The sequence below is a fragment of the Cannabis sativa genome, chromosome 5 (assembly GCF_029168945.1).
Source record: "Cannabis sativa cultivar Pink pepper isolate KNU-18-1 chromosome 5, ASM2916894v1, whole genome shotgun sequence".
In the NCBI taxonomy this organism is placed as follows: domain Eukaryota; kingdom Viridiplantae; phylum Streptophyta; class Magnoliopsida; order Rosales; family Cannabaceae; genus Cannabis; species Cannabis sativa.
The window spans coordinates 61,122,220-61,194,308 of NC_083605.1; the positions used below are offsets into that span (position 1 = coordinate 61,122,220).

The 72,089-nt window shown below is 36.4% G+C and overlaps 2 protein-coding genes and 1 long non-coding RNA gene across 4 annotated transcripts; 1 reads left to right on the forward strand and 2 right to left on the reverse strand.

Moving 5' to 3' along the window:
* Positions 1-4,195: 4,195 nt before the first annotated feature.
* LOC115718157 (uncharacterized) lies at positions 4,196-7,695 on the reverse strand. The gene is made up of 3 exons (XR_004011768.2): positions 4,889-7,695; positions 4,715-4,809; positions 4,196-4,489 (listed from the first exon to the last, which is right to left on the reverse strand). It is a non-coding gene; the product is annotated as an uncharacterized LOC115718157 (long non-coding RNA).
* Positions 7,696-31,226: 23,531 nt separating this feature from the next.
* LOC115716311 (glycosylinositol phosphorylceramide mannosyl transferase 1) lies at positions 31,227-51,435 on the reverse strand. 2 transcript variants are annotated; one of them, XM_030645071.2, is made up of 5 exons: positions 50,991-51,435; positions 50,219-50,615; positions 32,249-32,412; positions 32,092-32,162; positions 31,227-31,711 (listed from the first exon to the last, which is right to left on the reverse strand). In XM_030645071.2, exons 1-5 carry the CDS (start codon positions 51,251-51,253, stop codon positions 31,689-31,691), a joined length of 918 nt encoding a protein of 305 aa, XP_030500931.1. In that variant the 5' UTR covers positions 51,254-51,435; the 3' UTR covers positions 31,227-31,688. The 2 variants fall into 2 exon arrangements, with proteins under 2 accessions (XP_030500931.1, XP_030500930.1); XM_030645070.2 differs by having other exon boundaries at positions 31,227-31,692; positions 50,991-51,433.
* Positions 51,436-55,753: 4,318 nt separating this feature from the next.
* LOC115716941 (uncharacterized) lies at positions 55,754-56,803 on the forward strand. Its single transcript, XM_030645871.2, has one exon. The coding sequence runs from the start codon at positions 55,754-55,756 to the stop codon at positions 56,801-56,803; it is 1,050 nt and encodes a 349-aa protein (XP_030501731.2).
* The last annotated feature ends 15,286 nt before the right edge of the window (positions 56,804-72,089 follow it).

Consider the following 72,089-nt stretch of genomic DNA (forward strand, 5'->3'; position numbering starts at 1 on the left):
TGATTTATTAGTTAGGCCTACTTTTGGGTCAGGGTGATACGTATATTTTGGGAACATGATAGTATGATTGAGTGGGAGTACTGAACATAAATATGGAATCTATAGCTTCTACTGGTGTATAGAAGTCAAGTGATGATTCCCTTTGAGCTTAGCTAAATAGAAGTAAATGGATGAGCTCTTGTTTAGGTGACTAATTCTTATATCACTAAACATCATTTACAGGTAGCTAAGTGTTTTAAGGGGCAAAATACGTTGAGGGGTGAGAACAGTAAAATTATCCCATCTCGATGTAAATCATCTATATAGAAGATCTTTGATCACAATAAGATTATAACAATAGTTAAATGAGATAGCATATCTATATCGTGGAACATATAATCTGCTCTATATAAGTCTGAGAGTGCAATTCTAAGTTCTAAGAGTGGATTCAACGAAGAATTAATAAGTAGGAATTTACTTAGTAAATTCGATTCACTTATTGGAAGCTCAGCATATAGATCCATGGTCCCCATTCTAGTTGAGACTATACTACTTGTAAGACTCAATAATTGATTTGTGATTAATCAATTATAATTCTAAAGTTAGACTATGTCTAATTTGTGAATTTTCACTAAGCAGGGGTGAAATTGTAAGGAAAAGAGATTCTAGGTTTATTTATTAATTAAGAGACTTTATGTGTCTCATTAATAATTAAATTAAATGACAATATGATTTAATAATCTATTTTAGTTATTAAATAATTAGCTTTGGCATTTAAATGGTTAGAAATGGAAAATTGGCATTTTTGAGAAAATAGAAATAAAAATTGTGAAAACTACAAAAACCAAGTGGGGCCTATTACACACCTTGGCCGGCCACTTAAGCAAGATTTTCCAATTAATATTTTCATTATTTTAATGCCAAATAATTACTAACCTAAACCTAGTAGTTGCCTATAAATAGAAAGTGATGGCTCAGTCAAATCACAAGTTTTAATAAGTTTTTTAACCTTTTTCTGTCAGAAAATTATTTTCAGAAAACTGAGCCTTCCCTCTCTCTTCTATAGCCGAACCTACCCTCTCTCTTTTCTTTTTCATAAATTTCGAAACCCTCAGTGATAGAGTAGTACCCACACACAGCAGGTGGTAGCTCAGTCATAGATTGGAAGACTGTGAAGGATCACACACAAAGAGAAGGACATTCGGGCTCAGATCTTGATAATACTCTGCGACAGAAAGGATACAAGGGTTAGAGATCTGAGTGGAAGGAGACATTTATTCCGCTGCACCCAATGTAAGGTTTCTCATACTTTATATGTGTTTACTTATAATTGTTTTAGAAGTTCATATTTAGGATGCTAATCAACATACTTGTGAGTAGATCTAAGATCTTGGTCAAATAAATTCCTACAGGCCGGTCATAGGATGTGGGCCCACCATTTACAATTTTTCCATTTTTCTCAACTTTTTATTCTTTTCTTTCACAAAATGCCATATTTTCTAATTCAACCACTTAAATGTCAAAATTATTTATTTAATAATTAAAATTAATTAATATCAAATAAAATTGTCATTTAATTTATTTATTTATTACACTTAATAAAGTCTCTTAATTAACAAATAAATCCTAAAATCTATTTTCTTCACAATTAAGCCCTAGCTTAATGAAAATTCATAAATAAGACATAGTTTATTTTTTGAATTATAATTGATTAATTAAAATTAATTAACTCAGTCTTACAAGCAGTATTGTCTCAACTAGTATGGGGATCATGGGCCTATATAACTGAGCTTCCGATAAGCAGATCTAGAATTTTCCAAGTAAATTTCCTAACTTATTAATTCCGCCTTGCACCAGCATAGATTTGGAATTACACTCTATATGAAATTTAACCATCGTTCTAATCTTAATAATCAAAGATCATTTATAGATGATTTACATAGAGTAAGGACAAATTTACCGTTTCACCCCTCAATGTATTTTATCCTTAAAACACTTAGCTTCCTATAAATGATATTTCAGTAAACTAATATAATTGCTAAAATAAGAGCTCTTCCATTTATCTCTATTAAGCCAAGCTCGAAGGAAATCATCATTTCACTTCTATGTCCAGCTAGAAGCTATAGATTCTATATCTATGATTAGCGCTCCCACTCAATTGTACTATCATGTTCCCAATCTGTATGTGTGACCCGAACAAAATAGTAGGCTTTAACTAACAACTCTAAGAACATAAATAACACTCTTGAGATCTAACCTAACCATGTCAGAATTAAGATCTTTTGATCTAAGATCAACCAGTGATATAATTAGAAAGACACAACGGTAAGATTATAATATCCTTACCAAGATCAATATCTGTCACAGTCCTATGTATACTCCATACATCCAATACTAGCATACTTTACAAATGTTTAGGAAAGAACATAAGACTTATCTAAGGTGTATGTGTTGGGTTTTGTGCCCTAAATAAAACCCATTTCAATATAATCAAATTTACTAATTAATAAAGATTAGAAATCATTTTATGTTGCATGGTTCACATGATTTATTTCATGATTATATTTAATGTATAAATTCTATTAAGTCCAGAACATATGTATTTGTTCATGATTATAGTGTTGTCAGCACAGTGGAATATAATCATAATTATATGTTCGAAAGTTTAATTCCCTAATTTGTCAGTTCACTGGATTTAGACTGGCATGATAATCAGCGATAGGTATACTTACACCTTGGATAAGTGTTATGCCCTTTCCAGGGCATTGGCAAAGTTTACCATTATCGGATGTATGGAGTATACATTGGAAGGGACCGATATTGAACTTTGATTATATATGATAATTTTACCGTAATATCTATTCAATTCAATATCACCTAGTTGATCCTAGATCAAATGATCTTAATCCTGATGTGATTAGGTTCGATCTCAAGAGTGTTATTCATGTTCTTTAATTTGTTAGTTAAGCTTACTTTTTGGTCAGGGTGATACGTACATTTTGGGAACATGATAGTGCAATTGGGTGGGAGCGTTAATCATAGATATGGAATATATAGCTTCTACAGGTATTTAGAAGTGAAACAATGATTTCCTTTGAGCTTGCCAAATAGAGATAAATGTAGAGCGCTCATTTTAGTGACTATATTAGTTCACTATAATATCATTTATAGGTGGCAAAGTGTTTTAAGGATAAAATACATTGAAAGGGTGTAACAGTAATTTGATCCCTATGCAATGTAGATCATCTATAGAGGATCATTGATTATTGGGATTATAACAATGGATAATTAATAGCGTATCTATATCGTGGAACATATAGAGCGTTCTATATGACTGAGAGTGCAATTCCAAGTTCTATGAGTGGATGCAATGAGGAATTAATAAGTTAGTGGAGTTACTTGGTAAATTCTAGATCTCTTATTTGAAACTCGGTTATATAGGCCCATGGTCCCAATACTAGTTGAGACCATACTGCTTGTAAGACTTAGTTAATTGATTTTAGTTAATCAACTATATATAATTCTAAAATTAGACTATGTATAGTTTATGAATTTTTCACTAAGCAAGGGCTTAAATGTGAAGAAAAGAGTTTTTAGGGTTTATTTGTTAATTAATAGACTTTGATTAGTCTAATTAATAAATATATTAAATGACAATATTATTTAATAATTAATTTTAGTTATTAAATAATTGGAATTGGCATTTAAGAGGTTAAATTTGAAAATTGGCGTTTATGAGAAAATGAGATGGAAAAATGACAAAATGGCAAAATTGTAAAGTGGGCCCATTATCCAACCCATATCAGGATTAATCAATAGACCTAAGATCAACCATTGTTATTGACTTAGAAATATATAACAGTAAGTTTATGATATCTTATCTAAGATCAATATCGGTCCCTTCCAATGTGTACTCCATACATCTAATACTGGTAAACTTTGCCAATGTCGTGAAAAGGACATAACACTTATCCAAGGTGTAAGTATACCTTATCGTTGATTATCATGTCAGTCTAAATCCAATGAACTGACAAATCATGGGATTAAACTTTTGAACATATAATCATGATTATATTCCACTGTGCTAAAGATACTATAATCATGAACAAATATATATGTTTCGACTTAATAAAATTTATATATTAAACATAAACATAATCATGAAATAAATCATGTGAACCATGCAACATAAAAGCAATTTTTGATCTTTATTAATTAGTAAATCTGATTATATTAAAATAGATTTTATTTAAGGTACAAAACCCAACACTCATCTCATCCAACAACTTACTTCAATCAAATTAAACGTAGTTTTCATTCTGTGACAACTAGTAGATGAGAGACTCCTATAGTGATTTCACACCTTATCATGGTCCTTCATCAATCGAGCCATAGTGATAGAGTACCATACCCACACATAGCAAGTCAAGTACTCAATCATAGTGTGAAAGATGGTGGTTAACCAAACCGAAGGAGAGAATGAGATCCAGGCTCAGATCTTGTTATTACTCTGCGACAGAAAGAAACAAGGGTTAGAGATCTAAGCGGAAAGAGTCATATTCATCCGCTACCATCAATGTAAGGTTTTCTAAACTCTTATTTGTTTAATTTTATCGTATTAGAGAATTCATATTTAGGGTTTAAATGAAACATGCATGTTAGTAAATCTAGATCCTAGTAAAATAAATTCAAACACTTTCACCTCCTTATTAGCAACAAATAGCTTTGTGTTCACCTTGCCAAGCTGGCCGTCTAGGTCATCAAGGTTCTTCTTATTGGCTGCAACAGACCGTTTAAGGTGAGCATACGTATGCCCAAGCTTCAAGGTAACTTGAAACAAAAAACAAGTAAGAGTTAGGTGGTGGACTACAATATACAAAAAGACTCCTGAAAAAAAAGTATCACTTACCGAGGACAACTCTTTTAAGACTCCAAAAGTACAGTTTCGATGGGCTCACTGTCTGAATCCTTCAATTGCTCATCCACTTGGACTGGGCACCTATCTAGGTAGTTGTTGACAATATCCTTTTCTTTTCCTACCCAGCTAGATCTCGGACATTCTTTATTGGACCTCCTAGGAGCATGAGGATGCCTGTCCAAGCTACCCACCATCAGTTCGTTGGCCAGAGGAGCATAAGGAAGTGGTGGAGGAAGACCAAAGGAACTTGATCCCTCCTTCTGGGCAGACTTGGAAAGAGACTCTTGTTTAGGGACACATATAGGCTTTCCCTTGATGAATTGCCCCAGCTTTGAAGCCATAACTGCAAAAACAAAACACAATGTATGTTGGGTTTTACGCCCTAAATAAAACTCATTTCAATATAATCAGATTTACTTATTAATATAGATCAGAAATAACATTTTATGTTGCATGGTTCACATGATTTATTTCATGATTATATGTACATAATGTATAAATTCATCTGAAACTCTTTTCACATACTTGATCCTGTTTATTGTGCTGTCAACACATTGGAAAGTAAACATGACTATGTGAATAAAGTTTCCTAGATTTATCAAACACAGGGTTTTACTCATATGATAATCTACAACAGAGTTTACTTGCATTTGGAGAAATGATATGTTCTTTCCAGAACATTGGTTAAAGTAAAGCTCAGGTTGGATGCATGGAGTATGCATCGGAAGGGACCGATATTGAACTTTGACTTAGATTTATTAAACTTACCGTAATATCTATTCAAGTCAATATCTCCTAGTTGATCCTAGATCAAATGATCTTAATCCTGTTATGATTAGGTTCAATCTCAAGAGGCTATTCGTGTTCTTTGATTTGTTAGTTAAGCCTACTTTTAGGTCAGGGTGATACGTACATTTTGGGAACACGGTAATGCAATTGAGTGGGAGCGCTAACATAAACATGGAATCTATAGTATCTATCTAGCGAATAGTAAGTAAAGGATGATCTCCTTCGAGCTTGACCAAACGAAAATAAATGGTGGAGATCTCATTTCACATAAGCTGAAATATCATTTATACGGGGTTAAGTGCTTTATGGATTAAATACATTGTAGGGTGTAACGGTAATCTAATCCCTTTACAGTGTAGATCATTCATATAGAGGATCATTGATCAAATTAGGATTATAACAATGGATAACTAATGATGTGTCTATATGGTGGAACATATAGAGCATTCTACATACTGAGAGTGCAATTCTAAGTTCTATGCGTGGATTCAACGAAGAATTAATAAGTAGTGAATTTAGGTTATAAATTCTTGATCTGCTTATTGGAAGCTCGGTTATATAGACCCATGGTCCCCCCACTACTTGAGATAATATTGCTTGTAAGACTCATATAATTGGTTTTGATTAATCAATTATAATTCTCAAATTAGACTTTGTCTATTTGTGAATTTTTCACTAAGTAAGGGCGAAATTGTAAAGAAAGAGTTTTAGGGGCATATTTGTTAATTATGATACTTTGTATGGTTCAATTAATGAATATGATAAATGAAAATATTATTTAATAATTATTTACAGTTATTAAATAGTTAGAATTGTCATTTAAATGGTTGAATTTGAAAATTGGCTTTTTTGAGAAAATTAGATGCAGAAAAGATAAAACTGCAAAATTGCAAAAAGTGAGACCCAAATCCACATTGCCTGGCCGGCCACTTTTGTAGGGTTTTCCCTCTGATATTTTCATTATTTTAATGCCAAATAATTCAAACCTAACCCTAGTGGAATGCTATAAATAGATAGTGAAGGCTTCAGGAAAATTACACTTTTTCTTCTGACTTTTCATTCAGAAAAACTGAGCCTCTCTCTCTCCCTATCTTTGGCTAACCACTCCCTCTCTCTCTTCTTCCTAAAGATTTCGAAATTCTTATTGTTAGAGTAGTGCCCACACACAGCAAGTGATACCTCAATCATAGTGAGGAAGATCATGAAGAAAGACTTTCAGCAAGAAGGAGTTTCAGCACTAAAGAATGAGAGAAAGAGATCCAGGTTCAGATATTGATAATGCTCTGCTACAGAAAGGAATCAAGGGCTAGATATCTGAACGGAAGGAGTCATTATATTCCGCTGCACCCAATGTAAGGTTTACTAAACTTTATATGTGTTTATTTCATCGTTTTAGAAAGTTCATATTTAGGGTGTTAATCAACATACTTTGGAGTAGATCTAAGCTCCTGGTAAAATAATATCCAACAACTGGTATCAGAGCCGTGGCAATGATTTGCTTGCAATAAATTTGGACTTTAAAACGATTGTTTGATGTTTTGGATGGTATCATGTTGTATTGAGTGTTATATGATAATTGATTAATGTTTGTGAATTTTCGTGAACAATAATTGAATATTTGTTTCTGGAATTATTTTTATTGGATAGTATGGAAAAAATTAAACAATTTACTTTTTTACAAAACTCAATTTCGATTGAATTTGAATTAGTTATGATTTTTTAAAGTTTTGGAAAAAATCAGGAATCGGGCAACCACGCGCGCGCGCGGAAATCATGCAAAATTTCCCCTGCGCCGAGGTTTCATGCCCAAGCACCCTGTTGCACGCCCATGGACAGTATGCAATGCATACTGTCCGTACAACTCGCATTTTTTTCGTTTTTCTTCGATTTTTCATGCTTTTTCATGAATTTAACTTGCGATTTTTTGTGTAGTTTTGTATTTATACATTTACTATTCCTAATTCAATTCTAATTATCATAATTAAATTAATTAATATTTTTAAATTTAATTCATGATATTAGTGTAATTTGAATTTGAAAATAGTAAATATCTATCTTTTTGCTTAATTATCTATCTTATTTTTAAATTTGATTATATCTTATCTTATTTTTAAATTTAAGGTGAGATTTTAATTTTTTTTTAAATTAATTTTTTTTAAAATAATTTGACCTTATTTAAATTTAAAATAAGATAACTATAATCATGTAATGTTAAATAGATGTAAGATATTTTGCTAACTTTTAAATTTTGTTATTTTATTTATTTAAATTAAATCATAAAATCTGAAAAAGATATTTATTTATCTTTTTTAATTTTTATTTAATTTTTATTTATAAAATAACATTAAATTTTTAAAAGTAGTTAGCAAATTTTGAAATGATATTTAGGTTAGTTGAAACCTAATTTTTCAAAATTGTAGGTTTAATTTTAAATATTATTTATTAATTAATTTCGAAATATATATATATTTTTAAATATTTTCGAAAAATTAAATATTTTTTTATTTAATTATTTTTTTTGAAATTTAATTATTTAAAATTAAATAAATCCTACATCCAACTATCCAACTGACCTTGTTGCAGGAGTATGTGTTTTAGCTTTTTTGTAAGTTTTTAAAACCTATTATTGCTTGATTGCAAATAGCCATGGTTAACTTGTTGACAGATCCAATGATCTGATTTTCACAATCTTCTTTCATCTGTGTATCACCTAGCAACATGATAGGATCCATTCAAATTGTGTGCCTGTGTGTTTAATTTTATTATAGATGCATATAGGTTGTTGTTGCTAAATAAAATATCATATTCTTGATAGATTTTATTTAGGCCCATTTAGTTTTGGGCCTATTCAATTAATAACAGTTGTTCATTTTAAGGTTAAATTCCTCTCTTTTGGGCCTTGTGTGAGAGTTGGGAGGCATAGAAGTGGGTACGACATACTGAACCCAGCACCCCCTCACATGAACTACCCCAATTGTGAAGGCCCATTTGCCTGATTTGAATAACTGTACTAGGTTAATTAAACTAGCTTAACCTAATAAAATTGATTAGCAACATAATTAATTTCATTTATTTTGAAATTAATTTAAGAAAACCATAGTTTAAAGAATTTTATATTCTAAGCTAAACTATATGTATTTTCTTGTATTTAATTAAATATAGAATTATAACCATCTAGATTCTTTCTGAAGCTTAATTTAAATTTTTCATTAAATGTTCCTATTTAAGTTGATATTTAGTTATCTATAACTAATCAACTTAAATCTGAATATCTTTGAATTTCAAATTTCAAAATTAAGTTGAGGAATTTTAGGAATTGATTATTAAGATTCTTTAGATATTTTTTTTTTAAGGTGATATTTTTTTAAATATTAACTTAAAATGGAATATTTTCAAATTAAGTGGTTACAACTTAATTTTTTTATATTTAATTAAATTTAAATTTGAAAATATTTAAGTTCTAGATTTTTTCTAATACAACTTAAATTAGATATTTTTTCAAATTTTGTGGTAAAGATACTTAGTCAAATAAGATATTTTCTAGATAGTTATTTCTAGACTACTTATTATTTCTAATATTAAGATAGGAAAATATTATACATTGTGAAATTAATTATTTAAATAATTAATTTTGGTACAATTTATTTTAAGTATATTTTTTCTTAGTATTAAACTAGAGATTAATAATTAAGCCTTCTCTACACTTAATTATTTATTTCTTGAATTTAATACATTTAATTAAATTAAAAATTAAATATCTAAGTTGATTTTCATCATGATACTTAAATATTTCTTTTTCATGACATTTAATTAAATAGAAAATTATTTTAAGTTGAAATTTATTTTTTCAACTTAAATTTAAATAATTTTCAAGATATATTTTTTTCTTATTTTATTAATCAAATTTCGAAATTGCATTTCTTAAATGCTGGAATTTCGAATTTTATTTGAAAAATAGATTAAAGTTGTAAATTATTTATTTTAATTTTGGACCAACTTAAATCAATGATTTTTTCATTTAATGATTAATTAAATAAATGAAGTAAAACATATTTAATTAGAAATTTAATTAGCTAGTCAAAGGAAAATCTAGATAGGTGATATTTTTGCTTGAAGTATTTTTCTAGTGTATTTAATTAAATAGAAAATTAATATTTAAGTTGATCTTCATCACCATACTTAAATATTTGAAATTTTTCTTATATATATTTAATTAAATAGGAAAATTATATTTTTTGTTGTAAATTAATTTTATTAATTAATTTTGGGCCAACATTAAATTAGAATAATTTTTCTAGGATTTATTTTTTACTTTAACATGCATTTTTCGAAAATTGTATCCTTAAATACTTTAATTTTTCGAAATGCAATATATATTTATAGAAAATTAAATTTGAGTTGTAAATTAATTTAAATTAATTTTATAACAACTTAAATTGAATATTTTTCTAAATATTTATTGGAAATTATTACTAAGATGGAAATAATTCATGTTATTTTCATATCCATCTAAGCAAAATTTATAAATATTAAATTAAAATTTATATTTAGAATTTTTCATTCTAAATTGGAAATTTTAATTAAATAAATATATATTTAAAATAAATAGATTAAATAAAGAGAATCAAAGAAAATACAACTCTCTTTAAATAATGAGCTTTATTATTAAGATATTCGATCTCCATTGTTGGTTTTACATCGCGTTTCTTTTAAAGAGTAATCCACCCTAATGGAGGAACGTTCATTAGCAATTTCGCACCGTTTAATCTCGAAAGATAAGTAGTTTGTAAGTGTTTTATATGGTATGGATCACCCTAATGGTGGCGACCATATTTGACTTGCAAATTATGAAACAATGGTGGAAGCTCATAAGATAGAATTGCCTTGACTCTCGCCTAAACGGGACAACGCTGAATTCCAATCTTGATCGAATAAAAGGTTGCTAGAATGTTTAACATTTTAGATGAGCTGACAACTCTATTCAATGGATGGTAGCTTTGACTCTCGCCTAAACGGGACACTGATATTATTTAGGATTGTATGTTTTAGTATTTTCACTTGTCATTCCTACTTGCTATATGTTTAATAATTTCTGAATTGTGTATGAATTTATATTGAACCATGTTATTTTCTGTTATTAAGTTGTAGTTTAATTTCGAATCTTCATTGTTGGTCTAACTTGGTTTGTTTATCTAATGAGATAAATCCCTAGTGGATTTTCACCGTTAGACATACATAATAGTGTTAGATCTCGAAAGATAAATATAGTATATGCAACATCTAGCTGTTCATCAATTGATGACACCTTATACTAGTATTTTTACGATATGAAACAAGAAGATTGTATAAATAAGATTACTTTCACTCTCGCTAATCGAAGCATCGTTGGATTCTTATTTATAAACGAAATTATCCTAATTCCTCTTAGCTTATTCATTTCGAATTAGCTCAATAACATATCATTGGATGAATGGTCTATATATCATTTAATGTCATTATATTTTCTCTAAGAAATTAAATGACGCATATGATTATAATCCCGAAATTCTATTCCCAACTGATATAAATCCTCAATCTTATAAATCTCCTACTAGTATGGGCAAATCAGACTTTTGAGTTAAATTAGTAGTGGTGGTCCAAGATAGAATTACTCATTATATTTGGTATAAATTTAAGTCTTTGACTTTGATTTTAGATTCCAAATAGAAATTTTCTTATATTTCTAATTCCAATATACAATACAGTTACACTATTACAAGTGTTTAATAACCATTTTCTATTATTGGTTTCAAACTGTATGGAATATGAGTTTAGTATTCTGTGACCAGGATCCACTTGCACTATTCTAAGAACTGTTTGATGTAACTAAACCTAAGTCATCAAAAAGACACAACCATATTTTTATTAATCTATGGCATTTGTATCTTGTTCATAGTGGTTTTGACAAGATCAATCTCTGCAAAGAGTTAATATGCCTATATCCACTGAAAGTAGTTCATCTCATTCGCAGATGGATGTACATTCAGGGGTGGATATGAGTTTTTCGTTGTATTCTTTAAACGATCACTCTAGATTATACCTTATGCAAAGAAATTTGAAATGTTTGAAAAAATTTTGAATTTCTAGCAATGGTGATAAACCATTAAGGTAAGTAGTTAAAGATCTTGCAAACTGATAGGGGTGGAGAAACAGTTAGTTGATATGCAGTTCAAAGATCATTAATTTGATTTTTGAATTATATCCAAACTTACCTCCCCAGAAATTTTGATTTGCATATTGATGATTAGTTAATAGTCGTTGCCTAAATCCTTCTATGGTAATACAATTTAAGAATGATGTAATGGTTGTATACTTAATGTAAATCATTACTAGATTCATGGATGACCTAATCAAAATCTTAAGAAAAGCTAGAACTGTTAACCATGGTTTGTCAGCTATTCTAAGTGATTAGGGGTGGACCATCTCATAGTCAATAGATAAGAAAGTGTTTGTTCAAACAAATAATACTTTTCTAAGATAATGACTAAGTCTAAAAATAAAGTAGCAAATAAAGGAGATATTTATTTCTTGATTCCAAAAGTGTTCTATCATCTTATTTGACATATGATGATCCCACTGCCTCTGTTGTCTTGTCACAACCAAAGAGGTTAATACCATTTAGTTTTCTTAGACATAATTCACGGTACCTTGTCGTAGTAGGAGAGTTTCTAGGAACTCACCTTCTTATGACTTGGAAGACACTAGTGATTAAAATCCATTGTGAGTTTAAACAAGTAATGGATTGTCAAGATAAGAAACTAAGAAGAAAAGCCAATAGAATTATGGTTTAATCCATTCACATGGAGTAACCTAAAGTTTTCTATTACAAGGACATAAAAGGAAATTTTCGTTTATAAGTCTATTCAATGGACTTAACAAAACTTCCTGTTCCTAGTATTATAGGTTTGAGTTTATCTAAACCTATGGCTTGTGGTATACCTGGTAATTACTTACTCTAATGCTAGCAACTTACTTTAGTAAGATGCTGAAGCATTTTCTTTCTAATGGCAATCTATAGAAGCTTCACAACTTCTTAGGCATAGATTTTATTTATCTAAGGAAAAGTCTCAACTATTCCAAAAAAGATAAAGCCGTGAAAGAATTTCTTAAATCAACAATGAGAGGTTTTAGATATGTTTTTGTATGCCTTAGACCAGACACCTGCTGTTGAGTGGGAGTAATGAGTAGGTATCAGATTAATCCAGGAGAAGAACATTGGAAGACAATCAAGTAAATCTTAAGATAAAGAAGAGGAACTATATGTTAGTCTATAAGGGTGTGTTTAAAACTCTTAGACTACACCTCATCAGATTTCGAAATTTGCCTTTGTGCTAGAAAATCTTTCTGATAAGATGGTGATTACTCTGGGGGTGGAATAGTGATTTTGGAGAAGTGTAAAAACCTATCTGAAGTCTCTAGGTCTACCAGAGAGAGACTGAATGTTAAAGTTGCAGGAAAGGTACTTATTCAGTCTAAGGAAAGTTCTATATATCTTTGGCACCATTCCAAATTGCCTTAACTACTAGTGTTTTTTCCTGATTAACCAAAAGTAGTTGCCAAAGATATAGAATCCAATATCCCAAGAGAGTAGACATATAGAGAGGAATTTCACATTATCAATGATTTTGTGATTAAGGAAGAGTAATAGTGGAGGAAAGGTTGTGGTTAATTTAACCTTTCATATCCTATTACAAGGAGTTTACTACTACTACACTTGATTTGTATATCAAGGTGTTGAGATTATTTGAAATGCACATTTTGTTTTATATTAGTGCAAGTGGGAGTTTGTTGGGTTTTATGCCCTAAATTAAACTCATTTCAATATAATCAGATTTACTTATTAATATAGATCAGAAATAACATTTAATGTTGCATGGTTCACATGATTTATTTCATGATTATATGTACATAATGTATAAATTCATCTGAAACCCTTTTCACATACTTGATCATGTTTATTGTGCTATCAACACATTGGAGTAAACATGACTATGTGAATAAAGTTTCCTAGATTTATCAGACACAGGGTTTTACGGATATGATAATCTACAACAGAGTTTACTTGTATTTGGAGAAATGCTATGTTTTTTCCAAAGCATTGGTTAAAGTAAAGCTCAGGTTGGATGCATGGAGTATGCATCGAAAGGGGTCGATATTGAACTTTGACTTAGATTTATTAAACCTACCGTAATATCTATTCAAGTCAATATCTCCTAGTTGATCCTAGATCAAATGATCTTAATCCTGTTATGATTAGGCTCAATCTCAAGAGGCTATTCGTGTTCTTTGATTTGTTAGTTAAGCCTACTTTTGGGTCAGGGTGATACGTACATTTTGGGAACACGGTAGTGCAATTGAGTGTGAGCGCTAACATAAACATGGAATCTATAGCTTCTATCTGGCGAATAGTAAGTAAAGGATGATCTCCTTCGAGTTTGACCAAACAAAAATAAATGGTGGAGATCTCATTTCACATAAGCTGAAATATCATTTATACGGGGTTAAGTGTTTTAAGGATTAAATACATTGTAGGGTGTAACGGTAATCTAATCCCTTTACAGTCTAGATCATTCATATAGAGGATCATTGATCAAATTAGGATTATAAAAATGGATAACTAATGATGTGTCTATATGGTGGAACATATAGAGCATTCTATATACTGAAAGTGCAATTTTAAGTTCTATGCGTGGATTTAACGAAGAATTAATAAGTAGTGAATTTAGGCTATAAATTCTTGATCTGCTTATTGGAAGCTCGGTTATATAGACCCATGGTCCCCCCACTAGTTGAGATAATATTGCTTGTAAGACTCATATAATTGGTTTTGATTAATCAATTATAATTCTCAAATTAGACTATGTCTATTTGTGAATTTTTCACTAAGTAAGGGCGAAATTGTATAGAAAGAGTTTTAGGGGCATATTTGTTAATTATGATACTTTGTATGGTTCAATTAATAAATATGATAAATGACAATATTATTTAATAATTATTTACAGTTATTAAATAGTTAGAATTGACATTTAAATGGTTGAATTTGAAAATTGGCTTTTTTGAGAAAATCAGATGCAGAAAAGATAAAACTGCAAAATTGCAAAAAGTGAGGCCCAAATCCACATTGCATGGCCGGCCACTTTTGTAGGGTTTTCCCTCTGATATTTTCATTATTTTAATGCCAAATAATTCAAATCTAACCCTAGTGGAATGCTATAAATAGATAGTGAAGGCTTCAGGAAAATTACACTTTTTCTTCTGACTTCTCATTCAGAAAAACTGAGCCTCTCTCTCTCCCTATCTTTGGCCGACCACTCCCTCTCTCTCTTCTTCCTAAAGATTTCGAAATTCTTAGTGTTAGAGTAGTGCCCACACACAGCAAGTGATACCTCAATCATAGTGAGGAAGATCATGAAGAAAGACTTTCAGCAAGAAGGAGTTTCAGCACTAAAGAATCAGAGAAAGAGATCCATGTTCAGATATTGATAATGCTCTGCTACAAAAAGGAATCAAGGGCTAGATATCTGAACGGAAGGAGTCATTATATTCCGCTGCACCCAATGTAATGTTTACTAAACTTTATATGTGTTTATTTCATCGTTTTAGAAAGTTCATATTTAAGGTGTTAATCAACATACTTGTGAGTAGATCTAAGATCCTGGTAAAATAATATCCAACAATGTATTGGTCAAAAATTGATTTCAATAGACACTAGTTCAGCATAAAATAAAAAATTTCTACCCTCAGTATGCTCGGAGGCATCACCCCGAGAAGGGTTGTACCAAATGTTGCAATCATTATCTAAAGAAGAAGAGTCCTCACTTTCAATGGCATTACCCTTGCCCTTGCACTTAATAATTGTTGGACGGACAGTCCTGGCAGGTGCAGACTCTTGGGTCCTAATCACAACTGGGGCCTCATTCAAAGACTCCCCCCGCTCAACTCTTTTTCAAGCAGCTCTCTCCCTCTTGGTCTCTGATTTTTTCTTCTCAAAAATGTTATTAGAGAGAGCCTCGGTCTCAGTGTATTTCCTCTTGGTTCTTGATTTCTTCTTCGTAGAAAGTTTATCAGGTGAACCTTGAGGCTTGCCCGGGGAAGAGTAGAGGTCATAATTGTTAACGAAGATTTTTGTTAACTAAATTTGAGCCTCACAATAGTAATTTCACATAGAAAAATAAAAGCTATAGAAATAAAGATATGAACACAATATTTTTTACGTGATTTTGCAGTTAAAATTCTACATAGTCCATGAGTCAATCTTATTTCTGATTACTTTTTTAGGAACTCTTTCGTATGAGTTTTTTCGTCCCTTTTTCGATCATCTTTGTCACTATTTATAATTACATAGTGGACAATGAATTACAAAGTTGACTGAAATATCTTTACAACAATCATCCCTAAAATTGTGGGATTTGATTACATATCACGTAGTGTAAATGCGGTTTATGATTTGGAAATCATATAGCTGTGATTTTTCCGTTTTTACTGTGTCAAAACAATCGTGTATTAAACACGTCTTTAATTATTATATCTGCAGATGTCTCGACAGGAACTTGGTTACAGCGATCCTAATCACGAGTTGAGGCCATTCTTCCTTCCGAGGTCGACGATCTATGTCTGGTGTCGATCGCGGCTCTTATCCTCAAAGAATTGTTCGAGGCTCACTTGAATGCTATCTTCTGGCTTGCCAGGATTGTAAGCCTCGCTGACCCTAATGGAATGAAGTTATATGAAGTCTTCCCATAACGAGACGGCCACCTCACTTACTTGTTCTTGAGCCGATCTGACTTTTACACTTAGTTTGTTCATTGTACGCTAAGGACTTTCACGATAGATACATGTTGCTTTCTTTAGTGCCTCACTATTCGCATTTAGCAACATATGGTTTCTCGCTTATATACTAAGTTCTAGTTTGTACATTGATTCCTCGCCTAAGACCAGCGGGTTATAAATATACTCTGATACTTACGTAATTAATGAGTTATTCCATAAGAAGCAATTGCATCGATTCATATTCCCTTTATCTTGACACATGTCCTCCAGCCAAATTTTGAGTATAACAATACTTTATGAAGTTCTCTCTCGTCGCCAATTTGCATATGTTCCATCTTGAGGCGGGCAACGAGAGGATGTGATTAGCTCTGTCCCTGAGCTGCATGATGGGAATTGGTAAGTCAAAGGTGGGAACCCTTATGAAATAATGTCACACACCCTCTGCATCGTAAATCATGAAATAGTTCTTGGCATAACCATCGATCTTGGACATGGCAGTAATTTTTGTGCCACTCAACCAGATGAAGCCCACCTAGCTGAAATAGAAGTATCTCGACCGGGCCTGGCCAGGGTTGGGCTTTAAGTCGAAGTACCAACTGATCTCAAATGGTGAAGGTTGTGGCCAGCCCATCTGTGCGTACAACACGAAGACGGTGGATAGATACTTTATCCCCTTTGGTGACAATAGCACCGCGCAAATCCCATAGTAGTTGGCAATATCGTAGAAATATGAGTGGAGCGACAAGATATCCCCCTAATTAGCGTGGGGACCTAACCATGTCATCCATTTCTTTAGAGGGGCATTTTCCAGGTACGCTTCACCTGGAAGATCAATATTGAGGCCGCTGACCAAACCTTTAATCACAAGGTTTTTAAACATTTCCTCAATAAGTGTTGATAAGGGGCTCCCCTCTTTTAGGCAAAGGCTCTGGAGCCTCCAACTCCTCCTCAGCATGGTCTATTCCTAGTTGAGATGGTAGTCCAGCCACATTCAGAGGCTCCCTAGCCTCAGTGTAACTCCCCATGGGGTTGTCTGTGCGGATGTCACACTCCCTGACATGCCTCCTAGCAAGTCGTGCCCTTTCCTTGGGCTCAGTAGGCCCCTTAGTATGCTCCTCAGGCCTCTCGAGCTCTTCAATAGGCATCTCAGCCTCCTCAGCAGGCCTTGCAACTTGATTGGGCCGTGTAGCTCACCCCCTTGCCATTAGGTCAGCAAGGTAAGGGTCAGTGGAAGGGGTTACGCTGTATGTTTGCTTGGTTCGTGCCTGATTTGGATCCTAGTCAATGTACCGTGCAAGGGTAACAGCAACTTCAACCTAAGATGGTTCTTCATGAAGGACAACCTACGTCCATCTAGCAGGGTGTTTGGAACACCTGGCCAGACTATATACGTCCATGAGGCTAGAAGGAATTTCCTCCAACCCTAGTTCAGTTCCCAAATGAACCACTCGTATGTCTCTCCTCTAATCTTTTTCAGAGTGGTGGTGGTGTTGGATTTCAAGTTTAGGAGAACCAATACTGACTTCTAAGTCAGAGAAGCTGCTTGAAGAGCAGGTCGAAGAATGACCAGATGAAGATTACTTGCCTGGGGTACGGGCTAGTCTTCAAAGAGAAGCTCAAGCAAGTCTGGGTCTATCCGGTGTTCACCTCCTCAGCAGTCGTGCAAGTTCATCTATGCAAAAAGGAAAGGGAAGTGAACATTTGGATAACATACAAATATTCGGGCAGCATATAACCTGTTGGCCAAGGTGAAAACACCTCAAATAGGCCAGCTAGGGTTCCTGACAGGTCTAAAATAGCCTATTCTACCAAAAGAAGCCATTAAATCCAAGTTCTTCATGTTCTTCAAGACCCATAGTCCAAAATGAAGTAAACAGTACCAAGATTCAACCTTTCTTCCCTAAAAGTCCTACATCCATCTATCTTATTGTACCCATGTAACTATTGAAGTTGGGGTCTCTCTAAAACCACAGTGTGCAGCTTTTTTGCATCCAACAATGGCAAAAAAAAAAAGATATTCATTGCAGAAACATAAATTTCTAAAAAAAAAAAAAGAGAGAATAGATAGAGGGACTTAATCACTGAGGGATTTTGATTCAAGGTCTGGATGGAGACAGCGAGGATGATGGTTTTCCTTTGCACAACGGTGGGAAAATGGCAAAAAGGCTTCGAGTTTTCTTGGAGTTTCTTCTGGTTTTCTTTCTTTGAGAATTTCTTTCAATGTAATAAATGAACGTGAAAGGTTTAAAAGAGGAGAAATGGCCTTTATATAAGCCAATTTTATTTCCCCAAAAAAAAACACAATTGAATGGGAAATTAATTCCCACTAAAAGTATTATGGGGAAGTGGAAAGAGCAAAAAGGGGTAATCATGAATGTGTAACTGTCAGCACGTTTCCCACAAAGCATGTTTTTAAACTGCCATAATGAAGAGCTAACAATTAAAATTTAGTTGAAGAGACAGAAGTGTGACAGTCACAACCGTCAAGGTACTAAGCACGTGAAACCCACATGCCTGCTAGCACCCGAACAGGTATATAAAGCCCCCATCTGTACAGATGCTCGTAAGGGGACTTGGGGGGAAATATTATCCCAAAGTTTACAAAGCTAACGTGGCTCTTACACGTGGCATAGTCTAGCTATCTCATTGACCTGGCAAAAACATCCAGGCAAAAATATGTCTGGCAGGTCTACATAAGGGGTAACAGCCATACGCTGGCCAAAATGTCCCCTACAGCTTCTGGCCAGATACTCAATCTATCGGCCAGATAAAATGGGACAACACCTTGCAAGGGTGATTGTACAAGCCAAATTCGTAAAGAAGACAAGTGTCAAGGGATTTGACTGGATGACCCACATGCTGGCCAAATCTTGCACTGCCAGGGGTACCGGACAGAGATACTCGATCCTTTATTTCGTCTTCATCAAGCTTCCTCAAATATCTACAACTAAATCTTACAAACTCAGATCCAACAAATCTATCCAAGAATAAAAGAGCTTTATTAGATCATAATTGTATCCTAGAAAACAGGGATGTTTATTATTTACTTACTCCTTTTACAGAGCCATATGTAACAACTCTCTCCCTATAAATAGTGAAGGCAATGACAAGGGGAGGGGACCGAAAAACTGAGAGCCATACTCATATGTACGCATCTGAGAGTACTTTGTTGAGAGATATCTGTAAACACTTTGAAAGTCGTAGCTAGAAATCACCTTGTCTTTTTTGGTGATCTTCCCGATATTATCTCACAAGTAATACAACTAAGGGGAGTAGGTATTTACCCACCTAAAAAGGGGTGAACCTCTATAAATTCTATTTTTTATTTATTTATTTATTATTCTAACCTCTTTATTAATGATTAACCAGCATTTATTAGATTCCAAGTCAGTTGGCTAATTTCTTTGTCAACAGCTTCAAAAAAAGAATTCATGGTCAAAAGATATTAATAACAAGAGAAAAATTTAAAGGATTATCTTTAATTGTCCAAAATAAATGCATTGAATGAAAAATATTGAAGAAGGAAAAGGGATATACGATGAAGGTTTTATACTGATTAGTTGTTTTGCAAGTTTATGGTGTGAAATTAGCATAAATGACATTCTCATCAATCATTTCCCTAAGCCTAACGATATATGCCTATAAAGTCTTTTTAATCAATATAATTTTGGTTTACATTAGTGGAGATGAATTAGTTATGCAAGCCTATAATTATCTTGATTGTTTTGTGGTATGGAAAGTCTGTAAACACGTGAATCATATGTAAATAGAATTTGTAGGATTGACATACACACACTTTAATAATAAAATAATATTGAAAATTAAGTTTAATGGATTAAAATTTTAGTCCTTAGTTTGAAGTGCATGTTGAATAATTGAAAGAGTTTAGTATATTGAGATAAATTGTCATTGCTCTAAGGTTTTTGATCTGTCATCCAATAATTGAATTGTTACTTTTTTATTTTAGTTTTATTTTTGTCATTCCATGAAGGCAATCAATAGTTCAAGTTTGAAGTTGCGATGAGTGCACAATTATGCACTCATTCCTAGTAATTTATTAAATGGTTTAATATTTATTTTTTAAAATTTTGTATAGATTTAATGTATTTTCTGTAGTGTGCAGTATTGAGCATACAATGATGAAATTATACAAATTTAGAGTATACTGTATGTATTTAAAGTGTCGAAACTAGAAAGCGAGCGAGTCGAGAATCAAGCAAAATGACAAAAACTTAATTGTGGTGCTATAGCATCGTGCTTGTGGTGTTGTAGCGCCAGTTATGGAAAAGAAAAGGATTAAATTTGGTGTTCCACATGACATCTCGCCCAATTTACGAAATAAACTAATTTTCTCACATGGCAGATAAAAAAGATAGGCATCTTGAAGATAAAGTCCAGGCGACATGTCGCCTCGCCTTTGGTGACATATCACATGACGTAATTTCAAAATTTAAATTCTAAGTTTGGCAAAACATTTAGAAAAGCTAAAAGATGCTTTTTGAAAAAGCTGTGATCAAAAAGTGTATGGTGAATAACCCAACTTTATGGAGAAGCTACTGCTAAAAGCCAAAGGTGATACAACCCAACTTGTTGAAAAAGTTATTTTTATTAAAAGACTAATAAATTTATTTGTACTAAAAAAATATTTACTTAATTATTATATATTAAAAATCAATAAATATAATAAATTAAATAATATTTAAATTTCTTTTTTTTTTATTTTATCTTGAAAAATATTTTATATTATATATTTTTAATATTAACATTCTACTTCAACCTTGAATTTCTTATATATTTAATTTTTTTTATTTTTATTTGCGAAAATATATTTTAAAATACTATAATTTATTTTTATCAAATGCATATAAATTTATATTTTTAGGAGAAAATAATTAAAAATATATAAAAAATAAAAAAAAAATATATAACATAACTTTTTATATATTTATTATTATAATGAACTAAATTATAACATTATCATTTATAATAGAATCTTAACAAATCACAATACTTCAAATATATAATTTACCAAACACTCTGTTCAATTTTTCTTTTCCACAGTTTTGCTGGAGCTGTTTTTTCTCACAGCGCACACCTACAACTGCTTTTCCACACATCACAACTGTGTCAAACTGGCCCTAAATTAACATCATTAATATCTTTTTCGGCCTATAAAAAAAATAATGCAATTCGACTTTTAACAACTGGAGAGATACAGAATACAACTTTGATATTAGAAAATTCATTAAAGAGCAAGAGAAAGAGATTCCAAGTAATCATCATCAACTATCATTAGAGTCCTTTTATTCTTTGTCTTCTTTATTCTTAGTTGTATGATTATGAACATGATTATTGCTGTGAATATGTTTGTCATTATGAACTAAATTCTTTTCTAGAGTGTTTATGAAACTATTTTAAATGATGAAATAAAATTTTTAGATTATTTACATGTTCACTCTTGCTATTACAATTTTGCATTAATTATCATCTTGTTAATGCTTACACTATTAATTAGTATAAAGATTTTAGATTTTACACTTGAGAGAAATAATAAAATCAGACTTAGAATTGCGTAACATAAAAAAGATGTGAAATTGAAATATTCCATTAATTCTATGAGTTTCACTTGAAGTGAATAATATTGCTTGATTAATTAATATTGAATAGAGATATCTTATTAGTTAATTAAACTAATTTTATCATCACTTAAAAGAGATTGATAGATTACATTAGAATTTTTGAAACGACAAATCAATATATATATAAAGGAATGTTTTTAAGAGTTGATGTGGCAGCCTAATTGTGATTCTTTTCTAATCTCTCATTTTCTAATTTTTTGATTTATTCTTATTATTTCTAATTTATTTGTTTAAACACATTAATAGATTTTAATGATCTTAAATGTATTTTTGCAATTTTATTTTAGAGTAATGTACCGTATTCTCTTTTCCATCATTTTCTTTTAGAGGTTTATCCCTCTCCATTCAATTAAAAAAAATCACCATTTTTCATGGCCTCTTCTGCTACACTTGGACGAAATTAATCTTGGAAAAATTACATCCTTCAGGTGAGATTTCTGTGGTGTCTGTATTTTGGTTCAAGGAAATTTTTACTATTTTCAAATCAATATGTATAACCTAATCTCTCTTCTCTTAATTTTTTTGATTTATTCTTATTTTCTCTAATGATTTATTTTCAATATCAAGATTTTTATTTTGAGCATGCAACATAAATCATAGATTTTTTGTTTTTGGATTTGATAATTTCTAATCTGACACATGGATGGATGACAATTGCTAAAATTGAATAGAAAGAGAGTGTGGGAGTGAGAAGATGAGAAGACTATGTATATTTTACTTCGTAATACTGTCTCTGCTTCTTTCTCCATCTTCGTCTTCTTCAATTTTGTATCTTGCACAAAATTAATAATCTATATAAATTTCTATTCCCAAATCAGCTGATTCACTAATATACTAATATTAGTATAATTTTTATAATCCATATAAATTTCTAGTATATTATTTATATATTAAAAATTAATAAAAATAGATTTGGTGTAATCTATATTTTAACACCAAAAACATCTCCAACCCAACACTATAGTGGATTTTCCCACTTTTCACTTCAACCGGCTAAATAGATTTTACTGTTTTTTTCTTTATTCAAATTTTAAAAAAAGTATTGTTTTAAACTTTAATGTGTATTCTTTTTTCTGTTAATAAACTAATAACAATTCACTTTTTCACTACTTAAAAAATAAAATAATAATAAGATGAGAAGAGTAGTTCAATTTTTGGTCGAAAGAGTATAAATGCAGTTAGGAGAAAAAGACATGGAAGACAAGTGTGAAGTGCTCACTTTGATATGAGAGAGTCTCTTTTCTTTGGTAATTAGGAAGCCTTCAGTTTCGGGACAAAAAAAAACTAATAAAATAATTGGATTAAGAAAATAAATATTATTTGTTACAAAAAAAATATTAAATATTATTTATTTATTAAAATAAAGAAAATAAATGTATTACTTTATGCAATTAATAATAACTTTACTTTGTCTTTAACCCCTCTTTGTCTCTTCCTTTCTCTGCCTAATAAGTTCACTAGAAGCAGAGGGCCGGTTTCATTTTATCAGCTTCAACCAGAATCAAATGGACTAATTTATTTTGAAATTAAATGTATAACTTTATCAGTCATTCAATTTAATATCAAAACTAGCAATTTCATACCACTAGATGAGTTCGTATATTTAAAGAATATTGTTTTATTATTTTCACTCAACATTTTCTTCTTACAAATTTGTGTTATTTCTTAAGCATTCTTTAAAGTTTATATCATGATGTATTCTTTTTTTGAAGACTTGAAGAATAACAATGAAAGTTGGATCATAAGAATTAGACTTTGTAGGATGTGGGAGTCTACTAACAGTAAGAAAGATGATGAATTAATTCGTGTGGACATGATTTTATTGATGATATGGCATGTACAAATTTATTTATCTAATTATTTATTTAATTTATTTTATATTATTGTCACACCATTTTATTATTATGATTATTGAATTAATTATAATTTTCTAATTTTGCAGTTTGTTAATTAATATTTATTATTATTAATTAAAAGAGAATAACAAAATAAATTATAATTACTTTATAATTAATAATAGTATTAGTAACTAAAAAATATTATAAAGGAAGAGTGAAAACTCAATAATCTATTAATATATAGTTCTCTCATATAAAGAAGGTGTGACAATGCACATTCTATTTAGAAAGAGTTGTAATTATCCAATTTTGTGATTTTTTTCTAATTTTTTATTCAATATTTATTATTAGTTATTAAAAGAGAGAATAAAATAAATAAATTCTAATTACTTTTTAATTAATATTATAAACAACTAAAAAAAAATCACAACTCGGGAATAATTTATTAGAATATATAAAATCAAGAATAGTTTTAAGGCATGACTTTTTATTATTATTATTATTATTTTGTAATAATTCAAGGAAAAAAAATACTTATTTATTTTTATAATAATTTAAATTACATCAAAACCATAAATTTAACCATGAATTTAAACAGAGTAATCACTTTAAATAATAGTAATGAGAGATTGAGAAAAATTTTAAAAACTATATATAGCTTACTATAAGAATATAAAATAATTTTGATATTTACCATTCTCAAATGTTAAGCGCGAAGCGCGGTATTATTCCCTAGTTATAAAATAAATTGAGATAGTCAATAAACTAAGATTTATAGTTTAAAATATATAAATCAATACTCTACTTTTATTTTTTAATTGAAGTAATTAGGGTTAATTTCACAAATGCAGAAAGACAACAAAAAAACAACAAAAATACAGTTTTACGGAATTTAAACATTTTTACGATTTTTTTAATTTTATTTACATAACATACGGTCTTTTTATGTTGAAATTTTGTTCATTTGTTGTTAATTTTTTGTTATATGTTTGTTGTTTTTTGTTGTTATTTTGATGTTATTTTGATGTTACTTTTATGTTATTTTCTTGTTGATTTTATGTTATTTTCGTATTATTTTTTGGAAAACCGTAAAAAATGTAAAAAAAAAAAATTCTTTGAATGTAAAAATATAAATATTTTACAAGAATAGTGCCTTATGTAATTATTCCAAAAAATTATGTCTGTTTACTTTTCAGTTATCTTATTATTTCGTTCTTAATTATTTTTTTTTTTTTTTGAAAGAATTTTTATTAGAACCAAAACAACAAACTACAACTCAAAAGGATGATCAGCCTTACAAAACTTGACTAACCAATCCGGGAAGGAGTTGTAAAAAGAAAAGGAATTTTTGTCGGCTAGACATTTCCTAGCTAACAAATTTGCACATTCATTATTGGTTCTTTTTACATGAATTATATTTACATGAGTGAAGTTTTCCAGCAAAGTTTTGATCTTGTGAATGATGGTGCTGTCAGCAGTGAGGCTTCGATTCTTGCTTGTGATTTCTTCCACCAGCATCCGGCAATCGAACTGGATTTCAAAGTGACTGATCTCAGTTGCAGGGAGGTTGTTCAAAGCTTCCCAAAGCGCCCAGGCCTCAGCCATTTTGGGAGAACAACAGCTGTGCAAATAGCTCATACCAGCAGAGATCAGATGACCATCAGCCCTTCTCCAAATGAAACCGATTCCTACTCCTGGGGTATTATCTACAACTGCAGCATCACAATTCACACAAATGCTACCACTAGCAGGGGGTATCCATTTTACCTGATTATAATTTCGATTAGCTTCATGGATTGTTGCAGGAACCGCCTCTGTATGGCCATTTGGGTAGGCAGAGAAGACCCAGTTCAGGAGTTGCTGTTTATTCATACAAGGGAGTTGATTCTACTTCCTGTTTCTATTCTCCCATATGGCCCATAAAATTTTTATGGTATCCTCAAAATCCTGCTTGTTAATGATTTGCTCAAGAGACTTCAAAATATCAAACATAGACCCCTCTCCCAATTTGGAAGCTTGTTTGTACCAAGGAAGGAGTTTCCAAATACATTTAACTTTGTCACAACTCCATAAAGCATGGGTAAGAGTTTCATCATACCTTGTACACAATTCACATCTTGTATTGACCTCCATACCTCTATGCTTTAAGTTCATCTTTGCTGGCAGCCAGTTGTGGCAAACTCTCCACCCAAAAAGTTTCATCCGAGGAGGTAGGTGTAAACTCCATATCATTTTCCACCACTTCTGAATGTCAGTCATGTTGGAGCACCTAGTGGGGTTAAGATTCATCTCCCTACCCACCCTATAGCCACTTTTGACTATATATTGGCCATTAGGGGTAAAGGGCCAAAATAGAGTGTCTTCCATATATAGATCAATGGGAATGCCTTGTATCCAAGGTATGTCATCTTTGTGGAAGTGTTTGTCGATCTCTGCCATGTTCCAATTCCCATCCCAAGTTATGAACTTATGAAGCTTGGTGTGGGGTTGGAGATTAGGAAATTGAGATAAAGTGGCTGCTTGAGGTCTCGGGAGCCATTTGTCTTCCCACACTTTAATTTCTTTCCCATTTCCTACCCTCCATCTAGCTCCTTCCTTTAAGATGTTTCTACCCCAACAAATTCCCTTCCAAACACAAGAAGCCCCCGGAGGACAACCCGCCTCCATGAACGAAGTATTAGGATAGTAACTATTCTTCAAAATTCGGGTAAGAAGGCAGTGAGGGTTATGAAGAAGCCTCCACCCTTGTTTAGCCAAAAGGGCTTGATTGAATTCAGTTAAGCTTCGGAAACCAATACCTCCCTCCTCCTTTGGTATGCATAACTTGTCCCAAGTACTCCAATGGAGTTTTTTATGTTCTTTCGTATCTCCCCACCAGAAATTGGCAGCCAAGGAATGAAGAGTCTTTATTAGCTTCTTTGGGAGCCGAAAACAGCTCATGGTATAACTTGGAATCGCTTGAACCACAGCTTTTATTAAAATTTCTTTCCCGGCCTGAGAGAACATTGAGGATTTCCAACCTTTGAGCTTGCTCCACACTTTTTCTTTTATTACTTCAAAGACTTCTTGCTTCCGTCTTCCCACAAAGCTTGGAAGACCTAAATATTTAGCATGGTGTGAAACAATTCGAACCCCCAATCTGGTTGCTAAAGCTTGTCCCTGAGTGGATGAAATTCTCTTGCCCATGCTGACTTCGGACTTCTCTAAGTTTACTTGCTGACCCGAGAGCTGTGAGTATTGTTGTAGGATAAGTTTCATTGTATCGCATTCATTCTCCTTTGCCTCAAGGAAAACAAAGCTGTCATCGGCGAAGAATAAATGCGACACTTTGATTCTCTCTTTCCCGAATTGAACCCCATGAATCTTTCCCGCTCTTTCGGCTTCATGAATAAGACACGAGAGACCTTCCGAACAGAGAAGGAAGAGATATGGGGAAAGCGAATCTCCTTGGTGAAGACCTCGGGTAGGTTGGAAGTTCCCAATTCTTTCTCCATTAATGAGGACCGAAAAGGACACACTTTCCACACATCTCATTACTTTTTCTATCCATTGGTCCTCATAACCCAATCCCCTCATCATTGTTCGAAGGAAATTCCATTCCACTCTATCATATGCTTTAGACATATCCAATTTCAGCGTCATTTTCCTTCCATTCCCAAACCTTTTAGTCCTCATACAACGGAGACTTTCGAAACCGATTATAGCGTTGTCTTGAATTAGCCTACCCCCCACAAAGGCACTTTGTTCCTCCGAAATGACTTGATGCATGCTTGTTTTCATTCGGCCAGCAAGGCATTTAGCTATAATTTTATAAATCACATTACATAAACTTATTGGGCGGAATTCCGACATTCGGGTGGGCTTTGAAATCTTGGGGATGAGGCAAATGAGTGTATCATTGATGTCCTTTATCGGCATCCCTTCATTTAATATTCCTAAGCAAACTGTTGAGACTTCTTCACCGATTATGGACCAATATTTTCTGTAGAAAAGGCCTGGTAACCCGCCGCTGCCTGGTGCTTTTTGTGGATGAATATCTCGCATGGCTTTGAACACCTCCTCCTTAGTGAAAGGCTCCAACAAATAGTCATTTGTAGCTTGTGAAACACGATGCGGGATGACTCTTTGGAACTCTTCCAACACTTCTTGATTAGGCGGATGGGAAGTAAATAACTGCTTGAAATAATCACATGCCACCTTTCCCATGTGTTGATTTTCCGTAATCCATTGGAGCCAATCATCTATCAAGCCTTTGATGGTATTTTTTGCTTTCCTATTACTTGCCTTCCTATGAAAAAACTTTGTGTTCTTATCCCCTTCTTTCAGCCATAAAGCTCGACTTCGTTGCTTCCAAAATTTCTCCTCTTTGTCAAGCCAAACATTTCGTTTTCTTTCTAAGTCTTCCAGATGTTGCCAATCCTTAGCATTAGTACTTCGGGATAACAAGGAGATTTTATCTTCATATTCCTTTAGGTTCCTTGACATCTCTTGCCTCTTAGACTTATTCCATTGTTGTAAATCCATTCCAATCTGTCCCAACCGAGTCTTCAACCCCTTTGTACTCGTATTCTGCTGGTTTTTTACCCAGGCCGATTGCACAATGTGAGTACACTCTTCGTCCTCTGCCCAAGCACTTTCAAAGTGGAATCTAGTTCTCCATCTTGTCGCATGTTGCATTTTTAAATGGGGGTCATGGTCCATTAGAAGTAAAGGACAATGATCCGAATTTGTACGATCCAAATGACGAACTTTCATAGACGGGAACATATCAAACCAATCTGAATTACCACATACCCGATCAAGTCTTTCAAAGATAAGATCATTTTTCCTCCCATTACACCATGTATAATCATTCCCCTCATAACCCACATCTCTCAATTGGCATCTATCCAAAGCCTTCCTAAAGTTGTTAATAAGATACGTCGGTTTAGGAAGGCCTCCCAACTTCTCTTTTTGACTCAAAATCTCATTGAAATCCCCTCCAACAACCCAAGGTCCAGTATACATTCTGTTTAGCCGTTTTAGGAGCTTCCATGAGTGAAAACGTTGACTCGGATCTGGGTCGCCATAGAAGCCAGTAAAACGCCACCATTGTCCATTCTCAATTCTAATGAATGAATCAATATGGAACTGAGAGTAAGAGAGAACCTGGGCTTCTATGTCCATAGACCATAATAAGATGAGGCCCCCACTTTTTCCACGAGCTTCTACCGTAAAGCACCCAAAGAACCCCAACTTGACTCTCAAAGCCTCGGCCCTCACAGCATTAAATTTAGATTCGGAAATGAAAACTACTTTCGGAGTGTATTGATTCACCAGGGAAACCGTCCAAGGATTCCCCAACCCTTGGGCGTTCCAAATTAAGAGATTCATAGTTGTAGGCGACCCTGAATTTCAGGGTTCGCCTCTTCCATGATCGGAGTGACTGCCAAATCTCCTAAAGGAGAAATGTTAGTTACTTTGTTTTCCATCTTCCCTTTTCGAGCCTTGGAATCTTTCTTAACTGCTACCCTTCTCCGAGTTTCTTTTGCAATGTTTTTCGAGCTGCTTCCCACTGCAAATGGTGTAGATCCATCCAAAACTAGAGCATCTTGTGTGTATGAAACCGGGACATTATAAAGATCTTGATCCTGAGTTTCTTTGGCCAAAATTGTGGCTGATTTTTTCAGCTTCCCGTACTCAGAATCTCCGTAATCTTCCACAATTCGACGCTTTCCACGGCTACCATCTTCACATTGTTTCTGTACATCCTCTTTCCCATCATTCCTAGCCTTTACAGTAATATTCTGTGGTGAATATTGAGAGTTCTTGCCTGTATTCTGCTGTAGCTGGTTGTGATCAAGACCCCCAGTACTTACCACTTCCATAGTATCACACAGAGGAACAGAGTTGCTTATGGTATTCCTTCCATGATTAGATGTTGGTGCTTGCCTTGGCTCTTCTAAAGTATCAAACCTTTCCTTTCCTTGCCTATTTCCCATTAGGCCTTCTCTACCTCCATTATCTACCTTGAGCCATTTGCCATACGCAGCAGTATCTTCCTTCCCTTCCTCATGAATAACAATTGGTTCTTGATGACAATCTTTGTGGCTGTGCCCAATTCTTCCACACTTAAAACACATGAATGGTAGTTCTTCATATTGGAATGCAATCCAATGTTTCTTTCCTTCCCAGGGAAGACTAAAACCAGGACACACAGGTTTGTGGATAGACATCCATATGCGAAAGCGAAAAAATCCATCAGCAACCATTTTAGACACATCTGAATTGTACACCGAAATCACTTCCCCTGCCTTTGCTGCCATTCTTGTTGTGTTCTTTGTAGTCAGAAGATCCGTTGGAACTCCCCAGGCCCGACCCCATATAGGAAAGCTAGTCAAATCATTCTTCCAAGATTCATTTGAATTCTCCATTTTCCCCAAAATTAGCACCCCATTAGATAAATACCATGGCATTTTAGATAGTATTCTACTTTGAATTGACTCAGAAGCAAATGTAAAAGATAAGAAAAGACCTGAATCAATCTTCTCTTTGATTTTGATATTTCATTCACCCTCCTTTAATCGCCATATCCCTCCCAGCACCTTCTTGAGGAAACCCCTACTGTGATCAGAGTTCGTACAGAGGCGACCCCGTAAGTTGTATCTTGCGATCGTGATAGATAAGCTTTTGTCCACTTCCCATTCTTCATCTTCATCCGTGACTTGAAGATTATGAGTTTTCTTTAGAATTTCCTCCATTGCAGAGCTTATTACCTCAATCCCAGAGAACGGGAACCCTTCGAACACGAGGGAAGAAAACAGGGACAAGGCTGAGCCGAACCCTGAATGCATTGCCTTGCAAGCAAAAATGCTGAATAAATATTATGTACAAAGAAAATCATCCAACCTGAACCTAGAACATCGCGGCGAGTTCACAGAATCGGATATGGCGGCGACCAGCGTAGAAATCACATTTTATTTCGTTCTTAATTATTATTTACTTTAAATGTCTAATTGAAGCATGCAACCCAAAAAGTACAGCAATTGATAAAATTTAATAATCAATTTTTGTGATTTCGACAAACCTTTTTATAATTAAAATTTTGCTATGACACAATAATATGCTTGCTTATCATGCAGTTCATACAAAATATGAATCGATTAATTAAATTGAATAGACCAATTATTAAATATAACTTATATATTTTGTTTAAAGAATGACCTACACAACTTCTATAAACATATATTTGTTTTAAAGCATTTTCAATTTATGTTTACGCTCACACAAACTGTACTTATATTATTCATGTATTTTTACTTTGAATTCAATGTCAGTACACACTAATACATACTCTATCTCTCTCTATCTCCATATTTTGAATAATTCTCTCCTTCCCTCTCTACTTTTCCAATTGAAAAAAAAAAAAAAAGCTTTCCATTCTTCTCAAAGCTAAATGTTTAATCTGATTCTACTTCTGGTGGTAACAGTAAGAACCTCATCTAAAACGAATTTAGACATTTCATAGTGCTAAGACTACAAAAAGCGTGCTAAGTTTTAGTTAAGTTAAACAGATCAAATTACCAGAACCATTCTTGCCTGGCATCTACAGCTTTAACATGTGTTGATACAAGCGGCATTTTCCCGTACAACGAAATAAAGTCATTTAAGCACTTGCTCCTCCTGTTGCTGTGCCCTTTCATACTGCTAATTCCAGTTGATCCAGTCTCATATATTTTACCTGCCATGTTTTATGTGTACTATTTTTTAACTTCATCAGAACATTAGAAATAAACCCTACTTACAAGGCCTAAGAAAGTAGAAAAATTTTAATAAAAAAAAAAAAAGTAGACAAATTGCTAAAACGATTCAGTAGAATGATGGAATCTGAAAAAAAAAAAATCATGCATTATAAAAAGTGAATCTGATTTCTTTTTCAGGTGATAGTTCTGCCTCAAAATATCATCAAACTATTTTACTCGAGCAATGAGACAGTATGTAAGTTGGAACTTGGAACACTTAGTAACGATGAGCAAAATGAGCAAAAAGAAAACAACACCGCTTGCTATTTAAGTATAAATATTTGCTTTATTTATTTATTTTATACATGAGACTGAAATATGAAGCAATTACAATGTACCTTTTACCCAAATTGGAGGAGCGCTAGTAGAATTGGCAATAAGCAGGGACATAGCTATATCTTCACAGTTTCTGCATAGGAACCAGCCAATAGAAAACACTGACAGGATGAAATTATATATAAATAAAAATACAAAGAGAAGTATATATATGTGTACCTCTCACTGGTCACGTAGTCATGAATTGTTGGGGACATCTTATTAGTATAAAAGTCTAAGTACTTCCTGTGAAAGAATGCAGCTTTCGATAGAACCATACTATAAGTTCCCATCCACCAAACCGACCACCACCCTCCATATTTATAGTATGCTAAACCGTTTCGCTGTTTTGGATAAAATAAACAAAGAACAAACAATTAGATAAATGAAGAAAATAATCAAAATGAGTTTCTCAAAGATCATAAGTCGCTGAAGTGGCAGCAGGATAGTGATAGGCCTCCTCTAACATTTGTGTATGCTAGGAAGAGGACTAGGACAGCTAAGAGTATGGGTGCAACAGGGGATCGTGCTGAGGTGTAATTGTTGTTTTGTAATTCTGTTAGGGGGATTTTATTTGGGTGGAGTGGGGTGATTGGTAGGCCCTTGAGTACTAGTATAAATAAGCAATGTTTAGCATTATGAGGGGGAAGTTTTTATGAGAATTCTATCACTGTGATGGGAGAGACCAGGCTGTCGAAGTTCCTGAATATTATCAATACACTCCATTTTTATCCAAATTACTTTCTCTTGCTTTTATTTACTGTTAATTCTCTCTGTTGGCTAGCCAAATCCTATCAACTTGGTATCAGAGCACATGCTTTATGGGACCAAAGAAGGATGCAGTGGTGGAAATTATTGAGGAAAAGGTGGGAGCAAAAGTTTCAGACCTTCATTCCAAGGTGTTGAAGCTTAACGAGGGGTTCACGAAGTTGCATGGGGAGCTTCAAAGCTCCATCGATCAGTCCGTAGCCAAACACATCAACACAGCAATTTCCAAACATATGGAAAACATGGCGAGATAGTTGTCACAGATTCTGCAAATTTCGGCGAGGTCCTCCCCTGAAGCTGCTGCAGCGAGCGCCGACCGGCAACGACGCACTAATGAAGGGAATGGGTCATCGATAGGTGAACCCAGTTTTACGGGTGCTTCAACTATGCATTCATCTCTGATGGCACCAAGGTGACTTTACCGTTGCTCGTTCCCCCACCGATACCCCCGATTCAACTCAGATCATTCATGTTGGGTAAAACTCATAGCCTGGATTTCCACCCACCACGAATGGAACTACCATTGTTCAACGACAATAATCCAGACGGATGGATTCAGAGTCGAATGCTATTTTCTCATCACGTGAATGACAGAATCCATGATGTTGGATACAACCATAGTTGGGCTTGAAGGAGTCGCTCTCTCCTAGTTTCAATGGGTAAATCAACGAAGGCCAATTTTTTTTTTGAAAAAGAGAAAGAGGCCAATGACTAAGATTGACCCCTCCCCCGACATATATAGAAAGCCTCACTTGTGGCGGAGGAATACCATGATTACAAATGTTCTATCACAAAACATATAAGACATTTAAAACAAAATCACAACAGCTAGACATAAACAAAACATGTACTGTTATACCACACTACACAACAATCTCCAGTCTCTACTCAATTCTAAGAACGAAAACTGCTCAAAGCTTTTAGTTTTATAAACTCAAACTGCTGTCCAGAATCTAACTTTTTCCCACAATTCTTCAACTGGAGCTTCAATCCCTTCAAAAATTCTGTTATTTCTTTCGAGCCAAATAACCCACATAATAGCTAGAACAGCTGTCCTCCATAGGTATGATCTACCCTTTCTACCCCCCACCTTGCTCACCATCATTAATGAAACTGATTGGGGGAATACCCATTGTATTCCAAAGTCGTTCAGGAGCTTTATCCAAAGTTTTTGAGTTAGACAACACCCTAAGAACAAATGAGCCACTCCTTCACTACTTTTCTTACAGCAAACACACCACCCCGGGGACAAGCAAATAAAAGGTCGCCTCCTTTGCATCATAGGGTGCACATTGATTTTTCCTAATGCGACCAGCCTACCAAAGACTTTCACTTTAAAAGGACACCTACTCTTCCATAAGGTCTTTGTCCAAAACAGATCACCAAAATCCTGATCTGAAGTAAACCAGTTGAAAGCTGACTTACAAGAGAAAATTCCACTAGGATCTGGTTTCCATACTCTACTATCCTCTGATATGTTGAGCAACCTAATATGTTCCAGTAGTTGCAGTAGTACAATAAGATTAGGCATTTCTCTCTCCATCAAATTCCTTCTAAACTTAAAATTCCAACTTGCAACACAATTTCCTACCTCTCCTTCAATGGCAACAAGATCTTTTATAGTCGAGTTTTTCGCTTTTGATAACACTGCCAGATCCGGAAACCGATTCTTTAATGTTGTATCTCCAATCCATATATCTTCCCAAAACCGAATAGTTGTGCCATTGCCCACCTTGAACTTTACCAACTCCAAAAATTCACCATAAAGTTCTGAAATATCTTTCCACGGACCTCTTGGGGATAGTCTATGACCTGATTTAGTATCCCAACAATTTTCTGCTTTCCCATACCGGCTTTTGATTACTTTATGCCAAAGTGAATTTGATTCTAACGGAAATCGCCACAGCCACTTCATAAGGAACCCTTTATTTCTCATGTCTAACCTTCCAATAGCGAGACCTCCCTCACGCTTAGGTCGACACACCTCCTCCCACGCCACCAAATGATCCCCACCCATTGACTCTCCTCCTTCCCAAAGAAAGTCTCTCATCATTTTTTCTAACGATAGTAAAACCGCTTTTGGAGCTTTAAAAAGGGAGAGATAATAAATCGGAAGCGATGAAAGAACTGATTGAACCAATGTAAGTCTACCACCCCGGGATAAAAATGAAGATTTCCATCCATCAAGCCTTTTAGCACATTTTTCCAGGATCGGTGCCCAAAACAACTTTTTCCTAGGCGAACCACCCAAAGGCATTCCAAGATATGACATAGGCCAACTCCCTACTTCACATCCAATCTGGTTAGCACACAATGCCACCACACTTTCTTGCATAGCAATCCCCAACACTTGGCTTTTACTCATATTTACTTTTAATCCAGAAATAGCACAAAAAGCCTCTACAATTCTTACTAGTGTAAGGAGTGAGTCCTCATCATCCGCAAAAAGAAGTGTATCGTCCGCAAATTGCAAATGACTGACTTGAATCTTATCCTTGCCCACTAAGAAGCCCGAGAATTTACTTGAAGATACAGCTTGGTCAATCATCCTTCCAAGAACATCTACCACTAATGTAAAGAGAAAAGGTGATAATGGGTCACCTTGTCTAAGGCCCCGAGATCCTTTGAATTTTCCCCTTGTTCTTCCATTCACAAATAAGGAAAACGATGTTTGACGAGATACATCCCCTAATCCACTTCCTCCAAATTTCCCCAAACCCCTTCCTTGATAAAACCATATCTAAGAAATCCCATTCCACTCTATCGTAAGCTTTCTCGAAATCAATCTTGAGAACCAACCCACTCTTACCTCGACACCGGTAATCTTCCACTGCCTCATTAGCCACTAAAACAGAGTCCAAGATTTGCCGCCCTTCTACAAATGCCGATTGTGTTACCGAAATCGTTTCCCCCATTACACCTCGAAGCCTTGCGGACAAAACTTTAGCTATGATCTTGTACACACTTGTTGTAAGACTAATAGGCCTGAAGTCTTTTACCAAACAACTGTTAAGTTTTTTTGGTATAAGACAAATGAACGTCTCATTAATACTTCCCTCAATTCTGCCCTCTCTTTCAAAAGCCTTGAAAACTTCCAACAGCTCATTCTTAATAATGTCCCAATTTGACTGAAAAAAAGCCAAGCTAAAACCATCCGGCCCAGGTGCTTTGTTACCTTCACAACTAAAAATGGCTTCTTTTATTTCATCTTCTTCAAAGGGTCTTTCTAAATCTGTAGCTAATGATTCTGGTAACTGTTTCCATTCAATGCCTTCAACACCCCAACCCGGTCTCCTCTCGGATGTATATAATTTGGAGAAAAAGTCTACTAGTTCAGTTACTATTTCATCCTCCTTGTCAATTATCGAACCATCCACTCTTTCGATTCTTGAAATAGTGTTCCTTGCCTTTCTTGCATTTAATAAATTATGGAACATTCTTGTATTTGCATCCCCTTCTTTTGCCCATTTACATTTCGATTTCAGCCATAAACTCCTTTCTTCTTCAACTATGTATTGCTGCCACTCCCTTTTAAGCTTTCTCCTCTCCTCTGCTAGAGATTGATTCCATATAATACTCCCCTCTTTTTTATCCAGCTCCACTATTCTCCTTTCTACTGCATTCTTGGCCACCTTGTTATTTCCATAAACCCCTTGACTCCATTCCTTGATATTTTTTTGCACTTCATCATTTTCGTTCCTGGCCAGCCGTCAGCACTAGCATTTCTCCACCAACCTTCAAGTAACTTAGGAAAAGATTTGTGTTCCAGCCAAAGATTATCGAACCGAAACGGACCAGGCCCCCATTTAGGCGGATTCAAGTCAATAACAATAGGATTATGATCTGAAACTAATCTCACCAACATTTCTTGACGCACAAATAGAAACAATCCATTCCATTTGCAAGTATAAAGGAATCTATCCAACCTACTGCAAATTGGTGTAGCTCTAAAATTAGACCATGTGAACCGCCCATTATTTAGATTAGGATCAATCAATCTCATTTCCCGAATCAACTCATCGAAAACCTTCATACTCTTAGTACATGAGTTGCTATTCAACTTCTCCCCCACTCTTCGCACAACATTGAAATCCCCCCCCAAACACCATGAATCTCCACAAATAGAATAAAGGCCAGCCAACTCATCCCAAAATTCTGATCTTAAATTGTATGAACAAGGTCCATATAATCCCGAAAACCACCATGAATCTAACCCCTCAGCTTGGATCAAGATTGAAATAGAAAAATTACCAATCAATGAATCCAAAACCTTAATATTTCTCGTATCCCATATTAGCAATGTTCCTCCAGATCTTCCGATGGATGGGCTCAGAATCCATGCCTTAAAACGTGACCTCCAAATACTACCAATAAACCTTCTATCTACAACATCTTTCTTCACCTCTTGTAAAATCACCACATCCGGACTGGCCTTACATATTGTCGCTTTAATAGCTCTTCTCTTCTCCTTGTCCCCACTCCCTCTTATATTCCATGAAAGGATCTTCATTTAAACTTTCTTGACCACCCCTGCTTTTTTGCAACTTCTATCATAATTGACATTAAATGTCAGATTATTCAATTCTCTGCTTAACTTTCTCATTGGCTTCCTATCTCCTTTGATCACATTGTTGTCATCATTATTATGCAGGATCTCCATTCCCATCTCCGCCATGGATTGAACGATGTTAGACCACGAGTGATCCTCATGATAGATTTGTCTTGTATTCTGTCCCTTCCCGAGATAATCATTAGTTAACTGCTTTTCGTTATCATTCTGTCTCCACAGTTCCTTGATGTCACCAATAATATCTTCTTGCTCTTCACTATCCTCGGCCTCAGGGTCTACTCCTTCCCCCTCCGAACACTCACTCTCTGAACTTAGCCCCAACATTTCTTCTTCAAATGACTCTACATCAGCCTCCTCCCCCTCAAAATAAAATTCTTCTTCTGCTAACACTGCTGATTCAACTCTGGTGTGTCCCATTGACTTTCTTTTTCTGATATAGACCTTCCCAAACTGTACAAACCCCTTTTCTTCATCTTGTTCTACCTCTGCCGTTTTTTCCAGAATAGAAGGCTTAACTGATTTTTTTATTACTTCAAAATCTGCCCAAAACATTATAGTTGCAGCTCTAAACTCCTTTCGAGACTTTGGTTTAATTGACTTTAATTTCCCTTCAAAGAAATCCTTAATAATCTGCTCTGTATTCTTTTTTAAACAAATAGCCATCTCTTCTTTTCCTTTGCTGACCCACGGATCCAAGGTCTGAATCTTGAGGTTAAATGATTTTAACTCAGGCCTAATTTCTTTTCTTTTATGGGCCAAAACAATACTAAAAGGCCCATTATGGAAATACATCAAAGGACTTATCTCCCTACTATCCCCATCCGATCCCCTGTTACAATTAAAAGCCCTATTCTCAATCAACCCCTTTCGGCCCACAGAATTTCTAGGGCCCACATCCAATTGGGCTGTAATTCCCCCCATTGTCCACGTGTCCTTAATGAAAAGAAAGGGACAGGTACGAGGAATAATTAAAGGGGGTCGGCTCAGATCATTCAAAATACGAGAAAATACCCTCTGAATATTAATCGACTCCCTATCTTCCTTTCTGCCGACTTTGGGACTCGCACTTCCCTGCCTTTCGACTCTCAACAGTCGACTCCCTGCCTCGGTTCCTGTGCTTTCATTAATCGCCTCAACCCTCCTCTGTTCTGGCTTTTCCACTTCCGACTGCCCTTCTTCTCCGTCGTCGACAGCCACCATCTCACCTTCCACCTTGTCGGCCTCAACTGAATCATCATCACCTCCTACCTCTCCGGCTGAATACTCCCTATTTTCTTTCTCACCGATCATTATCACACAATTGTCCAGTATTTCCTCATTCTCTTTCTCCTCTTCTATTCGGTCTTCATCTCCACCTTTTCCTTTCTCTCTTTCAATTACATCCCCCTCACCAAATACCTTTTCATGGTCAAAATCTTGATACCAGCATGTATTGAACCATCCATGGAATCTGTAGCTTAAATCATTGAGCTTGAAAAGCTTTAATTCGTAAACCCTATTATCGTGATTGAGAGATAATGATTCCGGTACAAAACCGAACTCATCACCCATCAATTGGAGTCTTAAATGAGATAAAACACTAGCTTCAGCCGTATCCTTGTCCACATCCATTAATCCACCACACATATCTCCAATTTTCCTGAATATTCTCATATGCCAAAGGTTCAAAGGGAGCCCTTGAACACCAATCCAAGATCCTTTGCATTCCACCTTTACATTATTCTTTTGGTTTTCCCAACTCCAAGGAGAGAATGTAACAAAAGATTGAGCCCCCGGAACATACATCCTCTGCACCTTTACTAACTCTTCTTTTTCCTTCTCATCCTTACACCAAGTAATACATCTATCATCAAATAATTGACTAACTATCAACTTTCTCCCTAGCTCCCTTGACAGATTATAGAAAATAGTGCTCCAGTCCGCATGAGTATTGTCCCTAGCAAGGAAAATTGCCAAACTCCAATCTTTTGGTTGAGCTTTTGAGCGCATGTATTCATAGAATTTAGGTTGATAAAACCTCTTTTCAGGATATAGATTTTTTGGTTTGAAACCGAGGTTGATTTCTGGATATAATTCTCTCCATTCCACTTTTCCCCTGTCTCGAATCCCATCATTCTTGTTATGCTGACCCTTCAATGCCATTTTCTCCATCTTCTTTACCACGTTCCCCCCCATTGATTTCGTATCATGCTTCCCCGATCTCTTAACGATATTGACCCAAGATTGAGTGTTCATCCTGCATTCTCCTAACTTCCTTTCCTTTTGCTGTGTTACTCCACCATGGACGATATCTGGTTTCCTTTTAAGTACACCAGAGAGGCACTTATATAGCTCAGACCACCCTTTAGCTGCTGTTTCCTCTGGAATAATCACCATTCTGACTTTGTTATTCTTCAAGGTTGAGATCTTCAAAAAAGCTCCATTAGAGTTGGAAAAGAATTCCATAAAATAGCTTCCACTACTGTTTCTGAAGAATCTTTTGAATGCTGCCCTTTGCTGTCCATTTTTCTTTTTTAGTTCCTCTAGAATTTCAATCATCCAAGCCGCTGCATCAATAGTTACCCCTATCTCGTACCCAAAAAGTCTTGTTCTCTCACAAATTCTAACCGAACCTCCATCTTTTGACAAGGTGATCATAAACGCCTTGTGTTTAGTACGAAAACTCCAATATTTGTGAAGTTTCTGATCACCATTTGGATCAGAAAAATTTTCCCAGCCAACTCCAGTGGGGTGAAGGCCTTTTTTCTTCCCAAAACCAGTGGGGTTTTGGTGCTTTCCATGGCCAAGAGCGCCATGGACGACCCCAGTATGCATGGCTCGTTCTCAGAAAGAGGAGAGAGAAGAGAGCATATGGAAGTCAAAAAGTTTTTTTTACGTTAAGTTGCTTTCCAGCCATGTTTCTTTTACCTCTTGGGTGATGCTAAAACAGATGGTCCTTCATCGTTTTCGTGCGATACCGGCGGGTTCTCTCTCGAAAATTTTTTGTCGGTGGTTCAAACCGGAACGGTGAAAGAATATCGTGTCTAGTGGGGAAGTTCTTGCTTCTCGAGTATCAGACATACTAGACCATCTCTTGGAAGGAAGTTTCATCAAAGGCCTCAAGGAAGCCTCAAGGAAGAGATTAGGGCTACATTACATGTTTTGCAGCCCAAAAGCCTCACCCAAATAATGGAGACAACCCAAAGGATTGAAGAAGGCCATTAGTTAACTAATATGGGCCCTTTCCCACAGCCCAATACCATGAAATCAACCTTGAGCCCACTCATTCCCACACGTGCCAATCCCAACCCTTTCTCTAATCGAACATATCACACGAGATTGCAGCAGCAACCACAGAGTTCTTCAACCGAATCCATGGTCACTACGGCATCCAAGAGCGGCAGCAGCCGTCCGTCCACCAACACCTCGTACAAACGATTGTCCAAGGCAGAATACCAAGATCGCCGATCTAGGGATATTTGTTTTAAATGTGAGAAGTTTCACCCGAGTCATGATTGTGAGCAAAAGCTACTCCAAATCTTGCTCTCCACCAATGAGGACGAGTCCGACTCACCAGAGGAACAGCCACCTCTTTCTCCAGATTTCGGCGAGACAATAGCAACAGAAGACTCTCGCTACTCTTTCTCTCATTTCTTTAGTTGGCATTTCAACAATGCATACGATGAAAGTTGCTAGCCATATCGTATCTCAACCCGTAATGATCTAAATTGACGGTGGAGACACCCATAATTTTGTGTCAACGGAAGTCGCCACCACTGTGGGATTGCCCATCACAGCCACCACTTGCTATGGAATCCTATTGTGTACAAGCGGTAAGGTCCGAACGAAGGTATTTGTGCCCAAGTCGAGCTCAATTTGGGGGCAATAAGGGTAAACACTAACTTTCTTGCCCTGAAACTTGGAGGGGCAAATGTTATTTTGGGCATAAAGTGGCTAGAAACACTCGTAAATATGCAAGTTAACGCGAAAACAATGATCATGATGTTTGAAATGGCGAGAACTTGGGTGACATTACAAGGCGACCCTGATTTGTGCAAGTCTCCCACCTCATTAAAGGCTATGATCTTACAAGTGGAAAAAGGAGCCAAATGGTACTGGTTCCAATTAAATGAGTTGTCTACTGTCGTGGAGCCTGATCCAGCCTCCCTACCAAAGCCCATAGCTCAACTTTTGACCAAGCATGTAGCAGTTTTTGTAATGCCTCCTTGCCTATCCCCGGTTCGCTCCCGTGAGCATGCCATACCGCTACGCCCAAACTTAGAAGGGTGAGATTGAAAAGATGGTTCGAAAGATGTTTCAACTTGGTATTGTACAGACCAATACGAGTCCTTTCTCAAGTCCCGTCTTACTCGTTAAAAAGAAGGATGACAGTTGGCGCTTTTCTGTGGACTATCGCGCTCTTAACAGCGAAATAGCGGCTGAAAAATTCCCAATCCTGGTTATAGATGAGTTACTTGACGAGCTTCATGGTGCCACCATCTTTTCTAAGATCGATTTGAAGTCTGGATTCCACAAGATTCGCATGGCTCCACAAGATGTGGAGAAGACAGCCTTCCGCACACACGAGGGGCACTACGAGTTTTTGGTGATGCCATTCGGAGCCACCTTCCAAACACTCATGAATGAGGTATTCCATGATTTCCGAGGTGAATGTGAATTAGTTTTTTTTAACGATATTCTTGTATACAACCCTACCCTTGAAGACCATGTGATACACCTCGGTTTAGTGTTCAAAGGCCTTCAAAATCACCAATTGTATGACAATAGAAAAAAGTGCACTTTTGCTTAGCCTCAAGTGGAGTATTTGGGCCATGTAACTTCTGCTAAAGGAGTGGCAACAGACCCGAGCAAAATTGAGGCCATGGTTCCTTGGCTAAACCCTCAAGGAGTTGCGTGGTTTTTAGGGCGTAACTCGGTATTATCGCAAGTTCGTTCAAGGTTATGGTAGTATTGCTTGACCTCTCACTTATCAATTGAAGAAATGCTATTTTATGGTCACCTGAGGCACAAGAAGCTTTCGATCAACTCAAAAAAGCCATGTGTTTTGTTCCCGTTTTGGCGCTGCCTGACTTTACAGCTCCCTTTGTTCTTGAAACGGATGCCTCAGCCATGGGCCTTGGTGCTGTCATCATGCAACATGGACGGCCTCTTGCCTTTTTCAGCAAAGTTTTAGCTCAAGCTAGTCTCAAATTTGTTTATGTGCAAGAAGGCATGGCAATTGTTTTAACCATTCAAAAATGGTGTTCTTATCTTTTGGGTCGCAAGTTTGTGATTTGAATGGATCAAAGAAGTTTGAGATACTTGCTGGAGCATCGTTTGGTTTCCATGGAGCATCAGAAATGGCTCACTAAATTGCTTGGATATCTTTTTGATATTGATACAAACCAGGGTTTGAAAATAGGGTAGCCAATGCTGTTTCTTGTTTCATGGGGAAGCATCTTTTGCTGTCATTTCGATCCAAAATGTCTTATCTATAACAGAAGGCTTAAGTTGCCACAAATCCCATGCTTTCTAAAGTCATTCAGAACCTTGCTCAAGGTCAAGATGGCAGGAGGTACTCAATGGTACATGGATGTCTCAAGTTCAGAGGTCATTAGTGTTACCAACTTCTTCATCTTTTATTCAGCTGTTATTACAATAATATCAAAGCAGTAAAGTAGGGGTAGACTCATGGGTGTACAAGACCTTTCAACGGTTGGCTGCTGACTTTTATTGGCACGGTATGCGCCATACTATTCAAAGATTTGTGGTTGAGTGTTGTATTTGTCAACGATATTATAAATATTTGGCAAAAAAGGTTTCTCTTCGTTCTAGCTCTTGCAGCTCTTGAGTTGGTGCCATGGCGAAAACAAGATCAAAGGCGCAAAGGAAACAAAGATCTGAGATAACAAAATTGAAGAAAAGAGGGCCAACATCTACTATTGATGTTAAAAAAACAAAATCCAAGGATGCTATCCTTGGTATTGAGCCAATCGATTTCACTGATGATGAGGACAGTGAGCTTGGGGATACTTTAAGGGAAAGAAATGAAGTTTCAGATCCTCTTCATGATCTACGCAAACCATTATCTCCTAGATCATCTCTTAGAGCTATTCAACAGCAGGAGGATATACGCACAGACTTTGCTTATCTCCTAGAGACGAACAAGCAATGTAACAGTAACCTCATACAGAGTATGAACTCTCATCCTCCAGTTCTAAGATCTAGCAGAGTTGTTTGACAGCAAAAGGATATAAGCAAAGACTTTGCTCAATTCATGGAAGCAAACAGACAATGTAAGAGTAACCTCAAACAAGGTATGAATTCTTAGCCTCCTATTCTGAGATCAGGTACAGTCGTTCGTAACCTTGAAGCTTCATTCAAAAGTTCTGAAAAAGAATCCAAAGTTAAGATTACAATGGAGAACATTGAAGATGAGATATCATACTGGAACTCGGCAATTGTTTGCTATGTCTTAAGAGCTAATCCTCCTTTGACAATATTGGAAGGCTTTGCAAGGCGAATATGGAAGGGTATTGTCAATAAAGTTGGGTTACTATCTTATGGAATATTCATTGTAAGATTTGTTTCAATAGAAAAACGTGATAAGGTACTCAATGGGGGCTATACATTTCTTAACAAAAGACCTGTAATCATGAGGGTTTGGGATTCTAATGTCAATTTAAAAAAGGAGGACATCAAGGTGATACCAATTTGGGTACAACAAGAAGATCTGGAGCTGGAATACTAAGGAGAGAAGTCTTTATTCAAGATTATTGGTAAAGTAGGATCACCATCAATCGTTGATTTAGTCATTAAGGAGAGGGATAAGCTTAGCTACCTAAGAGTATTAATCGAGGTAACTCTGAATCAAGAGTTTTCTGATCAGATATCTTTTGAGGATGAACATGGAGAAAATATATATATATATGTGGGGGTTCACTATCAATGGAAGCCATTGGTTTGTGGACACTGCAAAGGAATGGGGCATCCAAATGTTGAGTGTAGGAAGCAACCAAGGTGCAAACAAGAGTGGATAGTCAAGGAATATAGAAGGAAAAAAGAGCTTGATGTGAAAGGAACAGAGGATAAGGTTGATCCTGAGGGTTTTCAACTGGTTTCAAAAGGTTGGAAATCGAAGGGAACTAATGAAGTGGCAACAACACAAACAGGAAATGTTTTTCAAGTACTAACTGATATAGGGGAAGAACAAATCACAGGCACTAGTGGAAACAAGGAACAAAGTGATTTTGAGAATGGAAATACAGGAGGGGGGGAGGGGGGGGGGGGTAAGAGTTCCTCCTCTTTGAAATGGATAAGGTGCTAGGTTGGATTGTCCGAGGAGTTAACGGCCAACAGAAACAGAGCCTGGTTAGACAATTTATAAATACACAGAAGGTTGGCTTGGTTGGACTCCTCGAGACAAGGGTCAAGGCCCAAAAGTTGGGGGTCTTGTACACAAATGTCTTTACTAGATGATGCTTCACAACAAACATAGCTTGGCATCCTGGGGGAGAATTGCAGTAGCATGGAATCCTCACAGTTTCAATGTCAACATTGTAAGATGCTCTAGTCAAATGATCTATCTCTTTGTTACTACTATAGATGGAAAAAATAATTTTTATGCTACTTTTGTCTATGCATACAATGATAGAGAAGGGAGGAAAGAGTTATGGAGAGAAATTCAAGAAGTGGCAACTAAGGAGGCTTGGTTGGTGTAAGGTGATTTTAATGATATTCTTGCCAAGGAAGAGAGGATTGGTCACAAAGTTAAGTATCATTCAGCCACAGAATTCATTGACTGTGTTGAAAACTGTCAATTGGAAGATGTCAAATACAGTGGTAGTTTCTTTACTTAGAGTAATAAAAAGCATGGAAAAGAGAGGATTTACTCAAAGATTGACAGGATGCTAGCCAATCAATCCTGGACCAATAAATTCCCTAATGCAGAAGTTGTATTTCTGAATGATAGGCTTTTTGATCATACTCCTAGTTTGCTTACTTTCCATCCTGAGGTACCTAGTGGTCGAAAACCATTTAAATACTTCAGAATGTGGAAGTCTCATCCAGAGTACGACAAAAGAGTTCGAGAAGTATGGACACAATCTTGTCTAGGGACAAAGATGTTTCAAGTAAAAACCAAGCTTAAGGCTCTGAAACCAGTTCTAAAAGATATTAACAAGCAGGGATTTTCTGACTTACATGCTGCAGACATACAACTCAAAGAGCATTTGAATGAAAGTCAAAACAAGTTACAACGAGAACCACTTAACCCTGAATTACATGCTAATGAGCCGGAGGCCAAAAACAAGTATATGAAAGTGCATCAGGATTTACAGGCTTTGATGCAAGAAAAAGCAAAGTTATCTTGGGTGAAAGAGGGAGATGATAATACTGGCCTATTCCATGCCAGTATTAGAGATCAAAGAAGAAAAAATAGAATTCTATCAATTGAACAACAAGATGTGTCAGAATTGATGACCCTGCAAAGATTATTGAAGCTTTTGTACTGTACTACCAAGCTCTGCTGGGGAGTAAGATGGAAAACAGAAGACCAGTCCTCGCTAGTGTGGTTAAGATGAGGCCACTGGTTAATCCATAACAAGGTGAGATGCTGTTGGAAAAGTTCACAAAAGATGAGGTTAGGAAAGCATTATTTGAAATACCTGGCATGAAGTCCCCCGGACCAAATGGCTTTTCTAGTTTCTTCTTTTAGGATAATTGGGACTCGATGGGTAATGATATCTATGAAGCAGTGGATTCTTTTCTACAATCTGGGAAAATTTTGAAGGAGATAAACTCTACTGTCATCACTCTTGTTCCCAAGGTTAGATGCCCTAATACAATTGAAGACTTTAGGCCTATAGCATGTTGTAATGTAATATATAAAATTGCTACTAAGTTGATATGTTCAAGACTAAAGCATATACTACCTTCACTTGTGGATCAAAGCCAAGGTGGATTCATTAAAGGAAGGTATATAGCACACAATGTGATGATATGCCATGACCTTATTAGACATTAAAGCAAACTGCATGATAAAGCTGGATTTGCAAAAAGCTTGTGACACCATTGAGTGGGATTTCATTGAAGAAATGCTTATAGCTTACAGATACCCAAGCAAATTCATAAAATTGGTTATGAATTGTATCAGAACACCAAGATTCTCACTTATGTTCAATGGTATAGTGCATGGCTTTTTTGAATCAAAAAGCTGGCTAAGGCAGGGAGATCCCATGTCTCCTCTGATTTTTGTACTTGAAATGGAATATATGCCAAGAATTATGAAAAATATTGGCACTAAAGGAGACTTTCAGTTCCATGAAAGGTGTGGAGATTTGAAGCTAAACCATCTGTGTTTTGCAAATGATGTATTGCTATTTTGCAAAGGAGATTTCAAAAGTATCTATTATATGTTGAAAGGCCTAAAACTGTTTTCCTGCACTTCTGACTTGCAGCCTAATGCTGCAAAACAGCTATGTATTGCAGTGGCATGCAGGATGAGGAAGTATAGAGAATACTAAATGCATCTAGTTTTTGCAAACAAGAGGTTCCTTTCAAGTATCTGGGAATACCAATATGTGCTAAGAGAATTTCAAGGCAGGAATCTAGAGTGCTGGCAAAGAAAATGACCTCTCGAATCAAGACTTGGAGCACTAGAAACCTATCAATTGCAGGGAGAACATTACTTATAAATTTTGTATTAATGGCCATTCATGCTTATTGGGGCCAAATTTTGCTCCTACCAAAAAAGGTGATCAAGGAGATTGAAGCAATCTGTAGAGCATTCCTATGGAAGAGTAAGCACTTCCTTCAAGGGTCTGGATTGGTTACTTGGGATCTTGTATGTCAAACCAAAAAAAATGGAGGAATTGGCATCAAAAAGAATTGCAAAATGGAACAAGGCTACTATGATCAAGTATGTATGGGGAGTGGCTAATAAGGAAGAAAACTTATGGGTTAAGTGGATTCACAGTGTATACATAAAGAATGAAGAATGGTGGGGCTATACTGCCCCAGCTCAGGGAAGATAGTACTGGAAACAGGTTGTAGCACTTAAAAACCAAGTTAAAAATCTGGTAGATCTACAACAATTTCAACAGAATAAGTACCAGGTTTCCTGTGGTTATAAGCTATTATGCTCTTCTGTAGACAGAGTGGACTAGTGTGATGAAGTTTGGGGGAGACTAAATACTCCAAAACACAATTTTATACTGTGGATAGTAATGCAGGGGAAATTGAGAGCAAGAGATAGACTGCATAAGTTTGGAATAATTGAGGATGTGAGTTGTCTATTCTGCAACCTGCAAGATGAAACAAATGAGCATCTGTTTTTTGAGTGCTCATTCTCTCATTTATGCTTGCTGAAAGTGAAGAAATGGCTCCAATGGAAAGTGCAAGCTACTTCTGTAACAAGGTTGCTCAGATGGATTGAGAGAGCTAAATACAAAAGTTCGAAAAGAAGGTGTTAACTGCTGTAATGGTCAGTTTAGTGAACCATCTCTGGAAGGCTAGGAATGACAAGCTATGGAATTCTTCTAGTGAGGATACTGACAGAGTTGTTTGTAGAGTCAAGGAAATTGTAAAACAAAGAATATTTTGTACGTGGCAAAAGAAGGTTAGTGTGATGGATTCAGATTGGTTTTACTCATTATATTGTATACACTTGTATAGATGACAGATTAGATCTCCCATAATGGTGAGGCTATTAGTTTGTAAAAAAGTTGATTTGGAGTAATGAAGATTGTAGTTGATTCATCAAAAAATAAATAAACAAATATTTGGCCCAATCTCCAACAGGTCTATTGCAGCCATTGCCTATTCCCGAGCAAGTTTGGGAAGATATTTCTATGGACTTTATTGAAGGTCTTCCAAGTTTCAACGAGTTTGATTCCATTTTGGTAGTGGTCGATCGCCATTCCAAACACAGCCACTTTATTCCTCTCTGTCATCCTTATTCAGCCCCTACCGTGGTCAACAGCTTCAGCAAATAAATTGTCAAGCTTCATGGCATTCCCAGGTCTATTGTTTCAAATAGAGACAAAATTTCCCTCAGCTTGTTTTAGAAGGAGCTCTTTTGCGTGCAAGGCACATCGCTGAAGCACAGCACTTCCTATCACCCACAGTCTGATGGCCAGACGTAAGTTGTTAATCGCTCCCTTGACACGTACTTAAGGTGTTTTGTGAGCTTTAAACCCAATCAGTGGGTTAAATGGTTAACTTGGGTTAAATACTTGTACAACACCTCTCACAATTCCTCTTCGAGCATGACTCCTTTCCGTGCTTTGTACAACAACGAACCACCACCACTACTCCGTTTTGAGCAAACCAGCACCAAAGCTTTGCCCGTGGAGACTATGCTTCAGGATCATGACTCCATGTGGCCCTGCTCAAGCAAAATTTGACTCGTGCTCAACAAAAGATGAAAGCCCAAGCTGACCGTAAGCATCGAGATGTCCAATTTCAGGTTGGAGACATGGGATGTCAAGCTTCTCCCTTATCGTCAACATACGGTGGCCAAACGACTTAATGAGAAGCTCTCCCCCAGAATTGTTGGGCCTTTCTCAGTCCTAGAACGCATTGGTACAGCAGCATATCGCCTTGAGCTTCCTCCTACTACTACAATTCACCCGTGTTCCACGTGTCACTGCTGCGTGCTGCTTTAGGTACCAACCAGCAAGCTTCCTCGCTTCCTCCAGGCATCACAACGGATTTGGAATGGATGCTTGACCCGAATCGTTGTTGGCCATCCGCCCCAGTACTCACAAGGTCAGCCCTCAAGCTCTCATCAAATGGAAGAATCTCCAAGAAGATTATGAAGCCACTTGGGAAGACTTTGCTGTCATACACACCAAATTCTCGAATTTCCACCTTGAGGACAAGGTAAAACTTCAGGTCGGCAGTATTGATGGGCCTCCTCTAACATTTGTGTATGCCAGGAAGAGGACTAGGACAGCTAAGAGTGGGGGTGGAGCAGGGGATCGTGCTAAGGTGTAGTTGCTGTTTTGTAATTCTGTTAGGGGGGTTTTGTTTGGGTAGAGTGGGGTGCTTAGTAAGGCCCTTGAGTACTAGTATAAATAAGTAATGTTTAGCTTTATGAGGGTGATGAGAATTGTATCATTGTGAAGGGAGAGACCAGACTCTCGAAGTTCCTGGATATTATCAATACACTCCATTTTCATCAAATTACTTTCTCTTGCTTTTATTTACTGTTTAATTCTCTCTGTTGGTAGCCAAATCCTATCAGATGGATAAGATGTTGCAAAACCAGAGACATTATTATTGTGACAGTTCCCAAACAAGTGATGAAATCAATTTAGAGTATGGTTTTGCTATAGCTCAACCAGCTAGTTACTGGAATAATTTTTTAAAAATAAAACCACTAAAGATGATGTTACTTGAAATACAAGACAGCTGCAAAAAAAAAATATATATGAGTACTGTAGGAGCACTATATTTTATAATGGTGAAAATTATTGGCAAGAACATAAGGAAAGAATTTTGTGGAATAACTAATTTAGTGATTCAGTCACAGATACAAAACTTAAAATTTTTGTCTACAATGTAAAATGAACACCAATCAGGTCCTACAAATGTCAAACAAGCATGTATAGCAATGGAGTACTTAGATGACTCATCAGAAATCAAGGACGTAATGCCTAAGTAACATCTAAGAATCCTTTATATAGCAACGCAAGTAGATATCAATGAACTTGTAAAGTAGTATTTTTTTTTTTGAAAAAACTTGTAAAGTAGTATTTCCTTTCAAGATGTAAAGCAGAATCTTAACAAAGAAAAGGAAAAGTTTCCACTTCGGAAGCAAACTTACTAACCTCCTTATCCAGCCAATGCATCCGAGGGACAAATCCCACCATAGTGGATGGTGCAGTTTGCCATACAGTGAAAGCAAAATCCAAGGTGGAACACGGGACAATCACATCGTCGTCAACAGAGAAAATGGCATCAGTTGCGAGGTCCTTAATTGGCTTGAATCTATTATTTAGATTATCTTCTTCATTAATGTCAAATTTGAAATTGGGTTTATGAGCCTTTTGTGAATAAGACAAAACCATTTTCCTAAGAAAGCTTTTCAGGCTATCTGATGGGGGATCACTTTCACTCCAAACCACATGTATAGCATCCGCCCCACTACAGGAAGCATAATGAGCCACAGCTTGCTTTAGAAGAGAATTTCTTCTCCAAGTGTTAATAAGAACAGTGTAGCCACCTCTGAAAATTACAACAAAAAGTCAATTCCTTGCATTTCATCACACAACAAAGCGATAGTTCCCTAATCCAAACTCATTACTAACACCAATATTAAGTAATCTTAAACGACAAATCCTTTAACAGAGAACAACAGATACGGATTTGCAAAGTTCCAGGTATTCCCAATTTCCCAATATTTTCCTACTTATCTAATTCTGAGGGGTTCAGGGCAATTGATCGTCGAGTAATTTAACACAGTTCATCCCTATTCAATTATTCAAAATTAAAAAAATGCAAATGGGACAACGGTAATCAAAATCATATAATCAAGAAGAAAGCGTACAGAAACCGACTTTTCAGAAATTGGTTAGTTCAGTTTAAACCATAAATACAAACCTCGAAGAAGAGGAGACCGAAGAAGAGTGATGAGGGATCCAACCCATCAGATAGCTAAGCCTCGACGTGACGAAAACGAGGACGCAGAAGACGCAGAAACCAAGAAGTAGCCTGAGCTGAGCCGCCGATAGAAGAAGGCGCAGCCGGCGAAGGAGGAGCGGAGCGCGGGTAGTGTAGGTGCCTCTAGTGATGGCTTTGTCTTTGGCTCGAGAGTAAAGGGCACCATTGGGGTCTAGAGCAGAAGCGGTAATAATGGCAGACATGTTTGTATTAAAGTTTCATTGTATAAGAGAGAAGAAATAACTTGAAATACTCAACATGGTGCATGTTACAATGAAGAATAAGGGAAGAAGAACAATGTAATTTGTCGTTTTGTAGATTGAAAAACTTTACGGATCGTCAAATATACTTTGTGTTTTCATGGATACAATCTTAATCTCTAAGGGCATGCGCTACGCGGATCGCTATTTTGTAATGAAATATTTTGTGTAAATGTTTTCTAATTTTTTTAATGATAAAATGAATGTAAAATTTTTATTTTTAAAAATTTTGTGTTTGAAAAATAAAAATCTATTATTATGTAACTATTTTTATTTTTTAATTTTAAAAATAAAAAATAAAAGTATGTTTTATAAATTTTATTTTTATTTTTATTTTTTGATTTTATTTAAGTCGGTTCTAGGTCCAGGTTGAATTCAGGTTCGGGTTAGAGGACGGGTTCAGCGCTAGGGTCGTGAGGGAATTTAGATCGGGGTCTGGTCGGAGTATAAAATATTGATTAAGAAAAAAAAAAGTGTTTAAAAAAATATTAAAAGTGATTTTTTTTTAAAAAAAAAAAAAAAATTGAATTCTCAATTAAAAAATTAAAATGTAAAAATAGTTTTATAGAACATGTTTTTAAATAACATTTTTACTTTTTTAATTTTAAAAATAGAAAACTGATTAAAAAATTGTTGCCAAACGTCACCTAGGTATATAGATATCAAAATTAATAAATTAATTATCACTAATAATATTTGATTGTATTACATTCATTTAGTTTCTCATTTTTGTTATATAATCACACTCTATTTTACACTCTTTTTTATACTCTCTTTATATTCTAATGAAAAGTGTCATTTTTTAAAATAATATTTATTTATACCTAATATCTAGTCATAGTATCATATTTTTATTACATTTGTGCCATTTTAATTAAATTACTCTATTATTTAAATAATTTGTTAATTTATAGAAGAATGAATATTTTTAAGTGAAATAATATTTACACTCTAAAATATATAAATATATTTTTGCATAAAATACATTTATATATATATATATATATTCAATTCATACCTTTCTTTCTCATGTTGTAAAAAAATGCATACGTGTAAAATATAATATATTTTGAATATTAATACAAAAAAATTATAAAATAATATAGAAAAATATAAGAGTAAAAATAAAATAAAGTTATTATTTCAATATATATATATATGAAAATAAGATTAAAAAAATTACTATAAAAATGAATAGAGAACAAATATATATATAAATATTAAGTGTAAATTTTAAAATAATTTAAATTGATTTATTTTATTGGAGTGTGTAAATAAATTTGTGGGGTACAGATATATATAAAGTTCTTTAGTTTATTTTAGTTCTCCTATCTTAAATTGAACAAAGTTAATTATCACTATATATTCTTGTCCAACATCAATAAATTAATAATATGATACATACAATTAAAGTAAAATCAACTTTAACTCAATATATGTAGATGCTAAAATTCATAATCAATCAAAAATGATCCTATGCGGGCACCGACAACCTGTAGAACAAAGAAGAGAGTAACCGAGAAACCTTGGGATACCGTGATGGTGCCGGTCAAAGAAACTTCGATGGTCAAGTCAGCAAGTGTAATATCCCGAAAATTTTATTGATATTTATTTAGCCATATTTTATTAAATATGCAGTTATGTGGATATTAGAGTAACATTATAATCTTACTTAAGCTAATTACGAGTTAATTAGTAGAATTTGAGTAAATGAATAAATAAAGTGTAATTTATTAATTACGGAGATTGTATTGAAATATGTGGGTATCGTAAATACCATAATTCGAATAAAATATTTTATCGGGCCCAGCTACTGTGGAAATTTAGCATTATGGTCAGAAATGTCACGACATTAATAGAAGAATTATTTTGAGGGTATTCCGGACTAGGTTAGAATTTTTAGAATGTCGGTTTAATGGATTAGTTAAATTACCAAAATGCCCCTAGGTTATTTTTTTTAGAATTTAAGTTTCTTTGGAGGGTAAATTAGTCATTTTGTTAAATGGAAATTTTGACTTTTAGTTTTATGGGTCGATTGTATATTTTTTTAAAAAAAAAAAAGAAGAAAGAAAAGAAAACAATTACTATATATTACTTAGAAACCAAGTAACCATGTCTTGTCTTATTGACATGGTAAGATCGTTTTGAGTGTTTCTCTGTTTTGTTCCGATTGGTTTTTTTTTCTGTTCTGAGTATCAATATGTCAACGTTTTACGATTCTGTTGAATCTGTTCGGGATCATTTATCGATTATTCCATTGGAGGAGGAGGATGTAACGACCGCTCTAGTAATGTGGATTAGTAAAGGCAATTAGCACTAATTTTTATTATTTTATTATTATTTGTGAATTAATTTAATTGTGGACCCCAATATTTAGAAATAAATATTAGAGTTATAATTTCTCAATTCCAGAGATTTTATTAAACTCTAGGGGTATTATTTAGCTTATATGTGAAATATGTTATTTTTGTAATTTTTGTTCGGCGACAACGGAAAATGCGATGGAGTGCTAGATTGATCACATGGGTAAGTTTAGAACCTTATTTCATAGTGGGAAATATTTTAGAGAAAATAAATTATCGGGATTGAGCGGGGTTATGGAATTGACCATTTTACCCCTAATCTTGGAAAATATTTAATTTTAACCTTAAGGGCATTTAAGTCTTTTTGAGGTATAGTGTAGTGGCTGCCTAGGGAGGTGACAAGTGGCTTTTAATTTCAGCAAGGGTTTAGTTAGAGAAAATCCATTTCTCTTTGGAAGAAAAATCAAAAAAATTGGAATTTCACTCTCTTGAACCCTCTCTCTTTCTCTCTCTCGGCTGGGACCAAAATCAAAGGAGTTTGTTGTTGATTGTTGGATTTCAGCAAGGATTTCAAAGAAGAAAATCAATCTAAGGTAAGTTCCAATGAACCCTTCTTAGTTTTCAAGTTTTTAAGTTAGGTTGAAATGGTGATATTGTAAATTAGGGGCTGTTAAGGTTTGAAGTGCCTAGGGTTCGAATTCTAGGGTTGGTTTGAGTTAATTGAAGTCCCTAGCAGCTGATTTTATTGCTTGATGTTAGTTTTAAGCAAGCTTGAGTTTTGAAACTCAAGCTTTGAGCTTTAATGGCATGATTTGATTTGTTGGTTTGTTCTGTGATTTATTGGTTGGAAATGGTTGTTTATACATTGTATAGGTGTACTGGAGAGTTTGGTAAGGTTTGGGATTGAATTGAGTTAAGGGGGATGATTTTTGGGTTCCCAGCACAGAACCGGAATTCCGGTTCTGGGGGACCAGTACCAACCGGTCGACCGGATGGTGACCCAGAACCGGATTTCCGGTTGGGAACCGGTCTGCCTGTTGGGGGAAATTCCAGAACCCTAGTTTTGGCCAATTTTGAGATATTTAGGGTATTGCCATGAGGTTTATCGATAGGGAAACTTTTAGTTTCAAGTTTAAATCCCGGAAAGTGATTTAGCGAGTCACTCATCTGTGTTGCAATTATTGTGATTAGGGCATCCATCTAGCACGTAAATTCCGTTCAGGTCGGCCAGCACACTTGAATTCGGAAAACAGGTAAGAACTGTGTATAATATATGATGTGATTATCTGAATGAGTGTATATGTGTTTATATATGTATGCTTGAATTATGTTAAACACTACCAACACTTGTATGAATAAGTTATAGAGTGCATTGGTATAGTGATTATTGTGGCTGTGAGTACGATACAGTGATACCAACACGGGCACGGGAAAATGCTAAGGTGTGTGGTACATCACTCAGTGTTACTCAGTGTTCGGGGTAAACCCTACCAACACTCGTACAGTGAGGTACGATGTGTATGTGGTATAGTGGTTGTACCTTGGTATTGAACGTTCATACTCATCTGTTAAGCTCTGCAAATAGGTGTATGGGCGCCTATTTACAGGTCGGAAATTATATGGAATGTTATATGCATTTCTTACTGAGTCTGTTGACTCACAGTTTCTGCTTCCATGTGTAGGTAAAGGAAAGGCAAAGGTTGAACAAGAATGAACCTGAGCTCGGGTGAGATTGTACATGTCAAGCAGCGCGACCTGGAGTGTTCGGTCTCGGGACATCTGGGAGTTGTATTTTGAAAGTCGCTGTGCGACCTGGAAGTTATGTATTTTGAAATGTATAGTTTGAAAAGTAAATTTTACAAAGTTTAAGAACGGGATCCCGGAATCTGTAAATATTATATTATATTGCAAAGTTTAATATTTAAAACAAAAGTTTTAATTTGACACGTTTTTCGAGAAACTTCTTTGATTAGCAAAGATTGCACAATAATTGAAAAAGCACTGTAACGTGCCTTAGCATTAGGGCGTTACAGAGGAGGAGCCAGCTGTCCAGTATGAACAACCTTTGGTTGAGGATGCCGAAATTGATACAAGGTGGAGTTTGGTTGGCCGGTTCTTAACAGAGGCTCCGATTGACTTTATGGCAATGCAGAATCTAATGGCTGTTCTTTGGAAACCAGGGATGGGTATGTATGTGAAGGATTTGGGAGAGAATAAATTTATTTTTCAATTCTATCATGAGATAGATGTTCAGAGGGTTGTTGATAGAAGTCCTTGGACATTCAAAAACGCACCACTGATCTTTGAGAGATTAAAACCAGGAGACGTTCTAAGAGCGGTGCGATTGAATCATCTGGAAATCTGGGTGCAATTACATGATGTTCAGTCGGGTTTTCAAACGGAAAAAATGGTGACGGATGCTGGAAACTACATCGGCAGCTTTGTGAAATCTGATGAGAAAAATTTTAACAGTGTATGGCGAGATTATTTGCGGGTTCAGGTCCGAATCGATATCGAGAAACCATTGAAGAGGCAAATGAAGCTGCAACAAATCGGTGGCGACTGGTTTTGGATCAATTTTAGGTATGAGTTTGTGCCTACCTTTTGCTTTATATGTGGTATAATTGGTCATACAGAGAATTATTGCTCTCATTTGTTTATTCAACCTGTTTCCTCCATTGTTAAACCATACGGTATTTTTATGAAAGCTGTACCAAGAAAAACACAGTATGCTATGGGGGCAAAGTTGTTACGATCGGGTTCTTCAAGTTCTGGTGGGCATGGAGGTTCGGTGGCGGCTGGAGTCGGCAGCGTTGGGAGGGAGTCATTCCAGGGAAATCACGGGTTTCATGGAATATCTATTCCTGGTTTTTCGGCTACAGGGGCGGGTGGAGATATGATTGATGATAATGGGAGAAATTTGGGGAAGCAATCAGGTGAATTGGCTGGGAGCAAGGAGGGAGATATTTATGGTAATATTATGGCTAGACAGGTGGAATCCATTTCAAATTTGGATGAGGAGGGTTTGCTTTTCATGGATAATAAAAGAAAGAGATTGGGTAAGGAAGTTGATATTGGGCCGAGTGGGCCTAAGGAAGGTTTGGATATGGACATGGGGCTTGATTCAAATACTCACTCAAAAAATGTTATAATGGCAAGCTCAACGGACCGGGCTCGCCAATCATTATGAGTATTTTAAGTTGGAATTGCCATGGGCTTGGGAACCCAGGGACGTTTCAATTCCTTAAAGATATGGTTTATCAAAAGAATCCCAATTTTATTTTTTTGTGTGAAACTTTATGTTCTAAACCAAGATTGGAACTCTTATCGTCTCAACTTGGTTATGAAGGAATGTTTTCTGTTGATGCACAAGGTCGGGGAGGGGGTCTTGCTATGTTGTGGAAGGATAAAAATGATGCTGAGGTTCGTGGTTTTTCCCAAAATCATATTGATTTGGTGGTTCATCAGGATGAGATACATGATTGGCGACTTACGGGTATGTATGGTGAGCCGAACCATGCCCTTAGAAGAAACACTTGGGCGCTTTTGAGAGTGTTGAAGGAAGAATCGCCTCTACCATGGTGTATTATTGGTGATTTAAATAATGTAATAAGCCAAGTTGACAAAAGAGGTGGCAACCCTTATCCTACTTGGTTAATAGAAGGCTTCCAGAAGGTGGTTTCTGATTGTGACTTGGTTGATTTGGATCTTGTTGGGCATCAATTTACATGAGAAAAAGGAAGAGGTTTTGGTAATTTGATTGAGGTCCGGTTGGATAGAGCTCTTGCGAACTCTGGTTGGGTGAATTTGTTCCCGCAGTCCAGGTTAAGTAACCTTGTTTTTACCACTTCTGATCATTGTCCTTTGCTTTTAGACCCCAGTTTTCGGATTCACTCTGGTTCTGTGAAATCTTTCCGGTTTGAGAATGCTTGGCTTCGTGAAGACACTTGTTTTTCCATCATCCGGGATCAGTGGGAAGGGTATGGTTCTAGTAACATTTCAGCAAAATTGAAGGCGTTACAAGAGCCTCTTCAGCTTTGGGGAAATGATCTGACTGGGAATTTTAAGGAGAGAATTCAAAGCTGCAAAAGACGTATTGGGATGCTCAAAGGTAACACTGATGCTGACTCGGTTTCTCAATATCAAGATGCGAAGAAATTGCTGGCTGAGATTTATCACCAAAAAGAAATATTCTGGAGGCAACGTTCTAAGCAGTTCTGGTTAAGGGAGGGGGATCGAAATACTAAGTATTTTCATGCCGCAGCTAGTTCTCGTCGAAAGAATAATTTCATCCACCAATTGAAGAATGAGGCGGGCGATTGGGTCAAATGGGATTCTGGCCTTCCTCAAGTAATGGTTAATTATTTTACTGATATTTTCCATTCCTTGGGGTCTCATGGTGATGATATTCTTGATAAAATTCAGCCATCTATTTGTCGTGAGGACAATGTTGAATTACTTAAGCCAGTGGTTGAGGAAGAGGTTCGAGCGGCTATTTTCCAGATGCCTCCAGATAAGTCTCCCGGTCCTGATGGTATGACTCCTGCGTTCTTCCAAAAGTGTTGGCACATAGTGGGCTGTGATGTGGTTAAACTTGTCCAAGATTTTTTTCGGTATAAAGCGATGCCTTCTGATCTTAATGCTACCAATCTTGTGCTTATTCCGAAAAAGAAGTCTCCTGCTGTTATGGGGGATTTGAGGCCTATAGCTCTGTGTAATGTGCTTTATAAGGTCATCTCAAAAGTTTTGGCTAACCGGTTGAAAGGTTTGTTAACTAAGGTCATTTCTGAGTTTCAAAGTGCTTTCATTCTGGGACGGCTTATTACCGACAATGTGCTTGTTTCTTTCGAGATTCTTCATTATCTGAAGCGTAAACAACAAGGAAGAAATGGTTGCATGGCTCTCAAATTGGATATGAGTAAGGCGTATGACAGAATGGAGTGGCCTTTCTTACAAGCTATTTTGCTTCGGATGGGTTTTTCTTTGGATTGGGTTATGATGATCATGGAATGTTTGAGGACTATTTCGTACAACATTATTCATGGAGGGGATGTTCTTGGGCCTATTATTCCTACCAGAGGAATCCGCCAGGGGGATCCTATTTCCCCTTATCTTTTTATAATTTGTGCGGAAGGATTCTCGGCTCTTATCCGTCTTTATGAAGAGAAAAAATGGATTCACGGGTGTCGCGTGGCTCGGCGAGCACCTTACATCACTCATATGTTGTTTGCTGATGATAGCTTTCTCTATTGTGCCGCTACTACGGAGGAGGCTCAACGAGTTCTGGAGTTACTCAACAAGTTTGAACAGGCTTCGGGTCAAAAGGTTAATCTCAGCAAGTCTTCTGTTTTCTTTAGCTCCAACACGGGTGATGGGATTCGCCATAGACTTCTTTCCACTCTTCGTATGCGTGCTGCTGATGAGAAAAGCTTCTATCTTGGTTTGCCTAGTGTGATTGGTAGAAACAAGAATGTGGCTTTTGGTTTCTTGAAGGAAAAAGTTAGAAAGCGTATTCAGAGTTGGGATAGCAAGTTACTTTCAAGAGCGAGCAAGGAAGTTTTAATGAAGTCGGTTATTCAATCTTTACCATCTTATGCCATGAGTGTTTTTCTGATTCCTCTTGAGATTTGTAAGGATATTGATCGGCTTATGGGAAGGTTTTGGTGGCATACTAAATCTTCCCAAGGTGGTGGCATTCACTGGAAAAGTTGGGAAAAGTTATGTCTTCATAAGCATAAAGGTGGCTTGGGTTTTCAGAACCTGCAGGATTTCAATCTGGCTATGCTTGGTAAACAAGGTTGGCGGTTACTAACAAATCCAACGTCTCTTGTTGCTCGTGTTTTTCAAGCAAGATATTATCCTCGTGGGTCATTTTTTGAGGCTGAGTTGGGTTCTAATCCAAGTTATGCTTGGCGGAGTCTTTTTGAAGCTCAAGAAGTTGTTAAGAGGGGTGCTAGATGGAGGATAGGTTCGGGTATCTCCATTCATGTTCTTAACCAGCCATGGCTCCCATCAAAGGATAACCCTTATGTGTCTTCTTCTCATGAGGCCCTTCATCATTGTACTGTGTCTAATCTGTTACAAGCTGGTACTATGTGTTGGGATGAAGAGATCTTGGCAGATTTGTTTGAGCAAAGAGATGCTGATCTTATTCGCAGAATACCTTTGCCTTTAACTCCGAGTATGGATTCTTGGTATTGGGCGTTTGAAGACTATGGAAGCTATTCTGTTCGAAGTGCCTATCGTGCGTTACAAGTGTTTAATGGGAGATGGAATTCACAAGACAATTCTGGCTTTTGGAAAAAGTTTTGGTATTTAAAGCTTCCCCCGAAAGTTAAGAATTTTCTTTGGAGGGCTCTTTCTAATTGCCTTCCTACTCTTGTTTCACTTCAAACTAAGCGAGTTAATGTGACAAATACTTGCCCTCTTTGCTGTGGAGATGTTGAGACCACCTTTCATATTTTGGTTTCTTGCCCTTTTACTATGGCTTGTTTCGAGAGGGGACTGGGTTTTGTTATCACGGTTGGTGATACTGAATTTGGTTCTTGGTTTGAGAGCTTTTGCAATACTCACCCAGGAGATGATATTGATAAATTGGCTATGCTTTTATGGGGTGTTTGGGGAGCTCGAAATGACTTGCTTTGGAATAAAAAGATTGCTTCTGTTGAAAGAGTTGTTGTTGCTGCAATTACGTATCTTGAACTTTAGAAAGCTGCTCAGTTGAAAAATAGAGATGTTTCGGCATCTACTAGCCAAGCTTCGGCTGTTTCTGAGCTATGGACTAAATCGATTTTGGGAGAGTTGAAGATTAATTGTGACGCAGCCATTTTTTCGAGAGACAAGAGTCATGGCCTGGGGTGGATTGCTCGAGACTCTAATGGTGATCTTCTTACTGCTGCTGCCGTGAGGAGAATTGGAGATGTTGACCCTGTAGTGGCTGAAGCAATGTCAATGAAGGAAGCTTTAAGTTGGCTTAAACAAGCTTGGGGTGATGGTGGTTTGATTGAAGGTTGGGTTCTAGCTCGGGTGCTTTTGAAGTCTGATTGCCTAGTTTTAGTGAATGCTATTAATAATAATAGGCAAATTCATTCTCCTCTTGGTTTAATTGTTTCAGATTGTATTAGTCTTATACGATCTCTTTCGTTTCTTCATGTTTCAGTTCAGTTTGTTAAACGGTCTGGGAACCAAGCGGCTAATTGGTTAGCTCGTTCTTCAGGTTCATGTCCTGACCGTCTTTCCCGTAGAGGGTTTGTCCCTACTGGTTTGGATGCTATTTTAATAGCTGATTTGCTTTAATAAAGTTGCAATCTTTATTTCAAAAAAAAGAAACCAAGTAACCATCAAAACACAACATCTTCTCGTTCTCTCTCTCGTGCAAGCCTGAACCAGCCAACTTTAGGGGATTTTCTTCAACAAGCTTTCTTTTTCCAAGCAGAATTTCTATTCCAAATCAGCCTAGAAGTGAATTGAGGTAGGTTTCCTACTTTTTGGGTTGAGAACACTAGTTTTTGAGTTGGTTTTGAGGTAGGGTTTTGCTTTTCTATTGCTGTAGGAATCAAACTGAGTTTGGGGTGTGTTTAGGGTAGGTTTTTGAGTATGTTGGGAGTGGTGTTAAGTGGTCTTTATGGCTGTTTGAATTGAGTTTGGTTTGATGAAGCCAAAGTTGAATTTCTTCACTTGAACATGTGATTTTGAGTTAGGGATTGAATTTTTGTGTTTTGAAGCTTGAGATATGTTATATTTATGTTATTATACTGTTCTGTAAAGTTTGGGAACAATTGGTTAGGTTTGGAGCAAGTTTTGGGACTTTGAAGAGCTGAAATTTTCGAGTTTCTGCTGTTGTGAACCGGAATTCCGAATGGAACAGAGCTGCACCAACCGGAATTCCGGATGGTCAATTTTTCAGGAATCGTCGATTTTCGTATTTTAGCCATAACTTTTTACTTGGGTGTCCGTTTTAGACATTCTATATATCGATTTGAAGCTTATGACGAGCTCTACAGTATGAGACATAGAATAGAGCCAAAAGATATATTTTATTTTAGGGTGTTTTTACCATAAGATTTGGTAGAAAATCATAGGTTATTTTATGCGGGTTTTAGACAGTGTTTTGGAATAGACCCTTATTGATTTACCTTTGTCGTGACATAGGACTCGAAAGTGTCAGGCATCGTTCCACTCAGGTCGGCCCACATACTTGACTGGACTGAGCTAAGAAAAGTATTAAATACTGTATAAGGTTAATGTTATGATTGTTACAGTTTCGATTAAGATCGAAATCTTGTTATACGTTGTTATGACTTATTCCTAATCGAGGTTAACGATATGTATTGGATGTGACTCGATTATGATCGAGGGAAGTATTATGAAACGATTATTATCGTTTGACTCGATTATGATCGAGGGAAGTATTATGAAACGATTATTATCGTTTGACTCGATTATGATTGAGGGAAGTATTATGAAACGATTATTATCGTTTGACTATTATGATCGAGGGAAGTATTATGAAACGATTATTGTCATTTGACTCGATTATGATCGAGGGAAGTATTATGAAACGATTATTATCATTGTTGCTCGATTATGATCGAGTAAAAGAAACGGTTATTACCGTTATGAGTAATTACTCCTGAAACCGCGGACAGGTTTCTTACTTATCGTTTACTGTATCGGGCAACGATAGTGACATAAGCAGCTCGTGGTTAATGAGTGGTAAGGGTACTTTATAAAGTACTAGGATTGTGTGATTACGAAATTATGAAATGACTTAAGCATGTTATTATATGATGAGCTGTAACTAGATATATCTGCGTTATAATGTGAATGAATGGATTTTATATTGCTTAAGAAATTAGTTTCTTTTCTTCCAGAATCTTAGTGACTCACGAAATGTAAGAATTCGTGTTTAAAGAGATGTAAGATTGGAGTGCTTTATGAAGCACTGAGATTATGGGGTTATGGTAATGTGTGAATTAGAGTGTTTTATGAAGCACTAAAGGTGAGTATTTATAATGATGTATGTTTAGGGTGTTGTATGAAACACAGAGATTGTGAATTATGAATAGTTAAATATACTTGATTATGTAATGAGTGTGCTCTCGTAGACGTTAAGTTATTTATGCACCTTGAATGTGTATGACCTATTGGTGTATATATTACATTGTAATGAAGTTTGCTAGCACTTTCTATGATTTTATTTTGTAGCTTTTCTTGCTGAGTCACTGTGACTCACGGGTGCTTCATGGTGCAGGTGAGAAGATTAGCAGTTCTGTTCAGCCATGAGTCAGAGGTCTCCCAGCAATGTACATATAAGCCGTGGGGTCTCGGTTTCTGGGAAGCAGGATCGAATTTCCTTCTATGTTTGAAAATGTAACCTACTGCAAAAGATTTTTTTTATAAACAGGGGATCCCTATATTACGACAGTATTTAAAATGAAAGTCTTTATTTTGAATTTAATTAAAGATTTAAATGAAACCACACTTTTCCAAAATTTATAGATTAGTGATAATAAGTTTATAAAAGCACACACATGGCGTCCCTAAGGGTCAGGGCGTTACAGCAAGATTGTTAATAATGTAATAAAAAAGATGAGAATTGTTGACCTCGCTTTTAGCCAACGACAGTGAGTCTATTTTAGTAAGCGACAAGTAATTTATAATGATTGAAATATAATGAAGCAATATAAAGACACAGGAATTTTATAGAGGTTCAGCCCCGAGTAGTTCGGTAATAGCCTAATCCTCGTTATTTGTATTAACTCAAGAACAAGGAGAAAGGTTCCTTTTCTTATAGCTCTTACAAAAATATCTCTGAATATGAATTCTTAGACAATATCTCTTAACTAAAATCTTTTGACCCTTTGCCCAGTGAATATGCATCACTATTTATAGGGCTATGAGCTTGGAGAGGAAGTATTTCCCTTCTCGTTACAATGGATATAAGCAGACAGATTGCATAGTAAATACAGAATACACTGATCGTGGGACTTGGATAGCTTGCCATGTCTCTGCAATCTGATCCCCAAGTTATAGGGATTTCTTTGATGACTCACGATGCGAAAGCTAAATTTGGTAAGTGTTGGTCGCGCTGTGCGGATTGCTGATTGCTTTGCCTCGAGCATGCATATGAGGTATCATGTTCGGACTATATCCTGTGAGCAGATACTCGGAGTCGATTCCACGTGTCACCATCATGTGATGCCATGTCAGAGTGTAAAAATTGGGATAACATTTGCCCCCAAGTCTGTACGGGACTTCCGAAGTTGCGTGTAGACTTCATCTGAGCTGCTTTTGTATTTGGATGGGTGACACGTGTCAAGCGCGTCTGTTCACGACTCGATGTGAGGCTGACTGGGCGTCCGTTCGGTTTTTGGCTAATAAATGCTCTGATAATTAATATTTCGAAATCCAATTTTCTCTCACCACGGTTGACGGCTACACTTGATTATTTTTTATTTCCCATATTCGCTTTTAAGGGGGGAACCAAGGCGTCTGAGGTTCTTTTGGAATGATTACCCCTTTTCGTTGTTTGCCTATAAATACCAGTGAGCATTTGTACACAAACTCATTTTCACCATCCTTCTTTGCTAAGTAAGTTAAGAGCGAAAAGAGAGGTTTTTGGCTTCGAGTTTACTGAAGTGCCTTCATCAAAACTGCTCGTTTGGCTTGGCGTAACCTGAATCCAAACATCTGATCCTTGAGTAAGTTCTCGATTTCCTTTATGTTTACTTTGCACATTTACTTTTTCAATGCACCTTCGACTTTGCTGTAGAAGATGTGTAGGAAACCCTAAGTTTAGAAACTCTGCGATTTACCTTTGTCATGGTTCATGCGATTTCACCGTCCGTAATGCTTGCTTTTTAAACTGCATAATGTCTGTCTTTCATCTTGCTTATTTCAAGCTTCATGAAATTTTTCGCCCTAACTTGAGAAAATTACAAACTTCCTGAGTTTTAACTTCTCGTTGAATATTCTTATTCTTTAATCTATTGAGTACTCCTAGTCAGCATATTGCTTGTTTTATCGTTCGATATTCCGACCTAACACTCATCTTGTGTGTTGTCTTTTGTAGATGAACCCAGGTGAGTTTTGGGAAAGTGAACAGCAAATCGACCAGGACTTGCTTCAACTCTTGCACGAGGATCATCATTGTCTCTGTTCTAGCCCACCTTCTTCGAGTGAAATGCATTCTTCCTAAAATCTTTCATCCAGCCAGAGAATGATGGCTCGTACCAAAAAGACAATGCGTAGGGTTGACGCATCTGACTCTCAAGTGGCTCAGCACACCACCTTACCCAGCGCTGAACAAGATCCAGCCATCCAAGAGGAGGAGGATCATGAACGGGACGCTCAGGTCCAAGAGATTGAGGAGCAGGACGATGTCCGTCCTAGCAGTCCCTCCGAGGCGGAGGAAGAGGAGGAGGTTGCACCCCCAAATTATGGGGGATACAATGAGGCCGGGGAGACAGTTGATGCTGATGGCGACGTCCTGGTTGAGGGCGTAGACTACGCCAGTGAGGAACTTACTGTCGCGGTTCCTCATAGAAGGCAAGGTACCTTGGGTGCCAGGTGGGTGAGCCTTCCGTCCAAGGTTATTGAGGTGCGCCTTCGGGATCTCGACCAGGATGGCTACCTGGGCGAATTGGACTATTACATTCCCGCTCACAATAACCGAGCCACAAACCTTGAGAGGGGAATGTGCGCTTGGTCGAGTGCTCATGCCCAGCAAGGGGCGTTGTTGCCTTTGCACCCATATTTTAGGAATGTGGCAGACTTCTTCTGCCTCTGTCAGACCCAATTTACTCCCAAGGGCATTAAATATCTGTTTGCCCTCTTCGTCCTCTATGCCTCCCAGAAGTGGGATATGCCTTCTCCCCACGAGGTTAGCTGGTTTTTTGATTTGAAGTCCACCCCTAAGCAAGGTAGGTCCGGGTACTTCTATTTTTCTCAGCCAGACTTCAAGTGGTTGACGGGCACCGAGGATAAGGCCATTAGCAAAATTGGGCGTTTGTTGATGAGTACTTCATGGTGGATGGCATGGGCACCACCCATACTCGATTTCAGCAGATCCCCACGTATCACCGCCCTCCCTTCACTCTTGCTCTTAGAGATAAAGCTTAATGGCTTGCTCAACTGCCGGGGGATGACCGGAATATCATCCAGTTGACCTCCAAGGACAACTTTGTGAAGTACGGGCTCTATCCGAAGGATTTCATTCCTAAGCCAATGAAGGGGAGGAAGAGGAAATCTAGTGCTGGACGGGCTGAGAGAGCTCATCAGGAGGATGAGCTGACTCAACTGAAGCGTGAGGCTAGGTTGAAGGGAGGTGCAAGGGCCAATCAGTATGCTCAAGAGCCCTTGAATCCTGAAGATGAGGCTGAGGAAGAGCGGGTGACTCCACTCAAAAGTAGGAAGAAACTTCGGGCCCAGCCCAGGCCCGTTGAACATGCCATTAAATTAGGGAGCCTAGTTCACCTGCTCGACCATCTTCTCCCATGCTAGGAAAAGGGAAAGCTGTTATGGCAGAGATAAGAGACTTGTCAGGTGACGATGGACTTTCGAGTCTTGCTCGGACAATCGTCTTGCAGGCTACTCCGTCTTGTTTTTAAACTTCTTGACTATTATGATTTATGCTTCTGATGTCTTTCTCCTCTAACCATGCTATTTTTGTTCCGTGCAGACATGTCTCAGAAGACGCTCGATGCTCTAAAGAAGAGAGTTGGAGGAAGCTTAAGCGCATCTCCCCCGGCCAAGAAATCCAGGGGCAGTGAGGCGAATGGGATAGAGCCCGTACTTCACAAAGTTATCCTCGGAGGTCAACTGGATAATATTCCGGTCTTCCCCCGGTAGTCGGGTAAGCCTTTGAGCTCTATCCCGGAGAGCAAGAGTGAGGGGAGGACGGTGATATGTCGGAATTTACTGGAATCGAGTGCGACTGATGCCCGTGCCATCCACCATGAAGTACTCATCAGCAAAACGCCCAATTTTGTTGATGGTTGAGTCATCCGTGCCCGTCAACCACTTGAAGCCTAGTTGAGAGAAATAGAAGTACCCCGACCTGCCTTGCTTGGGGGTGGACTTCAGATTAAAGAACCAAGCAACTTCGTGAGGAGAAGGAGTACCCCACTCCTGGGAAGCGTAGAGGACGAAGAGGGCAGACAGATATTTAATGCCCTTAGGAGTGAACTGGGCTGGGCAAAGGCCAAAGAAGTCTGCCACATTCTTGAAGTATTGATGCAAAGGCATCAATGCCCCTTGCTGACCATGGGCACCCGACCAGGTGCACATCCCCTTTTTAGGGTTTGTGGAACGATTGTTGTGGGCGGGAATGTAGCAATCCAGTTCACCCAGGTATCCACCTTGGTCGAGAGTCCGAAGGCACGCCTCAGTAACCCTGGACGGAGGGCTTATCCCACCTGGTGCCTAAGGCACCCTGCCTTCTATGAGGAACCGCAGCAGTAAGTTCCTCACTGACGTAGTCCACGCCCTCAACCAGAACGTCTTCGTCAGCATCGACTGGCTCCCCAGCCTCATTGCACTCCCCGTAGTTTGGGGGTTCAACCTCTGCCTCTTCCTCCACCTCAGAAGAACCGCCAGGACGTACATCGTCCTGCTCCTCGATCTCCTAGATCTCAGCGTCCCCTTCATGATCCCCCTCCACCTGGACGGCCAGATCCTGTTCAGTGCTGGGCAAAGTGGCATGCCGAGCCACTTGAGGATCAGATGCGTCAGCTAGACGCGTTGTTTTCTTTGTACGAGCCATCTTTCTATGGCTGGGTACAGGGTTTGGAGAATGTCCTTCACTAGAGGAAGGTGGGCTAGAACGAAGACGAGGATGATCCTCATGCAAAAGTTAAACCCGGTCTTGGAAGATCCGATGTCTGTTCCTCCAAAACTCACACGAGTTCATCTACAAAAGACAACACACAAGATGAGTGTTTGGTGAGAATATCAAACGATAAGCAAGCAAATATGCCAACCAGGAGTACTCAACAAATTCAAGAACAAGAATGTTCAAAGAGAAGTCAAAACTCAAGAAGTTTGAAATTTTCTCGAGTTAGGGCAAAAAAGTTCATGAAGCTTAGAAGCAGCTCGGATGAAGTCTACACGCAACTTCAGAAGTCCAGTAGAGACTTGGGGGAAAATGTTATCCCAATTTTTGCACTCTGACGTGGCATCGCATAAATGGTGACACGTGGAATCCACTTGGAGCATCTGCTCGAGAAGCATAGTCTGAGCAGGATGCCTCGCTGGCGTTATTGGAAATATTTTACCAGGATCTAGATTTACTACAAAGTATGTTTTATTAACAGCCTAATATGAATTCTAAAACAATGAAATAAACACATAAGAGTTTAAGAAAACCTTACATTGGGTGCAGCGGAATGTAATGACTCCTTCCATTCAGATCTCTAGCCTTTGATTGCTTTCTGTAGCAGAGCATTATCAAGATCTCAATCTGGATCTCTTTCTCTCCTTCTTTGATGCTGATTTTCCATAGTCTTACACACTATGATTGAGGTACCACTTGATGTGTGTGCGCACTACTCGTTCACTCAAGGATTTTCGAAATTTTAAGAGAGGAAAAGAGAGAGAGGGGCAGCTAGTCTTATTCTGAAAGAAACAATGTGCAAAGTCATGAGTTTCCTGAAGCCAATACTTTCTATTTATAGAATGCCCTCTAGTCTTATGTTAGAATTGTATGGCATTAAAATAATGGAACAATAAAATGGTAACAGGCTTTGCATAGTGGGCGGCCATTTAAGGAAATTGGGCCTCACTTTGCAACTTTCTCATTTTGTTATTTCTCATTCCCATTTTCTCAAAAATGCCAATTTTCCAATTTAAAAGGCAGAAGCAGCTCGGATGAAGTCTACACGCAACTTCAGAAGTCCAGTACAGACTTGGGTAAAAATGTTATCCCAATATTTGCACTTTGATGTGGCATCGCATAAATGGTGACACGTGGAATCCACTTGGAGCATCTGCTCGAGAAGCATAGTCCGAGCAGGATCCCTCGCTGGCGTTATTGGAAATATTTTACCAGGATCTAGATTTACTACCAAGTATGTTTTATTAACAACCTAATATGAATTCTAAAATAATGAAATAAACACATAAGAGTTTAAGAAAACCTTACATTGGGTGCAGCGGAATGTAATGACTCCTTCCATTCAGATCTCTAGCCCTTGATTCCTTTCTGTAGCAGAGCATTATCAAGATCTGAATCTGGAACTCTTTCTCTCCTTCTTTGATGCTGATTTTCCATAGTCTTACACACTATGATTGAGGTACCACTTGATGTGTGTGGGCACTACTCATTCACTCAAGGATTTTCGAAATTTTAAGAGAGGAAAAGAGAGAGAGGGGCAGCTAGGCTTATTCTGAAAGAAACAATGTGCAAAGTCATGAGTTTCCTGAAACCAATACTTTCTATTTATAGAATGCCCTCTAGGTTTAGGTTAGAATTGTATGGCATTAAAATAATGGAAAAATAAAATGGTAAAAGGCTTTGCATAGTGGGCGGCCATTTAAGGAAATTGGGCCTCACTTTGCAACTTTCCCATTTTATTATTTCTAATTCCCATTTTCTCAAAAATGTTAATTTTCTAATTTAACCTTTTAAATGCCAATTCTAATTATTTAATAACTTAAAAATTATTATGAAATAATATTACCATTTAATATATTTATTAATTTAGACATATAAAGTATCTTAATTAATAAATCAACCTAGAATCTCTTTTCTTTACAATTTCCCCCTTGCTTAGTGAAAATTCATAAAGTAGACAAAGTCTAACTTTAGAATTATAATTGATTAATTAAAATCAATTAACTGAGTCTTACAAGCAGTATGGTCTAAACTAGTATGGGGACCATGGGTCTATATCACCGAGCTTCCAATAAGTCGAACTGAATTTACCAAGTAAATTCCCTAACTTATTAATTCCTCATTGAATCCACACTTAGAACTTGGAATTGCACTCTCAGTCATATAGAACGCTCTATATGTTCCATGATATAGACACGTCATTAGTTATCCATTGTTATAATCCTAATTTGATCAATGACCCTCTAATAGATGATCTACATTGAATAGGCCCTAAATTACCGTTACACCTTCAATGTATTTTATCCTTAAAACACTTAGCTCCGTATAAATGATATTTCAGCGAAGTGAAATGAGATCTCCACCATTTATCTCTGTTTAGCCAAGCTCAAAGGATATCATTGTTTCACTTCTAAATTCCTATAGAAGTTATAGACTCCATATTTATGTTAGCGCTCCCACTCAATTATACTATCATGTTCCCAAAATGTACGTATCACCCTGACCCAAAAGTAGGCTTAACTAACAAATCAAAGAACATGTATAATACTCTTGAGATCGAACCTAACCATATCAGGATTAAGATCATTTGATCAAGGATCAACATGTGATATTGAATTGAATAGATATTACGGTAAATTTTAATATATCTAATCAAAGTTCAATATCGGTCCCTTCCGATGTATACTCCATACATCCGATACTGGTAAACTTTGCCAATGTCCTGGAAAGGACATAACACTTTTCCAAGGTGTAAGAATACCTATCGCTAATTATACCATGTCAGTCTAAATCCAGTGTTCTGACAAATCAGGGAATAAACTTTCGAACATATAATTAAGATTATATTCTACTGTGCTGACAACACTATAATCTTTAACAAATTCATATGTTCTGGACTTAAATAGAATTCATACATTATATATATAATCATGAAATAAATCATGTGAACCATGCAACATGAAATGTTATTTCTGATCTTTATTAATAAGTAAATTTGATTACATTGAAATGAGTTTTATTTAGGGCACAAAACCCAACAAACTCCGGCCACTTGCACTAATATAAAACAAAATGTGCATTTCAAATAATTTCAACACCTTGATATACAAATCAAGTGTAGTAGTAGTAAACTCCTCGTAATAGGGTCTGACAGGTTGAATTAAACACAACCTCTTCTCCACCATTACTCTTCCTTAATCACAAAATCCTTGATAATGTGAAATTCCTCTCTATATGTCTACTCTTTTGGGATGCTGGATTCTATACTTTTGGCAACTACTCTTTGGTTATTCAGGAAGTAACACTAGTAGTTAAGGCAAGTTGGAACGGTGCCACAAATGGATAGAACTTTCCTTAGACTGAATAAGTACCTTTCCTGCAACTTTAACATTCAGTCTCTTTCTGGTAGACCTAGAGACTTCAGATAGGTTTTTACACTTCTCCAAAATCATTACTCCACCCCCAGAGTAATCACCATCTTGCTCAATGAGACTTTCTAGCACAAAGGCAAGTCTCGAAATCTGATGTGGTGTAGTCTAAGAGTTTTAAACACACCCTTATTGACTAACATATAGTTCCTCTCCTTAATCTTAAGATTTACTTGATTGTCTTCCAATATTCTTCTCCTGGATTAATCTGATACCTACTCATTACTCCCACTCAACAGTAGGTGTCTGGTCTAAGGCATACTAAAGCATATCTGAGACCTCTCAATGTTGATTTAAGAAATTCTTTCATGGCTTTATCTTTTCTAGAATAGTTGAGACTTTTCCTTAGATAAATAAAATCTATGCTTAGAAGTCGAGAAGCTTCTATAGATTGCCATTAGAAAGAAAATAATTCAGCATCTTACTAAAGTAAGTTGCTTGCATTAGAGTAAGTAATTACTAGGTATACTGTTGGAATTATTTTACCAGGATCTTAGATCTACTCACAAGTATATTGATTTAACAACCTAAATATGAACTTCTAAAACGATAGAAAATTAAACACATAAAAGTAAGAGAAATCTTACATTGGGTGCAGCGGAATATATGTCTCCTCCCACTCAGATCTCTAACCCTTGATTCCTTTCTGTCGCAGAGTATAATCAAGATCTGAGCCCGAATGTCCTTCTTTGTTGAATCTAAATTCTACACAGCCTTCCTCACTATGATTGAGGTATTACTTGATGTGTGTGGGCACTACTCTATCACTTAGAGGATTTCGAAAAACAGAGAAGGTAGAGAGAGAGAGAGAGAGAGAGAGAGAGAGAGAGAGAGAGAGAGAGAGAGAGAGAGAGAGAGAGAGAGAGAGAGAGAGAGTGGCGGCTTCAAGATGATTTTGAGTGAAAGAAAATAATGTCAAAGTGTGTGTAAAACCTGAAGCCTTTACCTTCTATTTATAGAAGACCACATATGGTTATGGTTGAATTACTTGGCAAATGAAAAATAAATGGGAAAAGGAAGCAAAGGTGGTCGGCCTAGCAATTGTGGAAACAAGCCTTCCACTTTTCCAACTTTCCTTTTCCATCATTCATAGTTTCCCATTTTGTCAAAAACTGTCAATTCCTTTATTCAACCACATAAATGTCAAATCTAATTATTTAATAATTATAGTTAATTATCAAATAATATATTGTCATTTATTTATTAATAATAAA

Bases quoted from the DNA above. Each gene is read 5' to 3' on its own strand.
- LOC115716941 (XM_030645871.2), top strand. From the start codon at position 55,754: ATGGCAATGCAGAATCTAATGGCTGTTCTTTGGAAACCAGGGATGGGT.
- LOC115716311 (XM_030645070.2), bottom strand. From the start codon at position 51,253: ATGTCTGCCATTATTACCGCTTCTGCTCTAGACCCCAATGGTGCCCTT. The intron at 50,616-50,990 runs GTTTGTATTTAT...TGTAATTTTCAG, and splicing joins TCGGTCTCCTCTTCTTCGAG to AGGTGGCTACACTGTTCTTA. The intron at 32,163-32,248 runs GTACACATATAT...GTTCCTATGCAG, and splicing joins GACTACGTGACCAGTGAGAG to AAACTGTGAAGATATAGCTA.